At 41.6% G+C, this 72089-nt stretch overlaps 1 protein-coding gene across 2 annotated transcripts; it reads left to right on the forward strand.

Annotated features, from left to right (window-relative positions):
• Window positions 1-6406: 6406 nt before the first annotated feature.
• INSIG2 (insulin induced gene 2) lies at window positions 6407-23358 on the forward strand. Of its 2 annotated transcripts, none has more exons than XM_005153776.3 (6): window positions 6407-6463; window positions 10494-10820; window positions 16110-16234; window positions 18512-18678; window positions 19088-19187; window positions 20419-23358. In XM_005153776.3, the coding sequence occupies exons 2-6, from the start codon at window positions 10577-10579 to the stop codon at window positions 20458-20460; spliced, it is 678 nt and encodes a 225-aa protein (XP_005153833.1). In that variant the 5' UTR covers window positions 6407-6463; window positions 10494-10576; the 3' UTR covers window positions 20461-23358. The 2 variants fall into 2 exon arrangements, with proteins under 2 accessions (XP_005153833.1, XP_030908949.1); XM_031053089.2 differs by having other exon boundaries at window positions 6441-6481.
• Window positions 23359-72089: the final 48731 nt, after the last annotated feature.

The raw sequence follows: 72089 nt of genomic DNA on the forward strand, positions 1-72089 counted from the left end.
GAATATATGGCGAGACTCAAGAGCGCTATGCTGCTGACCTTCCTCCTTTGTCGGGCAGTGACAGCCCATTAATAACATCAGATGGGATGTTTTCTTGTCTGAAATTGTAGAGATTCAGAGAGTAATTGTCTAACCGAGAGTGTGTAATGCTATTCTAGATGCCCCAGGGCATCCCTCCCCAGCCTCAGCTGCAGCCTCTGGTAGGTAAGGGTCTCACAGGTGGCTGTCACATCCCCAGCTTCATGCAGGTGTCCTGGATGCCTGAAGGTGTTTCTAAGATAGACTATGGATCCTATGTTTGGGCACCTGAATCATTTACTGACTGTCAAAAGCAACTAAGGCTGATGGAATATATGCCATTAAAACTGCTTTTAATGGAAAATTGTGTTTCTAAGCAAGCTCTTGGGTCCTTTATTTTTGCATTTTGCACTGTGTGCTTTCTGAGGGAAAGGTCAAATTTGAGTAAGTTGAATGCCACAAAATGTAAATATTTGTTGGAAACAAGAACTTCTGGTATTTGAGTTGTCACTGTAAATTTTCAGATTTCCGCTGGCTAAGAGAAACAGACATTTTCCAAACTGCTCTATAACATGTCCTTCACAGCAGTGTCAAGGCCAGCAGTGACTTCTGGCCGACACAGCCACGCCTGAGTCTCACTGCAACACCTTCCTCAATGCTGACCCAGATAACCTGTGCTGTTGAATAAATTACACAAGATAACATCATTATCTCTTTATTTGAGGTCTAAAACTCAGATGATGATGAAGGCTGGCATCTTTTCCATTGCAACAGGTGAAGGAAAGAAACAGCCTTCTCCAGAAGACAATTTTTTAAACTTAAGATACTTCAAATGAGCAGAAGGATACACTCTGTGCTATTTCTCTCTATCACCTGCAGAGAAATCTGCTGCTCTCTCTAAACTATAAACTTGGCAGGAACGTACTGGTTTACACTCTGTATTTGTACAGTGAACAGCAAAGCAGGGGTGGGCTATCTCAAAATATGCTAAAATGAGTTGCTGACATTTTTTTAGGCATAAATATAAGGTCTGTATCTCTACAAAAATAATGCAAATTGAAATAAGTTCAGTCAACAGTATTGCCAAATGCAGCTGGCAGTGCAACCGCTTGCTAATGACTACAGAGCAGGCCTTGTGATAGTGGGTAGGAGTCTATCAAATACCGTTGCTAGAATCCGTTGCTTCTTTTGGACCTGAGATGCCACAAATGGAATGAAAGAGAGGGAGAGAGGAGAGAGAAAGGGAGAAAGAAAGGGAGGGAGTGAGGAAGACAGAAAGGGAGAGAGGGAGAGATGGAAGGAGGGAGGGAGGGAGGAAAGGAAGGAAGCAAAGAAAGGGAGGGAGGGAAGAAGGAAGGAAGGGAGGGAGGAAAAAAAGAGAGGGGAGGGAGGGAGGGAGGGAGGGAGGAAGGCAGGAAGGCAGGAAGGCAGGAAGGAAGGAAGGAAGGAAGGAAGGAAGGAAGGAAGGAAGGAAATCTGAGTTTCATAACACTTATATTTAAAATATTTTCAATCAAGTTCAGAAAATATTTTAACTTCCTGTGCAAGGCTCCTTTTCTTCTCAGATACTGCAGGTTTTCTTCTCAGCCACCTATTTTTAGTTTGATTTGATATGAATTTCCTTCCTGGCCTTTTCACATATACTTGTTCATCTGCACCCACCTTATTTTGACACTTATCAAGTGACACACTTGTGACACATGCACACACACCTAAGACTGAAATGCATTTGTATACATCTTCTGTGTATCATCACGCTCCATACTGTCCTTGCTTCCTACCAGAATTTATCAGTGAAAAAAACATGCCCTAATGAAGCTCTTTCGCCTGTCCATCAAATCTAGACGTTTTAGTAACATAAATGTGTTAAATATTAAACTATAAAAATATGGAAGTCTTTCATTTCTAAATCTCATGTTTGGCTGTATTCTAACATGATGATGATTACTTTGCGTTTTCAGTATTTTATTTTTATATTTCGGTATTTTATTTAAATATCATGGTCCTTCAGTACTACAGCTGTTTGTGGCTCTTTGGCATATGATGCAATGAGGTTGTCTTGGCAAATTCTGATTGGGTTGGACTCCGTATGTCAGAAACCATGGCTGTGACTGGCACTGTTTATTCCCTAGATAACTATTTGAGCAAGTACTGAATGAGTATGGAACCTAGATCAGGGCTGAGCCATACTGGCAGAGTGATAGAGGGAAACTTGTGCTGCATTTGTCCATGCAGCACTTTTCAGTAAATAAATCAAGGACTTTAGCCTCTGGAGCTGACAATCTGGCATCTTTTGCAAGTGGCTAAATAAATAAATAAAAATGTCTTTGATATCAGCTCTAGAACTGTGTATCCTGTTGCTAACCTGAGATAAGCACAAGCCCTTTTCATATCTAAGAATGCATGTGATCCAACAGGTTCACACTTCTACTGTCTCTTTTTCCTTTTCTCTGTAAAATGCCAACCTACTGCAAAATCAGTATTATAGAACTTATCCACTGCATGCCATGCTCTTGCCAAGACCCCAGACTCATTCACAGTACACTGTCTCTTTGTGCCTAACAAGCAACCCTGCCTCATAAGTTACAGGACTTGTCAGCCATGCTGATCTTTGCCTGTGACCCAGCTGTGTGCTAACTAGGATGGCTACTATGCCTTCTGCAGATAACAAAAGGGTCAGGACTGTAGCCTCAGCTGATAAAACAAAAGGCATTTGTGGAAAATGTGCCCAGTTCTATAATTCTTCATTTCTGATGGCCTCCCAGAAGCCTTCTGTATGCATGGAGAACTTCTAAGAAGGCTTTGAAAGAGATGTGTATTCCTGAAGAATATTTTAATAAAGAAAATTCTATAATTTACATTTTTTTTACAATACTAGCTATAGGCCCCAAATAACAGCAGTAATTGACATAGCTGTTTGGAACATGGAATGAGGAAGAGACAGGCACTCCTTGTTGTGAAACGCCTATAGTTTGTTGGCAGAGTGCACAAACAGGCTTCTTCACAACTCCTGCTAAAGAGATGCCACAGATATTCAGGATCTGTAGACTGTGCTTGGAGAGCTCTACTGACATTTAATCACACAAATAACAGAAAGCAAACGTTGCAAAATTCCTGAGAACAAGATTCCTACCCAGATGGTCGTTTTATACCTAATACACACCGTGGTTGTCCTGCTACTCCACACACTAAAAGCATGCTTAGGAAAAGAACAGTAACTTTGGGCCTGATGTTGTCCTTATCTATATAAACTCTGGAAGCCCTACCAGGAATCAGCTCCAGACTTCTACAGACAGCTTTTTCTTGTCAGACATATAGGCTTTTCCCAAGTTACACATGCACATAGTTCTAGAAGCACTTGGTCATTTTATCATAGAACACCACCGAAAGGCTAGGTTTTCCTACTTGCTCTCTTACTGTGTTTCTCTCGTATCCACCCATCCATCCACCCATCCAACCCTCCATCTCTCCCTCCTTCTCTCCCTCTTTCTCTTCTTCCCTCTCTTCAGCTATCCATCATCTTCTCACCCTTCCTTTACTGTTCTGCTATGGAAAAACCTTCAGCTAAGCTGACTGGCCTTGGCTCATTGAATCAATGTATCAGGCAGTTTTTAAGACCTTAACAAAACTACTTTAGAAAAGGAACTGTTATGGACATGTGAAGAATTTCACTTCTTCTGTACATATGTGGCCGCTCTAGGCTGCTCTGCTTTGTATGAACTTTGCTGAGTTTTTCATTGCCAGATTTACCATATCCAACAAATACTTATGTCCCAAAACTAATCCCAGAACATTCTGTATTGTCCTCTTCTGCAGTCAGTGCAATGGAACAACTCCACATTGCTTTCCAAAAAAGATGCTTCTCCCATGATGTTTCATAGCAATTCCGGTCAAAGTCAGAGTAAGTGACATTTCTCTGCAGGTCATATGTCTGTCTCCTTTGTCTGCAAAACTATTTGCTGATGTATTTATTTTGCAATTTCCAATTCAGATATGTTTTCAAATGCTTTTCCCTCATGCTCCTCCCATTTTTGTGCAACAGGTCACTGTACCCTGTAGGATAACCAGATGGGTACAAGGACTGAGACTTCAGCCAGTGTAAATTGGCAGTGCCAATAAAGTCCTGGATTTGCACTTACACCAGCACCTGTTATTTATTTTCTCACATATTAGCCTTAATACCCCTCTACCAATACAGCTAATATTTCTCATATGGTCATTTTACTTTTTGTAGGAATTAAACTCTTGTGATTTGATGGTACAAACACAGCAGCAGACCCAACTGTAACTAATCCAAATGTATTTGTAGGCAAATACTTACTTGATCATATATATTCATGTCTAAAGAAAGATAGATTCAGCAATCATTTTCAGTCTCCATCTACTTATGTCACATTTTCTCTCTCATACATACACTTTATGTTCACAAAATTTCTGCTTTCAGACTGACTGTCCTGGTCTTTAATGCATAAAGAGGGCACTTTGCTCTGCCTTGAGCATGTGGCTGACCAAAAGCATTTATCTGACATTATGGAAAGCTATTTTAATTTATTTGGAAAGAAAACCTTTTGTCCTTGACCCAAAATTTGAGTTCAAATACAGCAAAGTACCTATCTAAACCACAGACAAGGCAAGCGGCTCAGTAAGAATAAAAAGACTGCTTCTGTGTGACACAAACCAGCTGAACGATTTTAAAATTAATTTACTGCTCATCTACACTACAACGGGTCTCTGCTGCCGTAAATCTCTTATATTTTTAATATGTCTATTACAGACCCATGTACTCTCCTCTGAGTTTATACATGTTTGGTGACACTGTTGTTCACAACATACCAGCACAAAGAAATCACAGTTATCACTAAAGACGCCACTGTAGTAAACACAGTTACACATTCCATACTATCCAATCATTATTCTAGGAACTGTAATAGGATCTGCACGGAATCATTTCAGACTTTATAATATGGAAAGCTCTATCAAAGTCTTTGCAATAAAATACTAAGCTTGGGGAAGTGCATTGTGCAAATGTTTTTAACAAATTGTCTTCATTATGTCATTCAAAGGATTCATTATTCATTTTTATTGTTCATTATTCATGTAAAGGAAGAAGTTCAGTAATAGAATAATAATCAATATAATTAATATATACGGTTTATAAAGGAAAATAACAGCACTATTCTCCTATACACCACCATATATACAATAAATGGTATATTTTTATTGTGTTGCTTTACTACTCATTAAGACAAGCTAAAGCAAATTGTTTTCTGCTTCATACTGTATGCTCTCCCTGAGAGGCCACAGGCTGGTGACGAAAATAGAGTTTCTGGAGTTTTCTTTTTGCCTCAAGTGATAAAGCTAAGGACATGCAAAAGTCCTCACAGCATCAGGTGCTCAGGAGGAGCCAGGTTAACAGCTTAACTGGGAGACAAGTGTTTTATAGATCACAGAATGTTTTGGATTGGAATGGACCTTAAAGCTCATCCAGTTCCACCTCCCCTGCCATGGATAAGGACACCTAAGGACACATGGATAAGGACCACGTTCCTCAAAGCCCCATCCAACCTGGCCTTGAACACTGCCAGCGATGGGGCATCCACAATTTCTCTGGGCAACCTGTGCCAGTGCCTCACCACCCTCACAATGAAGAACTTGCTTCCTTGTGTCTACCCTAAATTCACCCTCTCACACTTGAAAGCCTTTGTCCTACCCCTACATGCCCTTGTAAAAAGTCACTCTCCAGATTTCTTGCAGGCCCCTTTAGGCACTGGAATCTGCTCTAAGGTCTCCCTGGAGAAACCCAGTTCTGGCAGCCTGTCTCTATAGGGCAGTTGCTCCAGCCCTCTGATAATCCTTGTGGCCCTCCTCTGGACTTGCTCCAACAGGTTCCCTCCCCTATCGTGGGGGCCTCAGAGCTTGACACAGTACTATGCGTGAGGTTTGGCATGGAGGTGGGCAATCACCTTCCTAGACTATGCTCTTTTCATCCGTTTCTGTGATCAAAACGTCTAGCAGGGATACTGCAAAACCCTACACAGCTAAACCATGCTTCGCTGGAAGCACAAGCCATGTACAAAACCTATCGCCGTATGCCTTTTTTCATGGCGGTAACAGCCCCTCTCCAAAGGATGCGCCGCGCTGAGCAGACTGAACTGCGCACAACGCAGTTGGTGAGAGACTCTCCAACTATACCTCGCCACGGTGCTCCTGATCAGCGCCTTCCGGCGCTACTCGCCCCGCCGGGCATTCCGTGTGAGCTCTCGGAGCCGCTCCCGGAGCTACCCCCGGCCGTGCGGACGCAGACATCAGCACAAGCGTCCCCCGGGCCAGGCCTGGCTCCGCACCCCGCCCGCCCTGCGGCCGCCCCGTCAGCTGTTCGGTGGGGCCTGCGGAGGCTGCGCGGGGCGGGGATTGGCGCGGGGAGGGAGAAGATGGCGGAAGCCGAGTAAGTCTCGGAATTACGGTGGGTTCCTCGCGAAGGGAAAGGGTGGTCCGGCGTGAGTGCCTCAGGGCTGTGTGAGGTAAAGGGGATGGCCCGGGCCGGCAGCGGCTTCCCCCGGCCCTGCCCTCCCTGCGGGCGGCCGAGCCCCCGGCAGTGCCGCCGCCAGAGCCCTGCCTCGGGGTGGGGATAACGCCGGCCTCCGCCGCGGCTGGGCTGCAGCGGGCGCTCTGGCTGCCGGTGCTGCAGACGTCGCGGCGGCTGCCGCGCGTTGTGCCCGTGCGCAGCAGGAGGGAACGGTGGGAGCCGTTTCCCCTCGGCAGTTAAACCCCGGGCCGGCGGGGCCGGGCCAGTGTCTGCGGGTGGGGATCTGCGAGGACGGGTCCGCGGCCCCTCTCCGGGGTTGCTTAGCGGGCCTGGCTTGGAGGTGCAAACGCTGGCTTGAAGCTATAGGCTTGATGGCCGGGCGTGCCAGACTTCTCGGAGCGGGGGATCCGGAGCAGGCCGTCCGGGAGAACCGCAGTTTCTGGTATCCGGAGAAGGGGGGTATTTTGCTTTTGACAGATGGTTTCTTGTAATTTTACCGATTTTGCCATTTCCTGCGTGGTGTTGCTTGAATAAATCTTCTCTTTCTTGGCCCCGCTACATTTTGTGTTCCTAATGTGTCAGAAGTTGTGAATTGCACACGACAGAAGGCTGTTCATGAGCATGGGGAGTGATTGCAGGACGGATCTTTTAATTAGAAGACAGTTAAGTGACTAAGTGTTTTGAAAGTGTCTAGGATCATAATTTAGTTGTTAACGTTTTGCGCAATGCTAGACATCATGTGGTTGCCTTGCGAATGGTACGTAATGCTCTTGGTGGTAAGCTTGGGTTGAAGCTGTGGGCCAGCGTGGAGGGGAAGTGCAGCTGAGGCTTTGTGGCATTGCCAACCATGTAGCTTTCAATGTGGTGTTATAGTTTTGAATATGCATTCCCAACAACTCTTGGCTCAGAAGTAGTGTTGGTTCAATATGTGAACTGTTCCCATCTGAGTGGAAACCCTCAGTAAAATACAAGCTTAAAGACAGAGAGAGATGATCTCCATTGTCTGCAGGCATACTAACCTTCCAGTCCAGAAGAAGAAGGTGATATGATGCCTTTAAACTGAGAGTCTTTATAGTAAGGGTGGTGAGGCACTGGAACAGGTTGCGCAGAGGTATTGTGGCTGACCCATCCCTGGCAGAGTTCAATGCCAGGCTGGAAAGAGCCTTGAGCAACTTGGTCTAGTGGAAGGTGTGCCTGTCCGTTGCAGGGAGGGTGGAACTATGTGATCTCTAAGGTCCATTCCAACCCAAACCACTTTATGTCTTCTTTAGATATGTTAATTTCTGTTTTCAGGGAAGGTGACAGTAGTAAATACCTTTGTTGTGCTTGGGCATCATGAACCCTGCCTGTCTGAGGCACTGAAGAATCCACAAGAGTGTTGATCATCTTGCTCTGTTTCCCCATTGCTCTGTGGTATGTGAGAAGGTCTCAGAGTGAATGAGTGAAGTAAATTTGGAAATTGTGATAAAACAGATAGGAACAATATGTCTAGGGTGAAAAAACAGGACAGAAACTACTGCATCATGCTAATTTGGGACCTTGCATTACTTGTTGGCAATTATTGTATTTGAAGAATTACAAGAAGCAAATTCTTGTTAGAGAGATCAAGAGATGCTGTAAAATGAGGAAATAATGGCTGTGTGGAAATTATTAATAGATTTTATCAGAGACAGGGATTTGAGCTGATACCTCTCAGTATTGTAATTGATGACCTTCATGCACAAAACTGTATGCAGTAGTGATGTTTGCTGATGACCCAAAGGTGGGAACTGTTTGCAGGGCCAAAGACAACTGAGGTGCCCTACAGGAAAAATTGAGTGATGTTGAGTGTCAGAATAATACCTATGGACTGAAATTTGGCCTGTGAGGTTTGGGGCAGCTACCAAGGAACAAGGAGTTTGGTAATAGGGAAGAAGAGAGATTTGAATGTAGTAATGGATCACAGAATGTGAGCCACCACTTTATGACAGTGGAAACATAAATTGTCCTTGGCGCGCAACAGAAAAGCTCTTTTAAAGAGAGACAAAAAATGTGAACTTTATTGTATGAGTCAGAGAGAGCAAAACCTGGGATTGTATACAAGAACTCTGGTCATGCCTTTAAAAAAAAAGGGGGGGGGGAATGTGCAGACTTCAGCAAGTGGCAAGAGCTGTTGGAATAGTTAAGTAAGTGAAGAGTCAAGAGTTTAGCACATTTCCATAGGTGAGATAAAGCTAAGAAGAGGTGTAACAGTGGCACTTAAAAAATCCATTAAGTATGTTGTCCTGTAGATTTTGTAATTGGGACCTAGAGTCTTCAACCCACCCTGTTGGAAAAAACTACTATAAATTCTGGGAATTCCTGGGATCATTTGGTGGGAAAAGCTCCCAGAGACAGGGGAGTCTCTCAGCTGCAGTAGTGATGTATTTGTGACTCTGTGCTTTCTTTCCTGGAGGCTAAATGTATTATCCAAGCTCTGTTGCCATGCCATCTGGAGGAGGAAAAAAAAAAAAGACAAATCTGGAGCAGCACCTTTTTGCTTGAGGGAAGTGTGGTGCAGTGCTAGTGCCAGCCTTGATACAGACATCTGTTTGGGATGAGTCAGGAAGCTGACTAAGAACCCAGATACTGTGGTTGCTCTTGTTCCCCTCAAGACATGTTCATGATTACAAATAACACAGAGAACTGGCTGTGTAGAAGAGATCCTGTATTCTTAGGAGGACTCTGCTGGCCCCGAACTGCTAGTGGAAAGTTATGTGTAATCAGAACTTTTTTGTTTGTTTTGTCTCTTGAAACTTTTTCTGAATGATGAATGGCATTTTCTGTGCAGTTACCTGCAGTATCTTAACTAGCTTGCATGTATTTAACTTCTGTTTTGGTTTTCAGTCAGCAAAAGTGAATGCTGTGTCCTCTGCGCTGCTGTTGCCCCTTCAGAGAGCTTCCTTGGGATCTGCTGAAACCAGGGAAGAAGGGGAATGGATGCGCTGCTTTGGCTCCCCTTGTGCCTGTAGCCCATAAATAAGAGTTAACAAAAGCCTCCACCAGCTAGCAGTTTCAAATTTAAAACCAATGTCGGGGCTTTTTTTCTTAAGTTCCAGGTGGTTAAGCTGTCAGTCAGAACCGTTGTTATATACATGAGTATGGCACTGAGTCCATGTATAACAAGACTCAATGGACAGGTTTTCTTAGAAAGGAGTGATTGGGATGTGAACTCTGCCATTCCTGTGGTGCCAGCAGAGTTACTCATGTAGGATGCTACCTCGTGCATGGGCAGAGGGAGCTCCTTTTCCCTTCACTCTCAGGTCCTTTTGTGCCTGATTACAATTAGGGTTTGTGATAACATGTGGCAGTTTTCACCAGAAGTGTTTTACTCTGGTAAACATTTTTCTGTATTGGGATAACTTCCTGCCTTGCTGAGTTGTTTACTCTTATCTGGGGTTATGACATTGGGTGTGCTGCCGGTTTGCTGAAATTCTGACTTCATCCTGAAAAATATTTATTGGACTTCACTTACCAGTTGAGAAATACTTTGTGGCATCTCTTCAGGGAGAGATCTGTCAGCCTCTGTGGCTGACTTGAAACTAAAAGCTGTGTTTACTTGCTTCTGAATTATATAATTTCCAGTTGTTCCTTAAAGAAGGGGAGAAAAATGATTGTTGCTGCAAAGCTAGCATTTCCTCCATCTACTGGTTTCATTTCTTCACCTCTGCGGTTTCACATTCCTAACTGTCCCATCCCATATGTTTTCTCCTCATCTGCCTCTTGTACACAAAGCTATTTGTAAAACCTGTTTTCTTTATAAGGCAGTTTAGTAGCTATGGTTGGTTCTGCTCTCAAAATGACTAATTGCCTCCTGAGAAAATTCAGGAAAATAGAATAGTATTTTTTTGACCAGATCTCCAGTTTATTCAGGAGAAATACATTTAATGTTTCTTATATCTGCATTTTCACCTTTTTTATTATTTTTCAGGGTTTGGGTATCTTCTGACTGACAAGAGTCAAAATACTGATTGCAAGTCAGCTTGTTGGATGTCTCTGAGAACATAAGAAGTCATGGCAGAAAACGGTGCAATGCCAACCTTACCAAAAAAGTGTGGCCCATACATTTCATGTGTAACCAGTCATGGCATGAATTTGGTAATTCGTGGTATAGTGCTGTTTTTTATTGGTGTATTTCTTGCATTAGTATTAAACTTGCTTCAGATCCAGAGAAATGTTACTCTCTTCCCTCCTGATGTGATCACAAGCATCTTCTCCTCAGCTTGGTGGGTACCACCTTGCTGTGGCACAGCATCAGGTAAGTTCAGTTGTCTATGTATGCCATGCATGGAGATGAAAGGGTGGAGAGCTAGTTATATAGTTAGAAAAAGCTGTATGAAAGGTGTGGAAGATAAAAAATTCTCTTTCAGCATTGCTGCCCTTTTCAAGCTATTACTGTCATAGAATCATAGAATAGTTAGGGTTGAGAAGGATCTTAAGATCATCTAGTTCCAACCCACCTGCTATGGACAGGGACACCTCACACTAAACCATGTTACCCAAGGCTTTATCCAACCTGGCCTTGAACACCACCAGGGATGGAACATTCACAGCTTCCTTGGGCAACCCATTCCAGTGCCTCACCACCCTTACTAGTTCTTTACTAGAACTTCTTCCTTATGTCCAGTCTAAACTTTCCCTGTTTAAGTTTTAACCCATTAACCCTTGTCCTATCACTACAGTCCCTAATCACTTACAGTCCCTTAGAGTTCTACAGCATCCTTATAGGCCCCCTTCAGATACTGGAAGGCTGCTATGAAGACTTCATACAGCTTTCTCTTCTTCAGGCTGAACAGCCCCAACTTTCTCAGCCTGTCTTCATACGGGACATGCTCCAGTCCTCTAATCATCCTCATGGCCCTCCTCTGGACTTGTTCCAACAGTTCCATGTCCTTTTTATGTTGAGGTCACCAGAACTGTACACAGTACTCCAAGTGAGGTCTCACAAGAGTAGAGTAGAGGGGCAGGATCACCTCCTTTGACCTGCTGGTCACGCTGTCCTTCTGATCTCCCCATGTGTGTACAAGTAGGCATGCATTTGTCCAGAAATTGTTGTTCTGCCAACTTGTTTTACTGTAGTACTGTTAACAGAGCATAACCTTTTTTTTTCTCCTGGGCTAGAGTACAAATTTAACAGACTTTAGAAGGTGCTGCCATTTGTAACCTTGAGACTGGATTACAGGAGTGTGCTCTACAGGCAGCCCTGGAAAACACCCTGAATGTTTCAGTTTGTGCAGCATACTACCCTGTTTTGAGTACAGCAAACCACCATGAGCAGTGTTCCCTTTTGTGGTTCAGCTTTCCATTTGTTGCTCATTCCACTTCAAGATATAGCTTTAGCTCAATAAAGCTGGAATACCTGACTGTGTCTCAGGGAGTTGAGGCCAGGTGCGCAGTTTTTGGTTGCAGAGGCACATTGCAGAACAGAGCACCTCAGTTACATTCATGTGCCAAGTCAGATGATGTGAACATGCTCCATTTTTCCCATGACCATGTGGGGAATTGAGGCTTTTGTGTGTTTAGCTAGTTTAAGTGAGATGTCTACAATGGGTAGTAAGAAATGCCTCTTCTTTCATCTTCAAGTATCAAGTATTCCATGTTATAAGCCTGAGGGAATTTGGATTTCTACTTAGTCCTGAAGATCACTGATCCCATGTGAACAGTTTATCGCTTTACTAAGGGAATATTCTTAGCAGGCAGTACTGGAGGACTCTGCTTTAGCAAACCTTTACAGTGAAGGTGGTCTCTTTCTAGAGGTCAGTTTCAGTAAGATTGAACAGCTCAGGTTTCTGGGTCAATATGAGTCAATAAACTAGCTTTGAGTGGCATCACTGTTTTGCTAATTACAATACTTAAGCCTATTTTTTTCCTAGTCATCTGACTGTGTTCTTTTTGATACTTTGTTGAAACACTACACCCCAGATGTCATAGAGGAGTTTAACTTGAAAAGAAACCCTCCAAGTATCTCTCTGAATATGTCAGTTCTGTTCTTCTGTGGAAATGCATTTGGCATATTATGGTGGAAGTTACATACCTGCTTTATCTACTAGTTGTCTTTGTCCTCTTTTAGTTGTCTTGCTGAGATTGTTGGCTAGGTTTTGGTCTGCACCCTGCATTTGCTGCTTTTTTCTTTTATACTTTAAACTGATTGCCTTGACAGACATGTCTGGTAAATCCCTGATCTTTTATGTATGGAGTAACAGGGGTTGAAATGACAGAATCCTAAGTTGCAGGAGCAACACATAAGGTTTACAAAGTGCACTGTACTGTTTGCACTGTCAGCTGTTTTCAGGAGACTGCGCCTTATTCTCTCTTGGGTTTTCTGAGAACACTGTTTGCAGCTGTGGTATGGGGTAGTCGTGATGGCGAGATCTTGCCAATGTCTCAGAAGAATCTTGTGGGCCTTTCTGGTTCTGATGGGCTGGTGATTTTGGTAGAAGTAGATATGGCTTATAGTTAGTCACCTGCTTAGGCATTTGCACTAATTGATTTTAAGCCACCTGACTTAAAGATATTACTGCCTTAACTGGCTTTTACCAGCAGGAGTGATCCCATTGAGGTGTTCAAGTTCATTCTTTGTCATTATCAGTCTTTTCTTCTCTGTTTTCCTATCTTCTCTGCTAGCATACATACAGGGAACCTCTTTTTCTTGCCATTTTCTTACTGTTCATACCTGCACAGCCTTCCTGGAATTGACATGAACATGTAGTTAATTATTATGAACAGAATAAAGTTATTTTTCATATTTATTATTAGTAGTGATCAAGGCTACTTTTAGAGAAATCCTTTCATCTGTCACTGTTATTAGTAATCAATTTGGCGCAATGCTTTTGGCAAGAAGGGTGCTCAGGGAGTTTTTTTCCTCCAGTTTTACTGGTGATTTATTTCTCAAATCCTGGAGATTAGTTTCCTCTCTATCAGAATAAAGAGCATTTGCATTAACAAATTTCCAAAAGGATGCCAGGCTGAGAGCACTGGTGTCCATGTCAATAACTCGGTCTTTGCCCCACTCCTGCAGCACCAGTTTAACATTAAGTGCCGGTGTTATTTCTTAGTGGTGTTGGTAACAGTCTTTTTAGCTGCAGTTGCAGTAGAGAACACATTTATGAAGAAATGCTCAAAGAGCATAGCAGTTCTCTGGGGTTGAAAGTCCTGTTTGCTTTCTGTATTCAACAGCTACTGTAGGTTCGCGGCTTTCTCTCTTCTGTGTGAGCCTTTACAGTAGCACTGAAGAACAGGAAAACATTATCCAAACAAAACCTGCTAGTAATAACAGCAGAAGAAGAGACAAAATATTAATGTTACAAACCATATTCTGCCCTTATTGTGGTGTATTTGTTTTGCAGTTATTTAAATGGATGGGGCCTTCTAGACAGATAGGAGCAGGCTCACATTCACAAGCCCTGGTCCTCATGGAGGACTTCAGCCACCCTGATGTCTGTTTGAGGGACAACACAGCAGGGAATAAGCAATCCAGGAGCTTCCTGAAATATGTTGATAACTTCCTTCTGCAAGTAATAGAGGAGCCAAGGAGGAGATGTGTTATGTTGGACCTTAGTCTTACCAACAGGGAGAGGCAGGCAGGGAATGTGAATTCTGTGTGAAGCTCAAGAGCTGCCTTGGCTGCAGTGACCATGACATTGTAGAGTTCAAGATCCTTAGGTCAGCGAGGAGGGTCCACAGCAAGCTCATTACCCTGGGCTCAGGAAAGCCACTTTGGCATCAGGGGTGTGCTTTGTAGAGTACCATGGGATAAAGTCCTGGAGGGAGGAGAAGCACAAGGAAGCTGGTTAATATTCAAAGATCACCTCCTCCAAGCTCAGGAGCAATGCATCCTGACAAAAAGAAAGTCAAGCAAGAAAACCAGGAGGCCTGTGTGGATGAACAAGGAGCTCTGGATAAACTCCAGCACAAAAGGAAGCCTGCGGAGAGAGGCAGCAAGGACAGGTCACCTGGGAGGAACACAGAGAAATTGAGTAACCAGGGATCAAGTTAGGAAGGCTAATGCCCTGATAAAATTTAATCACAGAATCCCGAAGGTTGGAAGGGACCTCAAAAGATCATCTAAAACAACCACCCTGCAAGAGCAGGGTAACATAGAGTATATCACACAGAAACTAATCTTTCTAGGGATCTCAAGAGCAACAGGAAAACCTTGTCTAGGTACACTGGAGGTAAAAAGAAGACTAGGGAAAATGTGAGCCCTCTGTGGAATGGAACAGGAGGCTTGGTTACCTGGGATATGGAGAGGCTGAGGTACTCCATAAACTTTTTGCCTCAGTCTTCATTGACAAGTGCTGCAGCCACACTGCCCAAGTTGCAGAAGGCAAAGTCAGGGACTGGGAGAGTGAGGAGCCACCCACTGTAGGAGAATTGCAGGCTTGAGACCATGCAAGGACCCTTTAAGTACATAATTCTATGGGACCTGATGAGATGCATCCATGGGTCCTGAGGAAACTGGTGGATGAAGTGACTAAGCCACTGTCAATATTAGGTTGTGGCAGTCTAGTGAAATTCCCACTGACTGGAAAAGGAGAAACATGACAGGATTATGTTGCGGGTGGTTAAGGGAAGAGCAGCTGACATCATCCATCATCATGGACTTGTGCAAAATGTTTGGTGCTGTCCCACATGACATCCTTGTCTCTAAGCTGCTCTTGTGGGGCCCTACCTTCAGAACTGTGTTCAGCTCTGGGGCCTCCAACATAAGGAAGACATGAACCTGTTGGAGCAAGTCCAGAGGAGGGCCACAAGGATTATCAGAGGGCAGGAGTACCTCTCCTATGGAGACAGGCTGAGAGAGCTGGGTTTGTTCAGTCTGGGGAGGAGAAGGCTCCAGGGAGACCTTAGAGCAGCGTCCAGTACCTAAAGGGGCCTGCAAGAAATCTGGAGAGTGACTTTTTACAAGGGCATGTAGGGGTAGGACAAAGGCTTTCAAGTGTGAGAGGGTGAATTTAGGATAGATACAAGGAAGCAAGTTCTTCACAGTGAGGGTGGTGAGGCACTGGCACAGGTTGCCCAGAGAAATTGTGGATGCCCCATCGCTGGCAGTTCAAGGCCAGGTTGGATGGGGCTTTGAGGAACGTGGTCTAGTGGAAGGTGGCCTTGTCCGTGGCAGGGGGGTTGAACTGGATGAGCTTTAAGGTTGCTTCTAACCAGAACCACTATATGTTTGTTATGTGTTATTTTCAAAAGTGCCAGCCTGCAAGCTATTACTGCTGTTTTTGAACTACAGTGTGAGGCAGCAGATTTTGGTATGTTGCAGAGTTCTTTCATCCTCTGCCCCTAGTTCAAATTCTCTCTGTTTTGCTCATTTTGCCAGGTCACTGCTGCAGTGGTTAAAGATGCTACTGAAGTTTTACAGGTCTTTTTCAAATAGTTAAATTGTTTGAATTTCCTTCTGTTACAATGTATGTTTTGTACTGTGTATCTTTAAAAGATCTGTTTTGGTAATGACAGTATTTGTCAGAGTCTAAATAAAGATTATTTTAGTTAAATATTGCCAGTGCTTTAACTTCTATGCCTTTTTTCTTTCCTGTCTCCACAGCTGTGATTGGGTTATTGTACCCATGCATGGACAGACATCTGGGAGAGCCACATAAATTTAAGAGAGAATGGTCCAGTGTAATGCGATGTGTAGCAGTCTTTGTGGGAATAAATCATGCCAGTGCTGTATCCTATATTCTAGTGAAATTTGTGTTAACAAATGGGTTTCCGCTAAAACAAAGCTCACATAGGCATGGTGAATTTTGTTAAAGGTAGAATGTGCAGCATTTTTGCAAGGGAAATGCAGAGTATATGTTAGTGTTAAACTGTCATAGCAGTCTTGTAGGTTGTAAGTTTCATGTTTTTTTTCATTCTGAAAAATCTTTTCATTAGAAATGTCTCAATATTCGGCTTTGTCTTACTTACAGTTTTTATTTTTTATGGCAGGGGGGTTGGAACCAGGTGATCGTAAAGGTCCTTTCCAACCCAAATCATTCCATGGTTCTATGAAATATTTATGTGGTAGGTATTAGAGAAAAGTACTCTAAGAGATTCCAATGGTTGATGTGCTTTTAACACCGAAGTAAGAGGTCAAAGCCTGGTATCGAGGTCATCAGCGAAGCATATGCACTTTGAAACCATGAGGAAAACTCAAGATCAGATAGTACTCAGGACTACACAAAGCTTTGTTGCCCCATCCTGTAAATGTTGCTTTGATGCTGGGAGAGTAGTTACCATTCCTGTAGTCATTCAGGAAGAGCAATTAGAAGTCAGTCAGTGTGTTTCAGCACATTATGCTCCTTCTACTTGTGTAGATATTCAGGTACTTCTTGCAAAAATGTGCTCAAAACTGGCTTCCCTTTCCTCTGAAGCAGCTAGGGGCGTATTGGGTTGTAGGGTGCTTTTCATGTGGGCTGGCACACCTTACACGTGTGAGTCTTACTGGTTTTTGTAGTCATTCGTACTGCTTCCTCTGTCAGGTAATACAAGGATCTATCTGAGAAAACTGGCTTCTTGTAAACTAATTAGAAGGAAAATTGATCATCTCTGGAACAATAATCTCCTTCAGTGTCAGCTCCAACACAGTTTGCAAACAACATGCTAAAAAATTCTTACTGCATGCTACTGAATTTCCTCATTTTCAGGAAAAGAGGGAAAGTGAAAGATGTGAGAGCTGGCTGAATTACAAAGGTGACTTGGCCCTCAATGAGTTTTGTTGTTTGCTTTTTTTCCCCCCAGCCATCCTGTCCGGTTTGGTTGGATGAGCTGAAGCTGCCAAGGTTCAGAGTCATACCCACTGTCCCTCACTAAGCTTGCTCTCCTTTCCAAAGATACATTAATCTCGTCCTGTGGTCTCCCTGACCTGGACTGTACATATTGTGTAAGCACATGGAGTTTCATCGCTTTTAAGAAATAAACAAGAATTGACACCATCTTGCTGCATGGGTCAGATTATTCACAGCAAACCTTCTTGGAGTCTTTTGACAGCTGTTACTCATATTCCAGGACGTCATTTATATACAGTCTGTATTTCCTACTTGACAGCTCTCCACACTGCTTTCTTTTCATATTACCAGTTCTGCACGTAGCCGTATTTGGTGTGGTTTTGGTTTTGTTTGACATTTTTTCTGATGCTATTGATTTTTGTCCCACAATTATTATTTCAGTTAGTTGAACTTTTCTCATTTCCTCTGGGTCTCTCTCCAAGTCTTTGTGAGAAAATAGGCCAGTGTTTTTGTGTTGTCATCCCATAACTTTGCTTTCAGGCTTATGAAACTTGACAGCATACTTTTTAATAATCTGTTATTTACAGGAGAAGTGAGGATGAGTTAGTATTTCAAAAATACTTTGAAGAATGTGAAACACCACAGAGATACCTGGTGTGACTTCATGCTTTTATCACAGGGTTGAGAAAAATGATTTTCAATGTTGTTTTACATGGAGTTTGTTTTACTTTTTTTTTTATAGAAAACATTAGTGTGTTTAATGTAAACTACCATGTAAATTAAACAAAACTGCAATTAAGTAGGAGTAACAAATACCTTTTTTCATTAAATCCCTGTCGTTTGGAGGAGTCTAATGCTAGATTTAAGATTTCATGCTTAGAGTAATAAAGGACCGGGTAAGGATGAGATGTCCTTACTCTGAACAGTAACATGTGCATTGTATGTCTGTATAAAACATCTGCTTTGTCTGGTAGGTGAGTAGTCTCTTCTCTCTTGTACAGGGCTAAGACCCTAAAATGTGAAAAATTGTCATGAGTTTTTAATTTCCTGAGATATTGGCAACACAAGGCTTATTTCTGTATACTTCATAGCTCTGTGGTAGCCAGTACAGCTAGTGCTGTATTTTTCAAATGGTATGATTTTTTTCTGTTGAGCCAAAATATGATAAGCAGAATAGACAAAACTACTTTACAATCATATATGATATTTCCAAGCTTGTCCTTAACAATCAACACAGAAAGTGGATTTTGCCAACAATATCCAGTTGTCTCTCACACTAGCAGCCCTGTCAATTGGACTGTGGTGGACATTTGATAGATCACGAAGTGGCTTTGGTCTTGGAGTAGGAATTGCTTTCCTAGCCACATTGGTGTCCCAGTTTCTGGTCTACAATGGAGTTTATCAGTAAGTATTTACTCCTTTAAGGTTAAATGATAAATTCCTGAAGCTATAATGTAAAATCAGAATAACTGAAGAGGTAGATTTTGATGTGATTTCCAAAGCTTCCAGTATTTAATTTTGAGCATAGTGTAAATTGGACTGTTCGTGAAAGCTTTGATGTGCTTGTAAGTGAGACACTTGATTGGAACTTGCTTATTTCAATAAAATTCCTACCTTACCGACAATGTAGCATGCTTTTCTAAGTAGAACAAATGGCATTATAATCAATAAGGAGCTTTGTAAGTAATTTAATGTCTGTAATACGTTTCTTTTAAAGCTGAAAAGTCCTAATGCTTAAACCAGTGAATTTGTATCATGTAGTTTGAGGATTCTATGTATTACACAATGTTGAGCTCAGACTGTTCCTTTCCAGATACACATCTCCAGATTTCCTCTACGTTCGTTCCTGGTTACCATGTATATTTTTTGCTGGTGGAATAACTATGGGCAATATTGGCAGGCAGCTGGCAATGGTAAGTTTGTAGGGGGGAATTGACTGTCTTCTAGTAAGTTTTAGTCTATGTGTAGTTCTGTGCTGGGTTGACTCTGGCTGGATGCCAGGTGCCCACAAAAAACACTGTATTGCTTCCCCTTCTTGACAGGGGAGAGAACATATAACAAAAGGCTCATAGGTTGAAATTAAGGGCAGGGAGAGATCATTCACCAGTTGCTGTCACGGGCAAAACAGACTTGGCTTGGGGAAGTTAGTTTAATTTGTTACCAGTCAAATCAGAGTAGGATAATGAGAAGTAAAACCAAATCTTAAAAACACCTTCCCCCCCTGGAGCCTGCTCCAGCACAGGCACACATGGAATCACCACTTTCTTTGGGCATTCCTGTCTTCTGGCATGGTGTCCTCCATGGGCTGTGTTTGGATATCTGCTTTACTGTGGACCTTCATGGGCTGCAGAGGGACAGCCTTCTTCACCTTGGTCTGCACCACGGGCTGCAGGGGAATCTCTGCTCCAGCACCTGGAGCATCTCCTCCCCTCCTTCTGCAGTGACTGTGGTGTCTACAGAGTTGTTGCTCTCCCGTAGCCCCATTCCTCTCTCTGTCTGCAATTGCTCTTGCTCAGTTTCTTCTCATTAACTATGTTATCCCAGAGGTGTTAACTACGGTTCCTGACAAGCTCAGCCTTGGCCAGTGGTGGGTCCATCTTGCAGCCTGTGGCATTGCTCCATCAGACATGGAGGAAGCTTCTAGCAGCTTCTCACAGAACCCACCTCTGTAGCCACCAACTACCAAAATCTTGCCATGAAACCCAATGAACATTTCTTCCTTCATATATGTACCAACCAGCTATTTGACTTAACGGATGTGGAGTAAGGTAGAAACAGTAATCATTGCTTTTTATCTAGTTAGTGAATCATTCATATTGTTATTCAGAGCACAGACCGTGACTTTGCTCTGCACACTCTCAGTTGCATGCTACTAGTCCATTCAGAACCAGGAGCTAAATAAGAGCTCCTGTGTTTAGGGAGAAGTGAGGCCATCCTATAATTCTGAATTGCTATTTCCGCTGCTCAGAGACAGAAATTGCAGCCCACAGTGTGTGCACAGGACTTAGGGAGACCGAACTTACCTAGGTGAGATATAAGTTAAGCTATTTTATCATACATTTTGTAGAACAGTCACCCTCATAGCAGTCTTTTTCATTAGTTATGTAAATTAATTGACTAATTTTGTCAATTTCTGTTTTGCAGTATGAATGTAAAGTCATTGCAGAGAAGTCTCATGAGGACTAAAGAGAAACAGTGTGCACCTTTTAAGCAGGAAAAACTACAAATGACTGTTGGAGGAGCATAAGGAACAGTTGACTATGAAATTGCCAAAATGCAATTTTTTTCCCTTGAGTGGTATACTTTACTGCAATCTGTGATTGCTGCTTCTATAGAAATCTTGATGTCTGATTTTGATTACTGTGAAATTACAATAGTATGCAATACATTTGATAATATTGGTTAAATTATAGAGTTCTTTTTTCTAAATCCAGACAGTTTACCATAAATTCTTATCTGTCCGTAATGTTGCAGTGCCAAACTGAACCTTTGCACTACATTTCTGTAGCTGAAACTTCTTGTTTCACTTTACCTTGAAAGTTTCGAGGAGCTTGTTCTTAATAGCTCAGTAAAATACAAAGTATTCAAATTTAGGAATGAAGATCATTTCTTTACATGATGATGGTCCATAATATCTTTATAAAATTCATGGTTGCAGGTGAGCTTTCATGTAGTAAGTAACTGATTTTTGCCTATTAACACACTATCGTTCTTGCTCACGGGTGAGGAATCTTAATATGGATTGTATGGGTTACTGCTGTAGCATTTCATTTCTTTGTGGTATGTGTCCAGGACCACAGAATACAGAAATGGAAACTGAGACTGGAAATTACTTGCTATTTCTTCTCTTGGTACAACTAGTGTACATGTTTGTATATGAACTTTTGTGGGCCATTGTCAGGTGTGGACAGGTTCTGAAACTGTTGAGTAAGAGAGTACAATTCAGGTCATTCTTTAAGTTGACTTGTTCTGAGCCCTTATAAAAAAAAAACAAAACAAACCTCAACAACTTAGGGAGTTTTTATTGCAAAACTTAATTCTGCTGCACTAAAACAGCCAATACTATATGGTGTCACAAAACCTTCCATTAGCAATGTTACTGCTGATAGTTCTTGTCTACTACCTGCTCTGTTTGCAGGGATCAGCTTAAAGGAGGCAAAGCTGTATTTTAGGTACTTGTGTAGTCTTTTTTGCTGTGACTGTGGTCCAGGCAGCCATGAATGCATTTATTCTTATAGCATTTAAGGTATTTCTGAAGTAGAGAAATACTGTTACCCCATTTTTACAGGTGCCCGTGTACAGAAAGTCTGATAGGACACAGAGCTGAAATAGGCTGCATGCTAATCTGTTCCCTTATTAAGAAGGATTTTAGTGTCTGAACCAGATTTGGGGGCATACATGGAATTTTCTCTTGTCTTTGCATCATCCTTTTTAAGACCATGAGATAAAGGAACTTGGGCAAAAAGGCAGAAAATAGACTTGAAGAGGACACTGCTAACCTGTGCCAGCAGTGAATTTGGAATGGGCTATCCCTGCTTTATTTTCTTCCTTCTGTATCTGTGTTGATGACGTTTAATATATTCATTTTCATTTTTTCATCTTGAAGTACTGTTTTTTAAATTTTCCATTAAAGTTTTGTAAGGCGTATTACAGTCACCTGTGGAGGCTGGCACTGGTCCAAAGAACAAATAGATGTTGTTTTAATAGACAAGGTTTTATTAATAAATGTGTGTATGCATTGTACATGAAAGCTTGAAATAGGAAACTCTTTTTCAGTCTTTTATGCTCATCTCTAAATCTGAAAAGTATGCACTAGAGTGCTTCCAAAAGCATTGTTATGGAAGAGGTGGTCACAGAAGGAGGATTTCTCAAATGGGGAAGTGTAAAATTAATAAATAAGCAAATGATGCATAAAGAACTTGGTTCTGCAGCTCCCCAAAGTTTCATCAGCTTGTCACAATTCCATGACAGTTCAACTCTTGAAGCACACTTTTGTGGGATAATTTTTCAGAAAAGCATTTACAGATACACTTTGCTTTAAGCAGAGGTAGAACATGTTTAAGTAGATCCCTGGCTAGAGATGTTCTTTTAATCAAACCATACTCCAAAAAGAAGCATTTTATTAAATAAAACACAGAAACTGTTAGGGCATGAACTAAGGTTAAATTTCTTTAGGGAGGCTCTGGCATTGCACTGAAGAAGCTGTTGGGTCCCTTTCCATACCGTATTTTGCTTCATCTGTCTTTACTTAAACAAATAGCTTCAGCTTGGTGGGCTGCATGATGCCTCTTGAATTACCACAGCATGAATGGCATAAAAATTCAGCTGTTTCTATCCTAACTATAGGGAATACTATGTTACCTCAGTAGCCAGTGTGCTGACTTGCTAAACAATTTAGTTTCATCACAACCAATAAGTGTATGCAAGTGGAGTTAAGTAGGTTTTATTATTCACTTGGTGGTAGAACTGCTTTTACCTGCCAGTCTAAATATTTACACAGAAGAAGCCTTGTGTACATTAAAATGTGCAGCATGTGAGAAGCAGTTATTGTGCATCTGTGTCACCCACTTTACAACACTTCGTACTCAGATTCTTTGAAACTTGATTAGACTGTGCTGTCTCCTGACTTCTTTTAAATTTCATTTTAGAAATTTTGAGCATGTTGTGCAAAGGCAACAATTGTCCAAAATAAATTTGGGTTGAGTCCTTTATTTAGATGCATTTTACTATTTTTACTCTTATTTGACCAAAGTCAATACAGGATTCACTTCTTGGTTGTCATTTTTTCAAACCATGTTGTAATTTTATGGCTGATGTGTTCAAGCCCTGAAAAATGTTCATGATGAGAATGCTGGCACTGCCTTAACTGCAGTGGGTTGAACACACTGCTGCTGTATAGCATGTAATTGTAACATTGGACTGTTTAAAAATGTTGTTCAATAGAGGATGGATAAGGTATATTTTAGATACAACTTTATAAGCACTATAACCTCTTCACTAATTAAGCATTGTAAGGTGTATGCTGTTTAAACTGGCAAATTGCTGTTAAAAGCAAAATACACATTAAATACAGTTACAACCTTGTTTGCTAGGCTGCTTCTTTCTTCAGGACGTAATACTGCTTTTTAAAATACACTGTTTTGCCTTCTATCAGCAATCTCACAATAATTTTGGCCATTGAGCTAGCATATTGGTTGCACCAGGCACCTGTCTAGGAATACTGAAAAAGAAGCAGGCAAGATCAAATTGGAGGTGATTCTGTCATAATTAGCATGCTGAGCAGTCTTTAAAAGTTTGCCCTTTTGAATCTGCAATGAGAATATTTGAACTGGAGGAGAATATGCTAGATAACTTCCATCACAGTACAGAAAATAGAGATTTAGATATAAATAGCCACTATGAATATGAAAAACCCCTGTAAATGGCAGGGAATCTCTTAATGTATTTATTGATGTTCTGGTCTGGATATGAACTGAATATTATTCTGGTATTCACAGACTGTCCATTCATAGTGGCTATGACTTTCAAAAATGATGTAACAAATAAGAGGTTTATAAATGTGTAATGAAAAAGCCTCCAGTATTTGAGATGCAGTGCCCGCAGCAGGACAGCACTATGAGTGAAAGTTGGAAAGAGAACAGGGTGAATGGAAAAGATCTGTGTTTGTGTTGGCAACCCGTGACCCAAAAATCCTAGCTCTGCTGTCAAAATGCAGTGTCCTGGGCATGCCAAGTGTCTGGCCAGGCAAATCACAGCCAAGGATAGAAATAACCATAATTTTAAATAGTCATGGCACTAAGATCAGTCAAAAGCATGCTGGCAAAGGTGCTTTTCCTGGAATTTTAATCTCTCCCTTTCATCTATAGTCTCTCCATGAGAGCATCACCCCAGGGAATGGAAACTCCAGGTCCTTCCTGCCCAAGTTCAGCCTGAGGGTGTCAAATGGAAACATGCCCTTTTCAGAGAGAATATTCGAACTGCTGGGCTGCCAGGCTCTTGTGCAACACATTTTGTGCTTCCCTCCATAACATGGCTGCTGTGAGCAGCTAGAAAGAGAGCAAACAAAGAAACTTTTCTGCCATAGCTTCTGTACTTGCCATCTGGCTGGGAGCTGCCGTGGGGACCTGTGGACATACACCAGCCTTCTCTTTTTATCTCTCCCAGCATGGAAGGAAGGCACATAATTTTACCAGCTGTGTCACCCTGACATTTTACATATGCTTTTTACATTTTGGAGCCATGTTACCAATAATTCCTAATAGTAACGGATGAATATAATCTGCGGAAATGATGTTAAATATCAAATACAAGGCCTATAAAAGTACGCGCACAGCTGGGCAGAGAGAATGTGTGTCTCGCTGTGGGAATAGCTATCCAATGTGGTTAGTTTTGATGCCAGTACTAAATGCAAAGCATGAGTAATTTTGCAGCTTAATGTTCAGTACTAAACGGTAAATGAAAGGTCAGTCCAACATGTTAACTGTCATGGAATAGTAAACAGTACTTTAATTGCTTCGTGCAGCCAGCTTGGATTTTTGGTGTGACTGTTGTCATGTTTTGAGTAGCATGGTCCAGGGCTTTGTCCTGATTACTTCCCCCCCAGTCAAATGACAAAGCCTCAAATTAAAGGATAAACTTTTTGCCTGTGCTTTTCAGGCAACACACTGGGAGTTTGTGCTTTGAATGCTTGAAAGCTGTGCCTGGGGAAGAGGTAAGGCTCATTTCATGATCTGATTGAAACCAAAATCCAGGTAGAAACGTAATTTTGCATTTTCTTGATCTTTTTCCTTTCTTACTCTTCATTTCTGAGTGCAGAAGTTTAGCAGCTCCTGTTACACTTTCACACTTGGTTTTTAGCCTCCTTAGCACTATATCAGATACAAAGCAACTTGTGCAAATAAGAAAGAATATAAAGGGAAAGGGTTGCTACAAAGTTTCTCCAGGCCAAGCCGATTGAGAGGTCAGCGGTGTCCAGTGCCCCATGTACATCGGCATCAGACCCACAACCTGCAACATGCCCAGATTGAAGCTCATAGGGTTTGCTTCCTGTATTGGCAGCAGTTCTGCCTTGACTTTTGCACTTAAAAACCTCATTGCAGGGAGTGTACTGTAGTTATGCAGGGATATGTGCACATGTTGCAGAGTATTCACAAAGGCAAAGTCCAAAGGTACAGCCATAAGGCTTGCTTTATGTTAGTACAAATTTGAAATTTTACCTTTCAACCAAATACGGCAAGATACTTATTGAAAGGAAATCTGTATTTATAAATATTATAAATAATATTATTAAATTTATAAATATGTTGCTGTCTGAATTCACAGTATAATTCTGCTCTTTCTGTCCCCTGATTAGTTCACTGTATGCCTTGTGCTATACAAGATAAACCAATACTTCAGATATTTAATACTTCTTGGTAATCAAACCTCAAAGCAAAATTTATTTCATGCTATTACTCAGGGAAAATGTGTAAACTAAAGCAAGGTGTGAGGAATAGGGTTGCAACTTGACTCACAGGATAGAAATTATGCAAGGAGAAACTCCCAACATTTTGCATAATGTTGCAAGATAGAAAAAGACTATATGTGATCATTCTGATTTCATCCTGGGTTTCAAAATAAGAGGGGAAAGGGAGCCCTACAGATGCAGTGTGTTTGTATTGACTTGTTCTGATCTTCTTCCCTGTTCTACAAAGGCATCGGTTTCTTGGCCTGGATCACCAGAATGTGTTTTGACTCATCTGTTTTCCTCTAACCCAGCTGTGTCAGATGCTTTCTCAGTGAACAGGGATGCCCAGGGTAAGCCTGGCTATGCCACCATGGGAAAATGGCTTTAGCAAGTTCTTTTGAACTTTGTGAGAAACTGATGATCTGGCCCTGGGCACTGTGGTTGGTAATGGTGAGGAAAAGGTGGGGGAAGTGACTTGTGTTCAGGCAGGGGTGCAAGTCCCTATAGGGACACTTAAATGCATATGTCAATTTCAGAGTCTAACAAAAAGCAGAGTTGTCCCCCTCTACACTCACTATCATTTCTTGTCTCAAATGGTGAGACCTGCGAACAGTGTGCCAAAGAGGGAAGAATATGTTTTTTTTTTCCACCTCCTTACTCTTCCTTAGCACAAATATATAGGAGCCTGAGCTAAGGACAGTTAATCCCGTTCTTGGAACTGGGACTATGTATAGGCTGGGTTTGCACTCAAAGACTTCACTGTTTTCTTTTTAAAAACAAATGCTTGTTCTGTGCTGCATGTCAAGTGCAATCATTGCTGAATGAACTGACATGCAAAGCCAAGTTCTCAGCTGAACTGGCGTAGCTCCATCTATTTCAGTGGATATGCAGCATTTCATGCTGGTTGCGAATTTGGTCCACAGTGTTTGAAAGGGATGAAATTGTTTAGACCTCGTTTCTTTTCTAATATGATACAGGTCACAAAAATCCGAATTGTGCAACAAGTAAAAGCGACATTCTGCAGAATCTGCCTTTCCCTCTTATCTTTCACCACTGATGAAAACTGTCATCATTCTCTGTGATTTACAATGTGTGCTTTTCTTATGGTGTATCAGCTCTTGAGGAGGACTAACTTACGAGAATCAGATCTGGCGTATCAGATTAATAATGCAAATGCAAACCAGTGGCTGTTGATGAGCTTCTTGTCATAAATGCATGCCACGATCTTGCTTTTTTTTTTCCCCCAGTATTTCACTTGTAGGAAATTGAGCTGAGGGTTTGTGCTGGACTTTTGCCTATTTTGATTAAACAAGGGAAAGAGAAATAATACTGCTTTGTGTGGCTTCAGACTCCTCTTACCAACCAGTTTCTTCCAATCAGTTTAAGAAGGAAAAATGCAGCTGGATAAGTGGCTTGAAGAAGTTGAATTGAAAGATCCTGAAGAATGATGTTTCAAGAAGATGAATTGATGTATTGATGTATCTATTATGGTGATAAGTGGTATAAGAAATGATAGACATGCAGTATTATGTAAGTAATAAATGTGGGAATGCAGTGTTAAGAAATAATTAAGCTGACAGTGAGACTCATACAATTCCTGTAAACATTTTTTTCAGGTTTGTTCTGCACAATTTGGTTGGTGCACTGGTCCAGGGAATGAACTCTGGGACAGCAAAGTGCAGCAAGATAAGCGGTCACTTGATAAGCTGTCTAGATACAAAAGGGAGTTCAGTTTAGATGTCAGGTCAAAATGCCCAGCACGAAGGCAAATACCAATGATATTTGTGTAGTCCACACACACTGCCTTTTTGACTTTTTTTAGATGTAGATTTATGAAGGAGAATCACCTTTAAGTACCAAGGGACAGACTGGGATATCACAAGTTGTATTTGCATTCAAACCTTAGCCTCCATGGGAGTGTACTTGAAGGTGGAAGGAAGAGTTGTTTTTTCAGATGCACATGTGCCACTTTAAGATGCTTGTTTGAACTCCAAGACTTGGTGTGAATCTTGGAACTTGAAAATCACAGGGTTTCACCATTCTGGATCAGCTCACTGATAGATGAGGATGGCTGTGGTTCTCCTGCATCCTGTGTCTTGACAAATGTGGTCCCTTAATCTGCTCCCAGGAAATAAAGTAAATTTAGTTGAAGCTGGAGGAGTTCCCCAGTCCTTTCCATCACAGCACCAACATACAGATCAGTGCAAAGGGAATGCCTTTTCTTGAAAGCAGTTTTGGCTCCTCCTGCCTCCCGCTGGTCTTAAAAGCAAGGCACCAGAGATACTGTGCAACAAGAAAGGGACCCAGTGGTTACCAGAAATCCCCAAACTATTCCATCAGGGAAGTTTCAAAGCTGTGGGGGACTGTATGTGCTTTCTGGAACAATCTGAATCAGCTTTTCATAGAATGTTTTGGGCTTTGATGAACTGTCAGGCTTTGATAGTTTGTGATTTCTAAGGTCACAGTGACTGAGATCGCAGTAACTCACCAGAGAGATGTGGTAAGATTGGTGGTGTAGCTGCTACATGTCAGATTACTAAGAGATACAACCTAGGAAAAGAAGCCATGTAGCACATCTCGTGATATCTTTCTTGCACAACTGCCGTGAGGTGCATGCCAATATTTTGCTGAGGAAGGACATAAACAGACAACTGACACTTGTATAGGCAAATGTTAATGGGATTTGATACCCCACCTAATGCTGACTGATGTTAAAGGGACTTAATGGGTAGGAAAAGCTGCAAAAAAATGTTCTTGAGCTCAGATGAATGCTGCAGAGCATCCGGTGTGTGCAATGAAGATGAATATGTTCATCAGTTTGGCATCTCTTAAATTATTAAGGCCTATTCATTCTGCTATCTAAAATTCTTGAAAACACTATCTTACCGCCTGTTGCGCTGTTTCCCTGAGATGATTTTAGATACTATTTTTCCTCCACTTCTTCAATATCAGGCTTCTCTTCATCACAGTACTGGTTTTAATTGCCTGTGCTGACCCTTTGTTATAAAATCTAATGTAAAAAAAGGCTGATTAATGCCCAGGCACAATATCTACATTTTAAAAATACTTACATTTTAAAACTGCCTGCATTTTATTCTGACAGCCAGTTAACATCTAGAACATATACCTCTAAACATTTACATTTGTCCTTAGCTTTCAGGATGTCTTCATCAAGCTGATGTGCCTGAGGCCTGACATGAGTTGTTGGATGATGCTGTCTCCATTCCTGGGAACAGGGCATGAGTTTGAAGCAGAGCATCTGTCCCATAGTCCAACCTTGAAGGCAACTGTGAGCAGAAGATGGTGACCCACCTGCTCTCCTCCATCCCCAGCAGTTCAAAGGGTCCCTCCAAAGCCATGGTCAGGATAATTGTACAGTTTTACTCTACAGTTAACTGAATGTTGGGTGGAAAAAAAGTGGTTTCTTTTCCACGACATCTTGTCAAAATGCCAGACACCGCTTATTTTTTGACATTTTCAGCTACTGTTAGATAATAGTCTTGCTTCTGTCACAGCTAATGTTGACTTGAAGGCACTTGTGTATTTCTCAACTCAAATGCTAAGCAGACAGGCTTGGGTCTTGACAAATATTTTCCATGCTTGCCCAAGGCAAGTAAAAATGAGTTTCTAGTTAATCGTTTGTTTTAAAATTCAAATTGGTGAAATAGGCAATTAAAAAAATGACAATTTTCATCAAATTTTGCAAATTAAATGTCTATGCAGTCAGAGCGGGTTCAAGAAGCTGCAATAGATAATTGCTATTTGAAATCAGTGAAGTATCCAGCATTTTAGGGCCGTAGGATTGTGGCTGTTCTGCCTTAGTAAACCTTGATTGATTTGGTAAATAAGCATTTCAACTTCTCTCTTTAAAATAAATAAGCAATTTTACTGCTTTATTGCTTACTCCTGTATGGGAGGTAAACAAGCTCTTGAGCAGTAACGCCATAATATCATGAGCCCAAGTGCCATCTGTCACTGAGAATTTTGTCCCTTTATGCATTATAGCTTCTTATGGCATTAGGTCCGTTGTAGGTTAATTGATTAGCAGAGATCCTCCTTTCAGTTGTTCCTGCTTTTCTTCACTAAAGGGCCGTATCTCTCATCTCCATTTCCTTTTCTCTCTCTCATATTAGCATACTAATCACACTGAACTCCCACAGCTAAAAAACTCCATCCATTTTATAGTGGGGGAGGGGAGAAGAATAAAATGGCATTTCCTTAGAGATTTGCAGATGCTCTTCTGTGACGGTTGGAAGGGAGGAAGAGAAAAGAAGTGGTGGCAGAGGTGAATAGCGCACCGTGCTGGCTCTAGTATGGCAGTGAAAGCTGAGACTATAGCTGCATAAATATTAAACACATTTGAGAAGCACTATTAAAATAAATATCAAAGTAGCTCACACATCTGTTTCTCCTCAAATTTTGCCACAGCACTCTACATTTGTTTTCTCTCCAGCTGTTAACACCTGTCTTGCTGTCAGTGGTAATAATGCAGTTTTAGGTGGGCTGTGGAGCTGACAGTAACATGAAAGAATTCTCTATTTTTGATGTAAGAAGCTCCTTTTTCAAAACTAAAAAGGGCTCTGTGAATAAAGCTATATCCTGTGCTAACCCTTCAGAGCAGTGTATGGGGGCTTTACTGTTTTAGGGTGTTCCTTTAAATCAAACTGCAGAGTGTTTAGCTTGTATTGCACAGCTGAACTTGATGAGACATCCTACAGTGGGCAGCTGCTTGCCTTTATAGTTCTCATTTTATTGTTGACACACATTCAGAAGGTTGTGTGTGCATGGTACTCCTCTCTCCATGTGATGCTTGTTATCTAACCTCGTCAAAAGTATATGCTGTGCATTGATAGCTACCAGAGAACACACATCCCATGGTGATGTCTTCTTTACATACCTCTTAAATGAGCACGGTGTTCACAAGGCTGCTTGAAGAAAACATCTTATGCCTTTGCTGTAGCCATTTCAACAGAAGGATTACAGGAAATGCACAGCTATCTTGGCATTGAAGATGATAGGACAGATCCTCAACTAACATAAACTGTGAGAGTCCATTTACTGTGCTTGTTTACCTAATGCAAAAGAGAAAGCTATTTATTCCTTTTGGCCTATGGAAACACATCCTGATATTCAGTGCAAAGCATTGATGAACCACACCAGGAACATTCAAGACAAAGAAGAAGCAATGATGTAAAAGTGTGTGTTAGCAGAAAATTAGCACTCCTAGCTCAATATGAGCTTAGTTTTCTGGCTGGGGTGCTATAGGTGTAGGCTCAAGGCTCTTAAACCCATATTTAGTTCTCCATGCCTTCACCCTAGTCTTTTCTCCAAGATTAGTTTCTCTTTGAGTAATAAGTTTATTTTTGTCAGCTATTTCAAACCAGCAGTAAATTATATTGCTTCTGAATGTCTTACATAATGATTTGCGGCCTTGATATTCTTTCATTAATGAATTAAATGGGCTGATTTAAAAAAAATCATAGAATCATAGAACAGTTAGGATTGGAAAGGACCTTAAGATCATCTAGTTCCAACCCCCCTGCCATGGCCAGGGACACCTCACACTAAACCATAACACCCAATGCTCTTTCCAGCCTGGCCTTGAACACTACCAGGGATGAAGTGTTCACAGCTTCCTTGGGCAACTCATTGCAGTACCTCACCACCCTCACAGTAAAGAATTTCTTCCTTATATCCAGTCTAAACTTTCCCTGTTTAAGTTTCAACCTGTTACCCCTTGTCCTATCACTACAGTCCCTAATGAAGAGTTCATCCCCAGCATCACTATAGTCCCCCTTCAGATACTGGAAGGCTGCTATGAGGTCTCCACGCAGCCTTCTCTTCTCCAGGCTGAACAGCCCCAACTTTCTCAGCCTGTCTTCATATGGGAGGTGCTCCAGTCCCCTGATCATCCTCGTGGCCCTCCTCTGGACTTGTTCTAACAGTTCCATGTCCTTTTTATGTTGAGGTCACCAGAACTGCACACAATACTCCAAGTGAGGTCTCACGAGAGCAGAGCAGAAAGGCAGGATCATCTCCTTCGACCTGCTGGTCACGCTCCTTTTGATGCAGCCCAGAATACGGTTGGCTTTCTGGGCTGTGAGGGCACACTGAAGCTGGCTCATGTTCATTTTCTCATCGACCAACACCCCCAAGTCCTTCTCTGCAGGGCTGCTCTGAATCTCTTCCTTGCCCAACCTGTAGCTGTGTCTGGGATTGCTCCAACCCAGGTGTAGGACCTTGCACTTGTGTTGTGGTTTAAACCAAGTCCACACAGCTCATTCACTCACTCCCCCCCCTTGCTCCCCTGACTCCTGGAGAGTTAGGAAGGAGAATCCAAAGAAGGTAGCCCCCACGGGTTGAGATAAGAACAGTTTAATAGCTAAGATATAACACAGATCATTACTGCTACTACTACTACAAATAATAATGATAAAGCAAACAACAAGTGAAGAGAATACAACACCTCACCAGCCACCGACCCATAACTCACCCCACCCTGCCCGACCGAGCACCGACCGATACCTCCTCCATCTCCCCAGAGCTCCAGCCCTTCCGGGTAACTCCCAGCTACATCCTGGATATGACGTCCTATGTTATGGAATACCTCTTTTTCTAGCCTGGGTCAGGTGTCCTGTCTCTCCTTCCTCCCAGCCTCCCCTCCTCCCTGGCAGAGCATGAGGCTCAGAAAAGGCCTTGGACAAACCAAACATTTGAGCACTAACTCAAAACATAGGTGCTATCAGCAACTGTTCTCAGCCCGAAAGTCAAACCACAGCACTGCACCAGCTACCAAGAAGGAGAAAAATGACTGCTACTGCTCAAACCAGGACAACTTGTCATGGTTAAACTTCATGACATTGGCATCAACCCACCTCACAAGCGTGTCAAGGTCCCTCTGGATGGCATTCCTTCCCTCCAGCATATCAGCCAAACCACACAGCTTGGTGTCATCGGCAAACTTGCTGCGGGTGCACTGAATCCCACTGTCCATGTCACTGACAAAGACGTTGAACAAGACTGGTCCCAACAGTGATCGCTGAGGGACACCACTCGTTACTGGTCTCCAGCTGGACGCTGAGCCATTGACCACAACTCTTTGCGTGTGGCCATCCAGCCAGTTTTTTACCCACCGAGTGGTCTACCTATCAAATTGATGTCTCTACAATATAGGAGCAGGATGTTGTGTGGGACAGTGTTGAACACTTTGCACAAGTCCAGGTAGATGACATCAACTGCTCTAACCCTGTCCATCATTTCTGTAGCCCCATCATAGAAGGCCACCAAATTGGTCAGGCAGGATTTCCCCTTAGTGAAGCCATGCTGGCTGTCACCAAGCACCTTGTTGTTTCTCATGTGCCCCAGGATGCCTTCCAGGAGAATCTGCTCCAAGATTTTGCCAGGCACAGAGGTGAGACTGACTGCTCTGTAGTCCCCTGGGTCATTCATTTTCCCCTTCTTGAAAATGAGGGTTATATTTCCCTTTTTCCAGTCATCAGGAACTTCACTTGACTGCCATGATTTTTCAAATATGATGGCCAGTGGCTTAGCAATGTCATTCGCCAGCTCCTTCAGGACCCATGGATGGATTTCATCAGGTCCCATGGACTTGTGCACGTTCAGGTTCTTAAGATGGTCTCGAACCAGATCCTCTCCTGCAGTGGGCCCAACGTCTTCATTCTCACAGTCTCTGTGTCTGCATTCCAAGACTTGGGTGGGTGGTCAGAGCCTTTGCCAGTGAAAACCAAAGCAATTAAGTCATTCAGAACCTCAGCCTTCTCCAAGTCCAGGGTAGCCAGTTCTCCTGATAGCTTCCAGAGAGGACTCACATTGTTCCTAGTCTGTCTTTTCTTTGCAATGTACCTATGGAATCCCTTCCTGTTCTCTTTCACATCCCTAGCCCAAATTAATTCTAACTGGGCCTTAGCTTTCCTAACTTGGTCCCTAGCGTCCCAGACAACATCCCTGTATTCATGCCAGGCCACCTGTCCTTGCTTCCACCTTTTATAAACCTCTTTTTTCCCTCTAAGTTTCCTCAGCAGCTCCATATCCATCCAAGGAGGTCTCCAGGCCCTCCTGCTGCACTTTTTTCTAGTTGGGATACAACACTCCTGAGCTTGTAGCAGGTGAGCCTTGAATATCAGCCAACAGTCTTGGGCCTCCCTGCCTTCCAGGACAATATCCCATGGAACCTTACCAAGGAGGTTCCTGAAGAGGCCAAAGTCTGCTCTCCTGAAGTCCAGGGCAGTGAGCTTGCTGCATACTCTTCTCACTGTCCTGAGGATCTCAAGCTCGACCATCTCATGATTGCATTATTAACTTGCATTAACTTGCATCAGTGTTTGCAGCTGGGGAACCAAAACTGACTGTAAAATAAATAGCCATCCCCCAGGAGAATGCAGAGAATGCCAACTCTGTTATTTGTAGGAGGATGTGGAAGTATGAAACACATCATGACCAGCCTGGGCCTGTCAGACACCACTCACAGAGTTTCATGGACATCAGTCAAACCAGCAGCAAGGGGGATGCAGGCTCCCCCCAGGAGCATTCCTGGGAACAGGCCCAATCCATGAGCTGTAGCAGTTAATGCAGAGTTGCTGCAGCAGCATTAATGCCTTCCCTTGGCACAGTGGCTTCGCATCCCCACCGTGATTCCTTGTGCAATGCCTGTTTATTCAGGCTTCACACAGGGATGGAACATTTGACCCATTGTGCAGGACTGGGCGCGTGAGGAAGGATTTCCTGAAGCGCTCTGTGCTGGCTGTGCTCTTCTGCCATTAAAGCAGTGAGGGGTTTGGAGGGCCCATTGTTTTCAACAGGAGAGGATTTAGGCCAAGGTTTAATGCTTAAAAAAAGAAATAAAAATCCCACCACAAAGATCTGCAATAATAGAAATCTGAACCTGACTGTAACTCAGGAAAGGGGAGATAACGTTATTACATGGGACACCCCCTCGTGCTTTCTGTTTGCCATAGGGGCAGCGTGTGCTTCAGGGAAATCTTTTACATGTTTCATTCATGCTGTAACATTTTCCAATGCCCAGGGAAAAATCCTGAGGTGCTAAAATCCACTGTCACCCCGAGTCAGCTCTCCCATGTTTTATGTGCTGTTAGTGCTGACGGTTATCCACACCACATTAGAGCTCCCCGTATCTCCCAGAAACTCAAATATTGTGTAAATTACAGCCAGGATGTTCAGGGAGCAGAATGTCCCTCTCAGCAGATGGCTGCAGCCCACAGTATCCTATAATCACAACATAAAATATTACCACTTTTGCATGCTGTGTTTGAGAAAACATGCCAAACTGTAGTTAGGTTTCATAGGACTAGAAAAGTTTCTTCAGTAGGAAATAATTTGTTTGGAGGGTTCCGCTTTGGGTTTCTTTTTTTCATTTTCTCCTTTTCTTTTTCTTTCTCTTTTTCTTCTTTTTTCTTTCTTTTTTTCTTTTTATTTTTCTTCATCTTTTCCTTTTTCTTCTTTTTTTTCTTCTTTCTCTTTTTCTTTACCTTTTTCTTCTTTTTCTTTCTCTTCTTCTTTTTCCTTTTCCTTTTTTTTTTCTTTCTTCCTCTTTCTCTTTCTCTTTTACTTTACTCTTTTTCTTTTTTGTTGTTACTAAATAGATCTGTCTTCAATCTGCAAGTACAATAGGTCTCTGAATAGAGCACTGCAGCACAGGTAGCCTGGAAAAGACTGTACTTTGCCACAGCAATGGTTGAGAGTTTTAAAAGTCTTATAAACCTATTTGAACTGACTGATTTAGCATTGCTTAGAGGCCTTTGCCCTGCAAAAGTCATAGGGTTTGGCTACTATCAGGAGAGGAGCGTCTAAGAAGACAGTTGGCCTGCTGTAACTTTAGCACTGTTCTGCTGCTGCTGGATGATTCTCCCAGATGATAAATGATGCTGAACACAGTGTTCAGATAAAAGCATCCTTTCTCCTGCAGACAAATTACTTTCTAGTTTTTGCAGGCTGCATGGTGATGATTTTCCTCCCCAATGTAATCTGTGTTGGGTGTTACATTACATAATACATGATTAAAGACCAGTGATGACTAAGAAGATAAGCAATCAAATATTTTACCTGATTCACATGTACACATCATTTATCTCACTTTTGTCACAGAAGAAATTAAACCAGTTTCCTTAGCTGTTAGTCCAAGGCAAATGAAATCCTGAATTTGATTAAGTGTTGATCCTTCTACCTTCTGTTCTCCAGGAGATGTTATTCACATTTTGGGATAACATCAGCCCCTTGAATGACTCTCATCAAGTCCCAGTCCATATGGTTTCTCTTGTGGAGTGAAGAAATCAAATAAGTTGGGTTATTCTAGAGATTATGATGTCATGGCAAGAAGTTTCTCATACTTGATACAAAGGTATACTAGACTATACATATGTTCTCCTGTCCTAGATGTGAATGAGAAAATTCCTGGTTTATGCCATGGAAGCACCTGTAATTTTGTACATATTGTGTTCTGTTACACTTCCATTCTTAGAAGTCTGAACAGTCTGCTGATATAAATGATAAGCCATAAGAACTGGATGAAGCAAAAAAAATGTCAGTAGGGATGCCTTGGATGAGAGAAAACAAAACATGTAGTATAAAAAAAGTCTTTAGTATAAGCTGGCTGCACAATTCACATCTGACTAACTCCCATTCCTTGCCCTCTCTTCAGATGGTACTACTGGTAGTACAAGTAGTTGGTACTACTCAACTGTTCCTCAAGTTATTTGGGAAAGTGTAAATCTGCATAAAATCAACTTAATTCAACATCAACACCTCAGTCTGAAGAGTTTCTACTCAGTGGGACATTCCCAAGGTTGGTCAGATACCCTGAAGTTTCCTCCTCTCCGTACTTTGCTAAATTCTTTGTAAGCTTAGCCTCAAATCCAGCGATTTTCCAAAATGATGACTTCAGCACAGCTGCAGTTCCAGCTCCTCCATAGTCCTGGGGCCGTGCAGCAACTTCTTCACACAGATGTAGGAGAAATCTGTGCCAAGCAGTGGCACATTTAAAATGAGTGTTCACATCTGATGTTGTTCAGGTTTTTTTATGTGCCATGAATTATAAGTTTCCAGCCAAATTCAAGCATTCGGTTTGCTCATCACAAAAGCCACCAGTACAGTTGGCAACTGCCACCCTGTCTTGTATGATGGGGAAGACTATATCATCCCACAGTGTGAAGAGTGTGTTGGATTGGTCTGCAATCCAACTGCAAAACACCACTATGCTAGGGAGAGAGCTCAATGTGGAAGACAGAACAGGACATTTAATGTGTGTGCAGTAACAAACGTATTAGAACTGGAGTCAGGCCAAGATACTGAATAGAATTTGAAAAGTTTCCAAAATTTGGGAATATTTCTATTAGGCTGAGCTTTCAAAACTTTCCAAAACCTTAATGTCCAAATACTTTTGGACTTCTTTTGCATGTATTAGAGGAGGGTGTGTGATGAAATATTTATTCTAGGCTTTGCAACATATCCCCTCACAAAACTGTCCTATGTCTTTTCCCTTCACAACATTGACACTAGGATAGTGGGATGCCAGTGGTGTTCAGTGAGCAGACAGTACCACAGGCTACAGAGGTGCTCAACCACCATGTTTTTGCTCTGCTAAAATTTCATTCCACTTGGGCTGAAATATGAAGTGATAAAAACTTCCATTTCCGTCCTCCCCGTTGCATTCCTGAGGGAAATTCTGGAAGGTGGCCAAAACCAATTGAAGACAAAAATCCCATAGCAAAGCAGTGCAGCGGAGCCAGTGGGAACAGGCTGTGCTGGGTGGGAATGCCTGGGACTGTCGGGGCACGCACGGCACTGGCTGGCGTGGGGCAAGGAGCAGCAGCACCATTTCCTCTGCCCTCATCACCCCCTCCTATGGTTCATTTTTTTCTGTCACACAGAGTCAAATCATGGGGTCACAGCTCTCAGGCTCTTGGGGAGGAGGAGCCTACACTGGCCCACTGCTGGGGAATGGCAGGGAGGGGCAGCAGGAGGGAACAGGAGACAGGAAACATTTGTCCTCTCCACCTTGACCACAGGAATCTGGAGCATCTGTTCTCCCTCTACATAGCATCCCCTCCCTTCCGCTAGAAAACATGACCATTAGTGCAGTTGTAGCACATTCTGTTTCAGGGCTTAAAGACTCATGGAAGAGAGAAGCGCTGTTGCCTTTATGTATACTAAGAAATTGTGTTGGGGGGAGGGAATTAATAATTTAAGAAAAAAAAAAAAAAAAACAAAAAACCCAAAATACATATGAAAAGATGCAGAAGCAGCAAGGAGCAGCAGCAGAAGACTGAAATGCTCTGGCTTGGGTGTTCAGAAACAAAGGTACCCACAAAAATACACTTCAGTGGCTACATCTTTGACAAGCTTGAACTACATGTTAAACAACAACCAGAAAAGGTCAGAGAGACATTCATGAAAAAGGTACTAGTCAAACAAGCATCCTTATGAGGAGGTGGCAGAGACTGCAGGGTGTCTGGGTCAGACAAGCAGTGTCCATCCTTCCTGCAAAGGATGCTGGTTCTCATTCCTTGTTTAGAGTCTCTGTCAGTACCAAAGGTACTTTGGAGCAGATGAAGACCATGAGAAGGGTCCATGTCCAGCTTCTGCTCTGGAAGGCTGCTGCAGAGCAGCCTCATGCTGTACAAATAGTTCTTATACTAGAGGAGAGCTCACACAAAACTTTAACCACTTTAAAGGGGATTCAGTTGCCATAACACACAAGCCTCACGCTCTGAACTCCTCAGCTGCCAGCCCTGGCCTCCACTACAGAAGGCGAGGTCTCATGTAGGCCATCTCTCCTACCTGCCAACCCCATAATAATATCTCAAGTCCTCCAGAACATCCCACCTGCCACTTGAGATTCATGTTTCATCTGCTGAGCTTCATCTTCTGGACTCCAATTCCTCCATATATGCACTGGCGAACTGTGCCTTGTTCACAGAGCTCCTGCAAGCAGTAATTCAGTAACAGCGAGGAAAGGCTTTATGATCTCCATTGCAAATTACCACCCTTAGAAGACAACATGCTCAGATACTTAAATAAGCGACTGTATTGTTAATCAGAAAATAGCAGTATGAAGTCCAGATGTAATTATGTTCCATTAATACTATCTGGAATAATGTGTAAAGTGACTACCTGGAAGGACATTGTTAGGTATGTGCCAGAAAAAGGCTTAGCGTGGTTTTGGATGAAATTTAGTCAAATATTTTAGGCTCAGGAGTCATGTTGCTGTTTTCTTTCTCATCTGTGTTTTAATAGAGCTGTTTCTCCCTAGGAGCTGGCTATCAGTTCTGTCTCCTGAAGCCATGCTGAGAGCCATGTTCTGTTTGAGGTACACTCAAAATGCCATGAAATACCCTGCTCTAGCCACTGCACCATGTGACATGGAGACATAGCGCAACACTGAGGAAAACTTCTTAGAAAGGTTCCTCTTTTTTTCCACATAGGAGTGCTTTCACTGTATAACCTCCGAGAAAGCTCTGCTCTGCCTCTGTTTGGCTCTACCTTTCCTCACACTTGTGATACACCACTCTCTTTAGGGTGTCTTGTTCACAAAATAAGCAGTTTTCTTTGTTTTTCCTGTCAGAAATATCTGCTGGGATCTGATGAATATGGACAAGGTCTTTAGAGCTGAGCACTTTAATGCTGCATAGCCAATGTGTGCACGCTCTTGGAGGCAGAAAAGTCATGAACCATCCACGGGCAAAATCGACTGAACTCAGAATGCTCATTATACAAAAGGAGAGGGCTTGTGTTTCTTGAGGGAAACAAAGGACATCTGGTTGGCACCCTTCAACGGGGTCTCAGTGTTGAGATGTGGTGTCCTAAGGGTTCTGAAATGGCTGGGAGCAAATAATGAACTTCTGAGGACTTAAGCATACTACAGGCAATGCATTGCATGGTTTTATGATGTCTCTACAGCCTGAGAACTTTTCAGAAGTTCAAGCTGTTTCCTTGGACTACATGTTAAAACACAAGGATTATGGAATTTAAACCATTTTTATCTCATTGATGCAGTGCGTTAGTTTATGCATCTGAATTATTCCAAGATAACAGTATGCCAAGGTTTTACTGCAGCTTGTCATAGTAACAAATGCAATTTTAAACAAGCTAATTTCTTTTAAAAAGTGTTTTTAATTTGGATGAAAATTATATTTACAATCAAATTGGAACAGCCCATTCCTTTCCATTCTGTTTTAATCTGCTGTTGAGGTCTGCAGAATCCAACAGATTTCTAAAGCAAGGAAGTCCAGGGACTAGTGGTTTTCATGACTAATAAATTTCAGCTTATTTCTAGTCCAAATGTGTTTACCTCCAGTTTGCAGCTACCACACTTCTGTACTTCAGCCTGTTGGCTTAAAGAGCCCTCTGCTGTCAGGAATTTCCTCCCTGTATATTGTATGTAGGCAATATATAAACTGTTGCTGAATTTTCATTTCACTAAATGATACAGACTGAAGTTGGCAGTACAAAACAATTTTTCTTCTGAATACTGAATCTTTTCCATGGCTCTTTTTCTTTGAACTGATTTCAGGATGCCCATGTGGGTTTGCTGTGTTTGGTGGGCAGGGAGCCTCAGCCCCTCTGGGAAGACACAGTAGAAGGAGGAGAGCAATGGTGGGATGGCAGCATCAAGCAGTCAAACCCCAGCACTCTCAGCTCTGGGTTTAAGGTCATCTTGAACAACACCTACCACCATCCTTGCACCCATTTTATGGAGCCTATGTGTGATTACACGTGTTGCGCAGCTAGAGCATGCCCAGACATTTGGCTGTATTAAAGGAACCTTCTTTGAAAACACATTATTTCTGAGCAAAATAGGCTGATTCAGCAGCATGATGTCCTGTATCCAATGGGAATAAAAGTGTGATCTCAAGTGCTTGGCACAGGTCAGCATGGCCCACAGTGCTGCTGATGAGGTATTCCCAGCCTACCTGCCAAAGGCATCATTGTGTTATGGGAAGATAAAAATTGAGAGGTTGATAATATCTGAGACCTGCAATTTCTTCATGTTATTTGTGCTTATATATTTACCATTCATGCATTTTGCCTAAAGAAACAGTTAAAAAACTTTCAGCTGTGCCAATTTCCTTGCAGCCTAATATTTCCCCATTGCTCCCTCTTTGTGTAACCACAATTGCTACATAGGTTGTCCAAAGCACTGTCCAGCAGGACTGCATTTAATGAAACCTTTTAATGTGAAAATGAGTGATGGAGGGAAAAAGGTATTCTGAAGCACCCGGTACTTTCTCAGATTAAAACCTCTATTCTGCTTTTTAACAAAGTAAGGAAATTCATGGCACATGAATTCATGGCATGTGTTTCCTATCATATCATATCATCACTGGGAGAAGTATAAACTAAATGAAGGGGAAGTCATTGTGGGGCCTTAAAAAACTGGTCTGGAGCTCTTTTCATACCTCCTTCAGTAATTACACATGAAAACATTATGCACAGAGTACATAATCTGTCAAGCAATGAGATGCTTGGTTTTAACCCCCACCTGGCTTTGGGGACTGCTGGAAGGTTGAAACCATGGGGGTCTGAGGTATAAACTCTGCAGGAATTGAGGGGCCCATGTGTATCAAGAGGGGTCTCAACTTTAGTGGTCTGAAACTGGCTCCTGTAAGTACATGTTTGCGAGGAAGTTGCTCTGAGAGCCATACATACCATGTAAGTAACTTGTAGTGTGCAGATTATTTAGAATAAACTGTAATAGAGGTGAGAGTGGTTTCATCCTGTGTGTCACATCTAACAATTAGGGTACCCTCTACACTCATATGAATCATTAACTTCCCAACCTGCTAGTTCAGCCTCTGACACAGAGCCATGTATCAACACTCGCCTCAACACAGGCACCTGAGCTGTGTGGGTAAAAGTTATAATTCATCTCACTCGGGCAGCCCATGCTTAAATCCAACCAGCGTGACACTAACAAGCTCCAAAGATTAGAAAACGCTGGGAGTGAGCTGAAAACACAATGACTTTTGGAAAGATTTCTTTCTATAGGATTTTTTTAACACTATTGAAACTTTTGCATTCATGTTAGGGTTAGTCTAGGCATACCTGAACTGTAAAACTTTAATATTTTCATGTCAAAAATGATTTTGTGAAAGTTAACTTTCCTCATACTTTGACTTATCAGTTTCAGTTGTGGTGGTGTGCATTTCAGTTGAAGTTTTATTACATTATGTTGGCAGCACATTATGTTTTTTTACACATGGATTTGATTGAGAAATGAAACTGGAATAAGAATGAGGTAGCAGCAGCATCTGCTGGGAGACACAGCTAGTGCTGGTGTCAATCAATCTGATTGATTAAATATGGTGGCACACATTGTATTAAAACAAAATGCTCTCCCTGAAGAAGACTATTATGCCAATATAATACACAGCTTTGCTAAAGAACATTACAAAAGCGGTGGTCTGTTTGTGAAATACAATACTTGTAAATAACTAGAAAGAACTGAAGAGTTCAAATTACATTTGGCGGCTCATGGAAACAGTGATTTTATTGCTTTTGCGTGCAGTAGCTGGTATTGTTACATTGGTAAGCAGCAGCAGCACTGATGGATGTTTAATTATTCTGCAGCACCACAAGAAAGAATTTACGCACTCGCTGACGTTATTAAACAGGTCTGAAACTTTAAAGTGGTCGTTGGCTTGTGACCAGGGTATACAAGAGACTGGCACAAAGCTTGTGACAGTGCCAGTGTCTGCTCACCCTGTGCCTCTGGCACACTGGAATTTATTTCCAGGCAGCCTCCTGTCTCCCTCTTTACAAGGATGGAGGATGGGTGTTCACAAGGCCAGCCTGAGCCCAGGAAGCAACCTCCTGTGGGAATGGACAGTCATCAAAGGCGCAATTACCCACCCTTCCCAGTACAAGGCGCAGACATCTTTGACTTGCTTTCTCTCTCACAGAAACAAATAGGATGTGCAGTAACTCCACCTCAAAATACAGCTGGTGGCAAAAGAAACCATTTCATGGTGCATTCTCTGCTATACCCAGGGGAAGGTCAACAGAAACAATGAGTCATATTATTTGAGAAGTGCTTAGAGGTTACAGTGATGGAGAATTTAGGACACAATAAATCTTTGCAGTGTTTCCTATCCACCTAAAATTATGGCTTCTGCCTGGCATCTTAAGGAGTCAGTAGCAGTTTTGTATTGGCTTCACTAGGGCTGAGGTTTTACCCACTTCCATTTATTTTCTACACAAGATGAATTATGAAAATTCTTAACCACTGTCCATATTTTACTCACTTTTGTCCAAATGTAGACATTCATAATTTAACACAGGTTAACACCTTAACACCTTGTTTCCTTCATCCTCACTAAACGTATCTAGATAACATTTACTTCAGTAAATAATACAAATATAAGTAAACAGCTGCACCATAGAAGAGTGCTTCATCCTACATCCAACTGAGTGTGAAGACTGGATCAACCAAGTGTTGGCTGGACATGGCACTGCAGGAACAGAGTTAAGAGAGTGTTTCTGCCATTGAGACTCCTACCTTGTCCAGGCACACAAATCACAGTAGAAAAGTGTCTAATATGCAAACTATGTAATATAGCAATAGCCTACAAAATGTGCTAGCTGGTGCCTTTCCTGTTTTCCAGAGGAGAGTGCTCTTTATTGAGCTCTTTGGGCTCTCCAGATACTGTGAGGTGAGAAGCAGCTCTTCAGGGAAGGGGAAGGGAGTAGCAGAGTCTTTTGATGGGATAGGCAGTGAAAAGGAAAAATAGCAAATAGAGGAAGACTCGATAAGGAGAGAACAAATTTGTATGGGCAATTCCCAGTTTTCAAGGTGGGGGCAAAAGATGAAAGAAAATATAGTACATGGCAAAAACTATTAGTCTGATTTCAGAAAAGGGCAAAATGCAACAGTGCCAGTCACAGTATAACAACATATGTATCATGATGAAGCATAAAACCCCATCAAGTACCAGCCCACTTTCACTTTTATTGCTGGAGTTCCTTATGGTAACTCCTCTGGGTTGCTTCTTCTGGTTTCAGAGCAATTCCTTGTCCTATTTTAATTCATGAGGAGGACACAACCTGTTCACTGCACCATGCTGACACAGCACCTCCAAACCCACGCAGCTGCTCCCTGAGCATCATGCTACTCTTTGCCACCTAATTCAGTGAAATACTGAAGCAGGTGCTTAGAATTAAACAGAAGCTCAGCAGAAAATCTTATCATGTTTAACATGATGGCATCAGAACAGCGTGAGTACAGATGGCTTAGACAATATCTGTGTTGAATTTCTAATGGCAGATTTGGAACTATTTTTAAGATCCTACTGCTGTTTCTCCTGAGAGATCTTTTCTTAGCAATCTAAGTAGAAAATAATAATGAGGAAAACAACCCTTGCTGGGCAACCTCTTCAGCATGCAGATGGTTTCTGCAGTGACACTTCTGCTGAGGCTAATCTTTCAGGATTGAGATATATTCAGAAACTTCCATTTGTGGTTTGTTTTTGTCTTTATTCACAAAGACACAGCTTTGTATACAAATCTTCATCTCCACACGCTTTTTTGGTGGTTTGAGGCTGGCTAAGTATTTTTTTGTATGAGCAGACATCTCTGTTGTTCTTTGCAGACCTCAGAAATGTAGCTAATGGTGGTATTTGTACTGATGCATACTTCATCTGCCTCCAGCCTTCATTCCTTCATGGAGCCCACTGGCTTTCTCAAAGGTTCACCACCACCTGTTTATCTGAACTTGCAAACTTATCCCAGGGCAAAATTGCTCTGAAGAGCATCAGAGCTCTGAACTTACTGTTTTACAGTGGGAGATGATGTATCTTCTAATAGCCTCTCCAAAAGAGTCCCTGGGGTCATTCTGGGAATATCAGTTTTCGGCAGGTGACTCTCCCATTTTTTCTTTAAAGTTTGTCTCCTTCATCCCAATTAATCTTCAGTACTTCCCCCCTTAGCAGGAACTCCTTCATTTAGTTTCCTTGCTGCTTGGATACCCCTGAGCAGGGAGACTTTCTAGTTTGTTGTGCTTGTATTGTCACCCTTTCCTGATGGAGAAACCCAAAGGCAACATAATCTCAGGATTTATGGTTAATGTGCAAAGACAGAAAAGTGATGTGGGCTTGGGGAAAAAGACTCATGTTTGTTGCACAACCAGAGCAAAGGATAGTCACTTCAGTAAATGTCTGAATTACAGCAAATGTGATAACACAACTCCTTTTGATATTCCCTGACAGTGCAAAACCTAAAATAGACATCAGAATGTGATTTCATGCTAAAATTCCAGACTGCACAGCAGTTCAGGAGTGCTGTGTGTCCTGTGCAGGTTTTCTTGCAGTAAGCTCCAGGAGTAGCCTGGGCAGGACAAGATCACTTCAGCAGTAATAGTTTAGTAGCTGGTAATCATGCATCAGTATTTAAGAAGCATAGAGTGAAATACAACGTCTCCTAAACCATTCAAGAAGAGATCAAGCATTGCTGAAGGACTGAAAATAGCCTGACTGCATCAGATATTTTCAAGCCTTTTCTTTAAATATTCATGAATCTACCAGCTCACCTACCAGAGATTTGTGGTGACAAACGTTAACTCCAAATTCACAGTGATAACAACTGAAGTGCACAATAGTACTTTGATGCATGCTTTGAAACATCTGCAATGCTGGCATGGAAATGCCTTTAACTTGCTGCTAGCTATGATTAACCCAGTGAGAAATATTTGGTATAATGTCTCCACAGGATTTTAAAATATTGATAGCTAATGAAGGTCAATAACAGATCTTAAAACATAACTAAAATCCAGTGCTTAGGCTCTCACACAGGACAAAGTGCTGACCTATGTTTACTGAAATAGATAACATCTGCTATGGGGATCCTGACCTGAAACACAACATGAAACTGGGACGTACTGACTTCTGCATGGTCAGGATTTTGCACACTATGATCTGAATAAAACCCACTGTTAGATGTAAACATTTGTAAGGCTATTGAGCATGTGAATGCTTGATCACCACCCCATCAAAAGTGCATTTGCTGGGCACAAGCGACATCAATTTATCTTTTTGCTTCTCAGGTCTCAGAAGCTATTTCTTGATAAGGAAAATGCCCTTTGAACAATGCACTAGGAGGTAAGACCAGCTGGAGCTTTGCTTTGTTATTAGTTATATTTTGGAACCTTGAGTAGGTATTTGCTTATGTCTATATCCATTAGGCAGGGATTTAAAGTAAAAAGTGCACCATTCATTACTGTTACCACAGCACAGACCTCTACAGGTAGCCCTACCAAAATGCAAACCAAGTGAAAAACCAACCAACGTAATTTACTGTCAGCTTCTGTAAAAACGTGGAGAAAAATCCCGGCAGTCCAAAATACTGTGGGTGGTTTTAACAACATTGTCCACAGTGCATGAAATGCAATATTTTGGGTGTAGTAATTGTCATTATTTAAACCTCAGAAAGCTGCAGATTTATATTTGTTCAGTTTCCCTTTAAGCTGGGTAATAAATCTGTAGAGCTTCTGGGCTTTTTTTGTGTGTGTGTGTGTCTTTTTTTAAGAAAGACTTCTGAGAAGATAATATCTGCCTAAACTGGTCTGGCTTTTAGCTTTTAAAAGGTCTTCTTAAAAAGCTTTTTAATTGCTGAGTTGTTCTATATGGAGCAAATTGTATCTTTAGACATACTGTAGTGTAAGTACTCAAGATAGCATCACAGATATATATGCAGAAACTGGCAGTCAATTTTGACTCAGAAGATAATACACCAACTGTGTATTAAGTTTAATGTAGATTAATGCGAGTTGCTTTCCTTTGCATGTATGTACAGAGGTACAAATAATTAAGATTAATTCCACTCGATATAATGGCCTTCACTGTGCATGATGCCATAAAATTCTTCTTTAATAGATGTTAATTGGATGTATTTGCTTTGATGGTGAAGTCCTGATTAGTCTTGTTACCCTACTGCCCCTTCCCCCTCCCTTTGCTCACTTTTGGGCTTAGGGAAAGATTTATAATAAGGGAATCACAGCTATGCAGTTTATTAGTAAAAAAAAGAAAGAATCAATACAGGTATCTGTTTCCATGTATTACAGGTTCAGCTAAACAGGGCGTGCTTTGCATAATATTTGAAGAGTAAAGGTGATGCATGTTTTCATTTTCTTTTCTTTTTTCCATGCAGTGTTTTTCCAGGTAATAACTCAGATTTCTTGCTGGGTTTCTGTTTTAAAAATCTGTTTTTTCTCTTGCCTTCTGCATTGAACCTGCTGAGCTGCTCGGGGGTAACAGGAGAACTGTACCTTCAGCAAGCTCCAGACCCAGGACACAGGCGTATGGCTGAATTTAGGAACTGCTTCCATACAGTGGTTCAGTGTATTTTTCCTGGAAAATAGTCAGTAATTATTTTGCCATCTCTGTTCCCTGAAATACAATAAGCCTAAACATAAGGGACAGGGGCTTCCATGTGTGCAAATCAGAGCATCTTCACTGAAACCTAAGTGAGTATTTGATTTGTGCTGAAGTTCTGGCTGTATTTCTTTAAGTAGCTGATTTTTAGCAATAATACTTTACATCTGTTATTTCCCAGGAGCCCAGCTCTTTTTATGGAATTAATGAATGATGGGTATATAAAGGAAGAAATTAAAGGTACAACTACAGCCTAAGCCAGTGTCTCAGAGCTTGGCTCCTGGGCACAACTCTGCTGCTCTCGCCTGCACACCAAGTATAAAACTGCTGGCAGGTTTTTTGGGACATCAGCCCAGCAGCATGTGGAGCTGGCCATTTTTTTCCTGCTTAGAGCCATCTGAAGAACCTGAGCCCTGCCACCTGGGAGCTGCGACAGAGCCATGCCTAACCCCAGGAATTCTTCACCATGGATTTCTGCTCCAGCAATTCAGACTTACTAATAGAAATCATCTGTACTGCTTTATCACTAATATACTGGCCCTGTGCCTTTTCTTGTATGAGTATTAACTAATCAGCTTTCTGGGTTTCCTGTTTCCTACGATCTCTATGGAGTCCATTGAAGAGGACAGGGCTCTTCCCTTCTTCACCTGCTTCTTCCCATCTGCCTTGAGCTGCTGGACACTGCTGGGACACAGGCACATATGAAGTGGGGAACACCTGTTTGAGGTGGTTTGTACTCTGGCAAACAGGTTCTCCCTCAAGGAGCTCTTGAATTAAATGTCTGTGGGGCCTGGTCAACTGCCATGAAGGCTTTGGTGGAATCTTGTCCAGCTGAGAATGTGCTTCTGCCTTCCTCCTCCTCTGCCACTGTGATTAGTGAGTCACTGCTCTCCAGCAGCCAAGTAGGATTCTTAAAAATGTATGGGTTATAAATGGTCAACCTGATTAAAAATTACTGCATTGAGCACTCCATGGAGGACAGGCTAGCACTGCTAGTTGCATGAATCACTGCTATTTATGCCCTTTAATTAAGAAAATTGCTGTACAATGTGGGTTTTAGAAGATGTCTTCTGACAGATCTTTGGTGTTCCCTCTGATTTTACCTCTGCATCCAAGTTTGCTGTTTATAGTATTTGGATATCTTACTGCAGCCAGGGGAAGTTTAGACAGGGACAGTTCTTAAAACATTTAAAGCTGAGAAGCCCCATCACGATGCTCAATTACACCATTGAGGATCCGATTGAATGATTTGGGGACTGAAAGTGCAGGTATTTTATAAGATTAATAATCTATGGAACATTAATATGTAATTCTCCACCCTCCTCCAAAAAGAAAGAAGTTTGCATGATAATGACAGTTATAAGAAAAGACTTTTTTTTTTACAAAAAAGCCATTTCTTTGTAACAATTTAAACATATTTAGCAATTATACATTTACTGTAGGCATAAAATGAACAATTCAGAAAAAGCTGGGTGAATATCAACAGAAGTAATTAAGGAAGGTGTTTATTTTACTGGGGATTCTCCATTATCATTTCAGAAGTAAAGCTCTATCACTGAGTTTGCAGTTGTTTTATTCCTGCCTTTAATTATAGTCCATTTCCAAACTGGACTATATCTGCTCTAAGTAGGGCTGCATTTCCACGCCCTTCTGCCTTTAAACCCTTCCAGCAAGGGAAAGGTTAAAACCAATGTTTGTAGATAAAGAGGTAAACATATTTACATTCAGTTTTTCACACTTTATGCATATGTCATGCAGTGAATAGTTTTAGAGGTATGTTTGTACTATCTCTCCAGAATTTTTACAGTCTGCAGGACACAAAATCTCTATAAAGTGACTTATTGAAATAGAAGCAGATTGGTAAAACCGTTTCTCTCTTATGAACTGTGAAGAATGATCCTCTAAATGAAATCAGGAAGGAACTGGACAGAATCTTGTTTAATGGTGTGACAAAATGAATCACAACTATTCCAAGCATCCATCACTGCTAAAAGGGGACCACAAATGATCTGTGAACTACTATATATTGATTACTCATGTACTACAAGTGTCGGATTTAATGTTCACACACCATGGAAAGGCGGCAGGGACAGATGGTGCCTTAACTCTTCTTTGATAGATTTTAATGGTGAAATATTGATTTCTATCTGGCCAAGGCCTGTTGTTAGGGGCCAAAGTCATTTGTTGGGCATAGCTGGACACCCAGTCTACTAGGGGTAATCAATCATTTTTGGCAAGGCAGGTGAAATTCTGAAGAGAAGCACCTTGGGTTCCCAAACTATATCGAGATGAGGCTGAATCCAACATTTGCGCATGCACGCCCCCTCCCCTCCCCCATGAACGCATACAAAAAGACTCCATGAAATTGTGCTTGTAAAGAATTATTAATGATAAGACATGTTTACTGAGGAGAGTCACAGCGAATCACAGCTGACATGAAATAGTCTGGGAGCCTCAGAGAGAAAATGAGCTTCTCGCTAAAAGGGACTATATTTTATTTAAACATCCGTCTAGGGCTGAAAACTCAGGTAATCTGTTGTGTTACAAGCCACTGGCTGTTCTTGCCATCCAGAGAGATAACAGTGAGGAGCTAATAGGAACACATCAATCACAATCAGGCTGCAATTCCACCGGTGTCTCCTCTTCCCAGCTCCTTTTAAAGCTCCTTAATAACGATGATAACATAGTTCTGGGCTTGTGGGAGGGTTTCTTTCCTTTGAGGGTCATATTCATAAAGCGAATGGCTTGCAAAGTCAGCATCTCACTTCTACAGAGAGCGAATTGGGGGGAAGGGTGTGCCAAGGGAAGGGGTGTGCAGGTGGGAGGGGTGGGGGGACCAGGAGAGGGTGGATTTCCCCCAGCAATAAATCCATGGACACCCTTCTTTCTCCTGACAGCCTTCCCAGAAGAGGATTCCTGTTCGGAAGCAGGCAGGAAAGGGTAGCCTCTGCCCAGATGTGCCCCAGATGTGGGAAGCCAGTTGAGGCTGATTTTTCGTTTAGATTATCTTGCTTACCTAATGATTTTTGCTTCACTGCTCAGCTCGATTGTGTTCACTAGGATGGCAGGCTATTAAAATGTCAAGGCGCATTGAATTGTTGTTATCAAGGAAAGAGACCTTTCCAATCAACCCGTGTTCCCCGGGTTGCATAAAGACGAAGAAGGGATTGGAGGAGGAAGAAGACCTTTATAGCAGGGAGGGGGAGAGGTGCAACTGGGTATGTGTGTGTATGTGTGTGTTTATATGCTTGTGTGTGCATGCATGCATGCAGATGTGTGTGTGCTGCTGTAGTGCAGTGCAGTAATTAAAATGCCATCTTCTATAACAGGTATTAGACATTTCTCTCATTCAAATTTACATGGGGAGATGAAACTTCTCCTCATTGTGTTTTTCACTGCAATCCTTATAAAGAAAACACTGGGAGGAGGAAACTTGTGTGTTTGAAACACTGGCCCCGCATACTAAGGAGCTGCTGGGCTGGGCTTGAAGGAGAAAAACAAAGGCAAATGCCGTCCTCATGTCTGCACCTGCCTTAAGGCTTGATAAGAAAATAAGTTCACTGACCTACTGGGAAAAACACTGGAGATTGTCTGGTATCACAATATTGAACAACTGGTGACAGGATGATACAAACCCGGCACATTTGGAGACACAAAAATCCCCTACCTCTCGTCACCACCACCACCTTGTTCATATAATTGCAGAGAAGTTTATTACACAGAGGCACATCAGATATTGCCACGGATTGATTTTTTTCATTCTTGTCTCGTAAACTATACAGTACATCATATTGGTTGGGAAAAAAATATATTCTTTGGATTTACTTCTCTTTGTTTAAATCATTCCACAAATACTTTGCTTTTCCCCTGTCATGTCTCTTTCATTTTCATTTAAAAAAAGATGGCTTTGGTTTTGCTTGTATACGGTTTTGTAGAATAATGACATCTATCCTGTCCCCCATGCATCAAGCATCATTGATTGGCCAGAACATCATTGCCACTACTGGGTGTTCATCTTCACACTTGCTGCTGGCAGGTCCCTCTTCTGCTTTCTCTCTCTGTCTCACATATGCTCCTTTCCAGAGCTGCACACTCACTCACAGCAGGCATGCCCACTTTCTCTTCTTGCCTAATATTAATTTTTCCTAGCGTGCTTTTCCTCTGTGTCTCCTCCTCACATGCCCTCTCTTTCTCTCCCTCTGACCTTGTGCTGCTGTGAGAGTCCATGGGCACAAACTGCAGCTAAATGCTCAATTCTGCAGCAATCTCCAGCTTTGTCTGCATTAAGAAGCCAGGAGAAACAAATCTTTCCATCTTTTTCCACGTTGTCTTCACTGATTCATGAAAGTTTCTCTTACAAGATTCGATTCCCCATCATATTCAGGCACAGGGAGAACACTGAAAGGACTACAGGAGCCCTTCCTAGTCCTGCGCATGATGGTGGAGAAGGGATACACAACCCTCCTTCCCCACCACCCTGTTGCTCCAGTTGGCCTTAATTTTTACTCTGCCTTACATTTCCACTCTCACATCTGTCTTGGGGCTTGTCTCTGTGGAAAAATTATTGCACATGGCCTAGGATGTGAATTAATAGCACATCCCTGCAGGGAACATTGCAGGTACAGTGAGGACTTGTGTGTACAAGGACATTACTGTAGAGTCAGCCGAGACGTAAATCTCCCCCACTGTGGCACCAGCTCCCCCATGCACACTGCTGGTGCACATGGGGTCTGCATGGACCCCCCACGCCCAGCTGGGCTCTACACACCCAGTGCCCCTATGCACTTATGGCAAGTGTGCTTCTCAATCAAGAAAAGCCCAGGTGCATTTGATGGTTTGCATCATCCCATACCTGCACTCCTGACAGACACAAATATTTATTCCTACAAGTTGCTTGAGAGGTAAGAAAGAGGTATTTTTCCTATACAGAAGGGAAACTGAGATGTGAAGGCTCATGAAATACTCAGATGCTGGACTCCAAAGTGGGTGCAGACAGTAGGAACTGGTACCCAGTCCCTCAGTACTGTACTCTGGTTATTAGTAGTCTAATTATTACACCAGCTTTTATTTCTACTATTGATTTTTTTTCTCATATTGCTGCTCCTCTCAATATCTAGCAGTTTTCATGTTTTTCTCACAACCAACCTATATATTCCTTAAGCAGTTGCGTTCAGCTCCAACACCTAGACATCCAGCCCAGCCAAACAAGAAGTGAGGCAGCTCCACTCACTTACCAAGTCACAGTGATATTCATTGTGGCCCAGGTGTGGGACCACTCATGGCACCACAAGGGTCTTCAGCCTGACTCTGCTTGCACCCATGGTGAATTGCCAGACGGGATGGGGAAAAGAGACTACCAACCTTCAAGGCCAAAGCAAGCATGCAGAAATAGATGCCTGTGACTTTTTTGCACTGACATCCAACTTGCATACTGCTCCCTACAAAGATCTGTATCAAAGACCAGGCCCCATGGACCTGGACCATTCCCAGGTTACTTGGCCTCAGTTGTACTGCTCTCCTTACCTTCCTTTGCCATTCTGGGTCCCTGTATGCCTTCTGACTAGAATACTCCCTCCTCTGTTAATTTCTTCAATATGTTGCTTAGACGTGTGCTTTTTCTTCCAACAGGCTACGAGCTCCCTTTCAGCACTAGCACTTTTCTTCTGTAGGCTAAGCACCAGCACACATTTTTCCTTACCTAATAAACCTGACCAGCACCATGGCAGAGTCTTTGCCAAGGCACCTTCTTGCTGCCTGCTGTGTTTCAGAAATTTTTTGGAAACCTGAATTAATTTCCTTGATTCTTCAACACATCGTCAAGGCCATCTTGTCACTCATGTACTACATGGGGGGCTTCTTCTCCTGGAGTTGGGTGCATGAGTACTTCTGCTGAGAGGGACAAGCAGAGCAGATTTTATAAACTATTCCTTCCTTATCAATCTAAGGACTGAGTGAAAAGAAAACCTGTAGCACTGTAATCCACAGGGTCCTGAACAGTTAACAGGATGATAAATTAATAGCAGAAAGCTAGCCTAAGTTTTCTTTCAAGGATGGCCAAAGTCAAAAGGCTCAGCAAAGCTAAAATTCAACAGCAGAATACTTCACCATAAAGAGATCATCAATGGAAAAAGTTGCAGATCAACAGGGAGATTTATAGCACAAGACATCACTCTACTGCTTTGTGCCAAAGGTCATGATGCTCACCCTGCCAGCTGGTACCAGCGCATGCAGAGCATGCCTGGTTTCTGAATACCTGTGCAATTTTAAACTGTTATCAGGCAAATGGTAGAGTTTTGTGCTTAGCACAGTGGGGTCTTGGCTTAGATCTCCTGTTTAGGTACTAACACATGGCAAAAATAAGAGTTACATAAAGGGCTGCAGAAAATGCCCTTCTCAGGAAAAGTGCAATACATATTCCTCCATGACTCATATTTAAGTTTTTCTTGCTGAATTCTCCATACACTGAGCCTGTTTTGATTAGCCATGTCAATACTGTACCTTAGCTGAACTCCAGTAGGGAATTCCTCATGCTTCAGCTGTATCTCAGAACATAAGACTTGCATGATTTTTTTCATAGTTTCATCTATACCCAGATCCTAACACCAGAGTACAGCCTCGCAGGGCTGACTGGGGTAAAAGGCTTGTTTTCCTTTCTGAGACACAAAGTCTTCTCCATATACGGCAGGATGAAATGGGTGGCAGCAGAGATGGGATAAATTCACAATATCTTTTGGAAGAAGTGATGCTTATGGATTTACCCACTACCTGCCCGCTCGCAGCCTGTCCAATGCAGCAGCCATTTTCTGCTGCTGCTGCTCCCCCATCTCTCATCTTCAGATGAACCTCAGAGGCTTTGCAAAATGATCATCCTTCAAGAGGATCTAAGTTTCAGTGCCAAAGTCTGATTTCAGACATCTTAGACCTGTTTCTGTATCTGGCCCTTTGTGCAAGAAAAGTCTCCTTAGTACTGGCTATCACATTTAAATGTAAATTGAGTGGGACCAAGAGAATTGGCTCCTGAACTGTGCCAAAACCCCTGCATTAAAAAGGTGAGGATGATATATATATCAATCACGGCAGCATAAAACACATCAAAGGGATGTAATTGTCCCCAAAGCAAGCCTTATAATTCACAGAAAATTCAGTTGAAGTCAGTTAGCTCAGTTAAAATGAGTCTGAAGAGAAGGACACTGCAAAGTTCCTGATGATCTCTTGTGATGTCATTCAGTAACTTTATAATTCTGATTAAAGCTTTATTTCCTTTGGCTTCAGAACTTAATGTTCTTCCCTGGCTGCATCTCTTACCTCCCCAGGTAACTTCCATGGGGCAGTAAAGAGTCACTGATGCCTGGGTTTGGAGAGGGTAAGCCCTTTCTAGTATGCTTGGCATTGAGGCACTCTCTCCAGCCCTTTCTCAGGGGACATCCAGAACCTTACAACAAACCCCTGGGCTGACATTTTCAAAGACATGAGGGATAGGGGGGAAACACAGGAGGCATGTTGAAATAGCTGGTTCAGCCAAACCATTTTTGGGGCAGATGTGACCCAAAGTAAGTCCTGTTTTGTGCGAGGCTAGGCAGCAGCTGCCTAAGCCTGTCGGCAAACTCACTCCTGCAGCAGTGACAGGTTATAGGCACAGAGAGCTGCTGGGTGCACCAGAGGTGTCCTTGGCAGGTGCTGGTTCCTAGGCAGTGGAGGAAACTCAACGTCAACCATGGCTGAACACATACAACAAGGTGAGGGTAAAGGTAAGCAGTCTCTGCTTGCAAACAACTGGCTGCCTGCCCCCTCCTCTGGCCAGCCTTGGCTCTGTGGCTTTTCAAGGGTCCCTGCTAGTATTCCCAATCCATACCCTCTATTACCCTCAACGTGTCAAGGCAAAAATGTCCTGGGGAGCTTCTCAGGCACTATCCAAGTTATTATAGCTCTGGGATCCTGAAAGCAAATGCTGGAAGCAAGGCTGAGCCACAACTAAGCTATGTCCATTTTTTTTGCATACCACAGATTTATTTGTAGCAAAATAGCTGTGTGAAGAACAGGAGCAGAGGGCATGGCTGTTGTTTGCAATAGAGCACCTTGAAGAAATTAAACTAGCGCTCAATGCAGAATAATTGGTGTAGCAGGAGGCTGTGCCCATGCTAATAGTTTTTACTGAGGTGAAGCTTATTAACATGTGCACTGGTGCATCTGTATTGCCTCTGGGACTCAAACTCAGCATGGTTTTCTGCCACGCTGCATGGAGGTTTTACCTTCCCCTGACCTTGCTCAGGCTCCTTTGTCCTGTTATTCTTCACTCTGAGTTAACCTCTTGCCTGCTTAGGCTTATATCCTACATTTTAAATCGAGGCCAAACTTTCAAGTTTCTCCTACACTAAAGGGTTTAGTTGTGCTGAAAGTATTTTGTGTCCCATTGTTGTGATGCTTTTGGTTTGTGGAAACTTTATTGTACGCTGCACACTTCAAATAATCGGCCCATCTCTAAACTGAAATCTTAAGCTATTACAAGTGATCAAAAAGCCTCACTCTGTTCTTGTCCTGATGTTATGCTCTGGGGTAAGAGATGTGCATTTACTCTACATGAGTTCACAGGCTGTATCCCTGTTTGAGACAGACAAAATAAAAATTCAATCTTGTTTGTAGTTTCCAGACTATTCACCTATTGGGGGAGTAGAAATTTAACTGTTGGGGACCAACATGAAATAGATCAGGAGAGAAAATGTGGTCTCTGCATCTGATCTCTGCTGTGAATAGCAAGGCAAACCAGACTTCTGCCTTTTGAGCTACTTCTGCTAGCACAGTTTAAGCAGATTATGTGTTTGCCAGGGTGTTACCTCTCGTCACTGATTGTTAAGACCATAGCAAAGTCGCAGTAAGGTATGTGACAAGCATAAGTTATTGCTTGCAGAGCTCAGCCCTAAACTATCAGATCCCCCAAAGGCACTGACCTTTTGAACACATATTACACAGAGAGAATCCAGAGGGGAGGAAAAAATAGAATTGATGTGCCAAGATGCTAGGCTACTACCCAAATTTGTCTACAGTGCCAAATATAGGCTGTTTCTAAACATACCAGCACTACGTGGAAAACAGCACTCCACCTTGCTGCATAAACCACTTCACTTACATAGTTAAGGTTATTAGCCATCCAGTGCTTCCTCCCTCCCTACAGACAGTTCAGCCAGGGCAAGAGCAAGCGCTAGCAAACATTGGCAGTTAGGTTTTGGCAGTGCTTTGCTGACAGTGCCAACAACCCTGATCTGCAGGTTTTGTCTTGAAATGCCCTCTGCTTAGCTGTAGTTAGAGGTTGTCTCAGCCCAAGGCCTCCTTTCAAACAATGTTCTGCACTAAAACTGAATACCCCCTAATTAAGTAGGTGCATTTTGGCCCTAGACAGACTCATAGTTAGCCAGTTCCCACTCACTGTTGCACTGTTGAGATTATCTCAGTGCAATCCTGTAAAGTTTCCATGGACAGAGTCACTGTACTGAGAACTAGTGGATTTTGCTAGTTCATTTCTTTTCTGAAATCCAGTTGTTTTGCACTGAATGCAGCACACCTCCAGCATATGTGGTTCAGATCAGGAAATCGTCCTTCATGGTGTAAATCAGTGAAATGAATTGTAGCCATTGACAGCACTTACAATTTTGCCCATTACTATGAAATCCTCTTTCTTTAAATGGAAGCTGCTTTTATGAATCTGTTAAGGCATAGCTGACAAAACCTTCAATACTGACTATTGCTTAAATACTGCAAAACATAACAGTTATGAAAGATACATGTGGTGCATATTTAAAAGGATTAGAATGAGCACTCTGTTGAATTGCTTTAGCACATTTGTCCCTTTTTCAGGATGCTTGGATATTTTCTTCTTCCCATGAGTCAGATAAACACTTGTCTATGGGCTTACCAAATCTGTTTGCATTTCCATGTGCTGACAGTGCAAAATATCTGCTTCTACAACTGTGTTAAAAAAAAAATCCATGCAGTGTAATTATTCTTTATGCTAATACAATAGAGTAGTAAATGTTCCTACACTTCTTGTAGGACTAATTACATTTCAGTAATGTGAATGATCCCTGGAGCTGCTACTGTTAAATATTTTTGGAGTGGTAGCAAGGGAGTTTGTTATTTGTACATACTAGAGAAGTGTGGATTTGTGAGACAGAAGAGCACAGCTCTAAGGCACTAATGCTCCTTTTGACATGACTGTACTATGTCAAGGTTGATGCAACATGGGGAAACTATTAGCCAGAGGATTTGTTGCTTCCTGTCTGTTACACCAAGTCCTCACATTCAGAACCCAGCTTCTGCAGCAGCTGAAATAAGTTTCACTTCAGACATCAATTACAAGCAGCTCGTTATGAGCTGCTGAGTAAAATGTAAATTTTATATATTATGTACATCTAAAACAATGTAGAGGATTCAAACCCCACATCTTTCTAAATTGGCTAAAAGAAATGGTTTACTATGGTATGCAGTAAGCAAATAAAGCCAAAAAGGAGTTAAAGTGAGCAAACAGATAAAGCAGCCATTCCTTGTATTCTGTAACATTCTGGAAAAGGCAGCCTTGCCTGGCTATTGACTTCTGAAAAATATTTTGGGTTCAGATGATTTGCTGACGTGGGGATGGTCATGGCATTCATTGGTTGAAGCTGTCACTGAAGATCTAACCTTGCTGCTGCAGCTACCTGATCATGTATTCTGGTGTGCTGGTGGTTAGATGAGGCTTGTCTTCACCCTCTCCTCTGCATGATAGCAATGATTACAGTATTCTACTACTCAAGCTGCTGCAAAGACTGCTATGTTTAAGTGTTGTTCACCAAACGTGTCAGTCAGCCTTTCTACTCCAGGGTTGGTTTTGCATGTTATTGAATAAGTTTTGTGCCTGTCATAGCTTCAGTTTTTATAGACCACCTGGAAGAGCCTGGAATAGAAGCTTTACAGTGGCTCCATGAAGCTGAATGAAACCCAGCAACTGAATGCTAACTGCCAGGCATGTCCTCTTTCTACCCAGTGTTTTAGCTTGAACAGGGCTTGAGATTTCTTGCTGCTTTTCTGACCAGGCTGCTGAAATCTTGGACAGATGGATGATGCATGTGAAGTTACTCTGATGCATATGTGATATCCAGCCCTGCTGCACGGGTGCTAAGCAGATAGTCTGGAGGAGTGCATTAAGTCTAACATGAACAAATCAGCAAATACAGGCTGGTTTTGGATCAAAAAAAAAAACCCAAAACAACCTTTTTTTTTTTTTTTGTGGTTTAGGTTGGATTCACAAAATCAGCCTGCATAGCTACAAGGTCAAATGACATGCTGTTATGGAAGTACACCCATGCATATGCAAAAGACGCAATCTGGTGAAAAAAATGACTGCTGTATCACAACAAAATAATTAAATTAAGGCCATGACCATCCCAGCAAAAAAAGCTTTTTTACCCAGTTTCCTTAAGCTTCTAGCCATGACCCTGGGGGAATATTCCCATTCCGTATTTGGGTAGATCAATCTGGTTTCCTTAGCCCCATGTGTGAGCAGCAACTGGTGTAGCCAGCTTGGGCTGTTTTTTCTGAGTTGGACCTCCACTGGAGCTGGGACACTGAAAAACAGATAGTATGGGTTAGGGTTAGGAACAGCAGTATAATAAAGCCTGCTGCTGCAGGAAGATAATGAAGGATTGAAAGTAGAGTGAGGTCCATGCAGGAAGGGCCACTGAAGGAGCTGTGTTTAACAGAAGTAAGCAAAGGGAGCTGTGGAGAGGGAAATCCTTTGCAGGAAAAGAGAGCCTGAAAAGAAAGAAAAAGGAAGGAAAAAAAAAAGACTAAAACAAAAGGAGGAACAGAGGTGAAATTTGAAGAGAGAAAGTACAGGAGGAAAATTTTGAAGAAATTAGTAGCTGCCAGAAGGAAATGAGCATTTGGGGACAAACTGAGAATTCAGAATACCTGTCTTCCATCTATTCCTTTTCTCCACTATAATTTTTTTATGTTTAATGTGTTCATTGAAGATGCTTGAGAGAAGGATAAAGCCCTGTCTTCAGTAAGCTTGTGCTGGTCATGGCGTCTCATTGAAATCTCTCTGATATACAAGCAAACCAGTTCTTTAGGTTTTGAGTTTCCCAGTGCAACACCAGATGGGAGCTGTAGCCATTCAAACCACATACCATTACAGACCCTTTATCTTGCTTGTGGAAAAAGAACAAAAAGTCCTATCCAGAACTGAAACCTGGAAACTCGGGATGGAATTACTCTCTCGTAGTCAGCAAGCCCTTCCCCATAAGGGTTAATGCTTCTGATGTGGAAACAAGGAATAAATGATTGAAAAAACTTCCCAGTTGAGTGTTTGCCTATTTTCATGAGACAGAGTGTACCTCTCCAGAATATTTGCTAAATGACCACTCAACAGTCCACAACGAGGACATGTGAAGACACAAGGAGTATGGCAAAGAGAATCAGTCCTGTGCAGAATCAATCTGTAACGTTAGGAAATGAAATACAGATATTTGCTGAGGCTTTGTTTAAGCCAAAGAAGCTGAAAAATAGGTTTTGGAGCTGTGTTCAAGACCTCTCTTACGGAAACTGCCAATGCATGCCTGAGATGGCATATTTTTCCAGTCTCCACACCCCCTTATTCCTTGTGTTCTCTCTCTCCTCTTTAAATTCTTCTTCCTAATAGATAGGGATCAGAGCCAAAAGTTCCCTAATTCTGGAAACTGCTTGGGTCTGAGGTTTTGGCTCAATTTATCTTAACCTGATGATGTGAGTGAGCTACAACCCTGTTGACTTCTGTAGTGTTACCCAAGACTAAATCAGGATATACCCAATTCACAAAGGAACCATTGTACAGCATGTTGGCATTTGATCATGCTGGAGAATGAAAGCCATATTTGAGTCAGGCCTACAAGTGCCTCATTATTGCACTGTAAACAACTGGATATTACAGTAATGGACAAGGTTTTGAGTGCTACGAACGGCTTCACATTCACTTTATTGATTTGCAATGTGCACAGCAATGGTCTGCTGTAATAAATACAAATGCCATAGTGTAGAAATGTCAGAACAACTTATTAAAAATGTGTCTCTTCCTTGCTTGTGCAGTACAGCATGTACATCTGCACAGCTGCAGAACTGTGGTGAGGTGGGAATGAAGCTGTGGCTCAAAATTCAGTGTTGCTAGAATATAAATTCAGTATATAAACAGAACCTGTACTGCCCAGCCCTTTCCTTTTGCTTTGCAGTTCTGTGTAACAGACAAGGCTTCTCCTGTTCCTCTGAACATATTTCACAGCAGAGAGGACAATATATTGTTTCTCACACTTCAGGAGGTTGGTACAAGGTCTCAGCCCACATACCACAGGCAATTCTCTGCCCACTTTCCACAACTTAGATAAGCGGGAAGTGTCACTGGAGCCAACATTTCTCTTAACAGTACAATTGTTTTATCTAAACATGGAAAACCTTCAGCCTTTAGCAGGGCTGTAGTACAAACAAGAGATTTGTGGCATATCACATCTGTGCTCCTGTTGAGTGCACCTGAAGTAACTGTGTGTACCATTATGTACATGCATATCTACCTCTCAGGATATGCATATATAAATTAATACTCTTTGACCAGATGAATAGTTCAAATAACATCTGCTTGATCTCTTGACCTATTAAAGGGTAAGAAACAACTTTCTTAAGAAAATGACTTGTGTCTATCTGTATGTCTGTTGAGGTATGGTTTCCCAATCCATTCTTCTCTGTGACAACTGAACTGGTCTGCATCTCCTGGCTGGCCTTTTTAACTTCATACACTGGCTGAAAGTTGCTTACTAGGGTTTCCCCACATGTTGTCCTCATTTAGCTCATTATGTGAAAGGATGTTGCAGTCCACATCTACTGTCCACATCTACTACCTGTAGGTAGAATTTACTGTCAGAAACCTCTCATCCCACCTGCCCAAAATGCTAACTAGTGCAAGAAACTGAGGATGAAACAGTGCAAATTTATTTGCTGTATAGGAGAAATGATAGGCTATTCATTGTAACAAAAGTAAATATAAGTTTATGAATGAGTATGGAGTGTGATGGGGGCTATGGAAAGACTGGGAAGAGAAGTGGATGAAAATCTCTTGCTGGAAATTCCAGTCTGTTTCCACAATCATGAATATAAATATTGCCTATACTGCAAGAATGTACACTTAAACAAACAGTCATATAGATATTTCCATTATATTTGTTAGCCTTAGTACTTTGCCGATGACAACTGATTTAAGCCCCAAAATACATTATTTAAAGAATTAATGTGCTCATCATGTAGACTGAAAAAACTGAAAGGTTAGGTGACTTAGCCCAAATACAGGGTTTGTGGCAAAAGTGAATCTATAAGCTCTGATTCCATGTGACTATTCTTTGTCCTTGTATTCATAGAAAAATCCTTATGAGTTTAGTAACAGAAGGGACTATGGATTTCATAGAAGTCTGTAGATATAACTACAGAAACAAGACTGCTTATTTTTCAGTGTTGTTCTCCTTGCTCTTTAGGTTGTCATATGGATTTAGAGATTTCTTATAATGTTCTGCTGTGGGTGTTGTAGGAAATGGATGCCATAGGAAATGGGAAAGTCTTGATCAAAATAAAGATGGTGCAGTGCTTTGCTCCCCGAAGTCCCCATTTGGTAGGCATGTCAGGAGAGAGGAGGAGAGCCTGCTGTTAACCTCATCTGATAGATAGTCCCTGAGGCACCACTGCCATCTGGTGAAAGCTAGAGCAGCCCATGGGGATGTGTTAGGGAGCCATAACTGACAGCCTTACCAATGCGCTAAGCTCAGCAGAAAGTGAGCACGGTCTGGCCCACATAGTTTTATTGAGTTTTTCTTTGGCGTTTTTCTTTTAAAGTCTGTTTTAGATTTCTACAGCAAATCTATAATTCTTTATGCAGTCTTTGCACACTCATAAAAAAATCACAGCTATTAAAACTCTGAGGACTACCTCTATAAGGAAATCATGATGATGTCCACTCAGACTTGGGAAAGTTTTGTAGATGTGTCACTTTTGGGGGTGATAAAGGTGGGTCTTAGCAAGTGGTCTAAGTAGTGGGTCTAAGCAAACCCACTTTCTGAAACATGTGAGAAGGAGGTGTTCTGCTTGTGATGTGTAAATGCCCTGTTGAGGGGCAGTCAGTAGTGATTATTTCTGCAACATTGAACACACTTCATGGACAGATTTGTCAAAAAAGAAAGAAAAATGCTTAAGTGTGTGGACAGCTATTGTCTGTTCAGTTCCTTGGGCTTTGGAAAATAACCTGGTTCTTATCAAGGACGCTCAAAACTTGTCTTGGCCAGGCTGACTATGTGTCCTTGGAGGATGAGGGGAAGGGAGCCACTGGCATGAGCAAGCTGCTATGGGTATACATGCATTGTGTGGAGCCAATTTGAAGAGGCAGAAATTACTCCAAGAGCCAGTGGACATTTTTCTGTTACTGACCTGATATCATACATGGAATAAAGGCAGCCAACAGGCATGGTGTCTCCTGGGGGTTGTTCCAATTCAACCTGTAGGCTGAAATGAGTAGAAAGCTGCTGACTAAATAGACCTTGGCTCAAGCACTAACCTTCCATTATCAGAGTTCAGTGTAAGTAAGTGATGTAAGGGTGAAGAAAATCTCTCCAGCAGAACTGTACTCTTAGTTTAAATGTCATAGCCGGTGATGGATATATACTAACATTTGCTTTCTGCTTCCACTCTTACTTCTAGAATCAAAGATATTTATATGAGCTTATATACCTTGGAAATTTATTATTGAAGCGTTTATGGTGTTGTGTTTTTTTTTTTTTACTTTAAATCTCAGATTCATATTTATAAATATTATCAATTACCATTTTAGCAAGGAAAGATGGCATTACAATCAATATTACATGTTATACCCTGGCATCTGTTGTGAGCATATAGTATTAAGACATACAGAATTTATTAATCATCTCTGTAGGAGCCCAAAGTCTTTAGTGAGGATCAGGTCAAGTTTTGGTCAACTTTGGTCAAGCTTTTAATGACTCTGTGGCTGTTAGGTTAATGTCACTGCAGTGTAAACCCATTAATGTCAATCAGGTTGAAGAGCCAACTGTTTAAGTAGCAAATGCAGGGACTTAACTAAGAGGCTTTTCATCACAACAAGAACAAAGGAAAAAAGAGATTTCTATTTTGGATAATCAAATTGATTATCCAAATCAACATCCTGAACAACATAGTGGGTAAAGTACTGCAAGCTATGAGAAGACAGTTCCTTATACTTCCAGCCAGAACCTAGCTAGAGGCCTGAATAAAGCATGTCATTATGATTAATTATGGGTAATGAGTGTTTTATGAACCTAAGAAAGAAAAGCATTTATTTTTCTGGTATTAATATGGTAGTGTCTTGTTTTGTTTTAAAGCTGAGAGTGCAAAGCCAAATGGATGATGAAACCCCCTTTACTAGCTCTTTTGTTTTGCTTTAGACTGTTGCTAGACTTACGGGGCCAAATCCCCGTCGCACAGCAGCTCTGTCAGTGCTAGAGACGAGGATTCAGTCCAGGAGCTCTGGAATTTTGTATTTTTTTCCTTTTGCTCTGTTCAATTGCTCTGTCAGTAGCAGAAACCCCACAGACCTGCCTGTGATGCTGTTCAACAAGCACAAGAAGAGGCAGGACTAGAGTGTCCCAGGAAACGTCTGCTGCTAGGAGTTTCTTAGCTCTGGGCTTGACTCAAAGCCTGCTGGAACCCCAGGAATATTTCTCTCAATTTTTACAGGCCCTCATATCAGACCACTGGGGGCTCATCTAAAAACCTGCAGCTCAGGATGATGAAAGCCTAAAAGCAGCAATGACTGAGGGCCAGGACTGTGATAAAGGCCCTGATAAAAAGATTCTGCCTAGAACTGAAGCCTTGTGGGAATGCTGCCCAGCACTACCAATCTGGAGAGCATCTCTTGGTGCAAGCTTGGAGATTATCCATTTCTCTGGGATCTCCATGCTTTCCAGACTGGGATCTGTGTTAAGTCAGCAATGTGCATAGTGTTGGTTTTATCTGGAGAGGTATTCTTGCTGAGGGGCAGCATGAGTGTGGATGTAAAGACCCATTGCTTCACCCCTGTGTTTTAGGGAACTGCAGGCACCAGGGCAGGTTAAGGGCTTTTGGTGCTATTGGGCTTTACTTACGTAATAAAGAGGAGTTAAAAAACAAAAGGGGTGAAAGTCAGGAAAAAAGAGAAAAACAAAAGAGAAAAGGGATCAGATTGTGAGACCCCTGTTCTCTGGCTGTTCCCCAAAGCACCAGGAGGTGGTGCAAAGGCCCTTCTCAGCCTTCAGACAGTAGACAATTTTAATTTTTTTGGACTGCTCTCCAACTTGTACTACCCAGGAAAAATACTAGAGGTTTAACCCTCCCCAGCATGCTTCTGTTAACTCTGGTATTTTGCTATGTATTTATGGCTGACAGTATTAACGGTGCGAAAGGAAGGAAATGCAAGGGAACTCCAAACTGGTATTATCTTTCTGCAATAATGGTAATAAAACAAAGTATTACCAAATGACTTCTCAAGTATTATATTTATGGGACAAACAATTCTTGCTGTGCAGAATACAGACAAAAATGTGATCAGATTTTAGATGCTTTGTGGTTTGTGGGTTTTTTTTTCACATTTTCATTATTGATTTCTTCTTCACTTTTAAACCTTTTTCATAAAATAATTCAGAAAATAAATTAGAAGAGTAAAAATAAACACATTTTCATAAAACATTGTTTCCATGTGTAGTAATTAAAAACAAGATAAAAGTTATGTAATGAAAGTGTGTTGTCAGTTATCTCTTACTCAAAATAGAAACTTAAATGTTTTTTCTTCTTACTGAAATACTGTGTATTAGTTTCAAGTAGTTTGCAAATATATTATACAGCACTTGGTGGTAATTCAGCAAAACAACTAATTTATCTTTATGACAAAACTGTGTAAAACATGTCTTGATTGCTGAATTACTTAAGAGATTAGCAAAATAAATATGTACGTTTCAGGGGAACTGAAGTTTTAATTCAATTTTTAAAATCTCGGTGTGCGATTATAAAGCTGCCATACGAAAACTAGTTTTGCACTGTAAAAAAAAAGTATGAGTTCATCTAAGGCAGAAGTTTAAAAAATATCCTCAAAACTCCTCAAAAAAAAAGAGGAGTTTATTGCTTCTCATAGTAAGGAAGTTCTAGTTTGGTTTTTAAAGAAAAACAAGTGTCTAAAAAAGCAGTATTCATTTCAGCTTCTCGATTGGCAATGATTAGCAATGCCTATTGTGGGATAGTTTAGACTTCCAGTATGCAAAAAGCAGTATATTTCAGCATACTCTCTATGGAACAAAATTAAATATATTCTTCCTAGAGTTTACTTTTGACACCTTTAACTTTTTTCTTCTCCTGGCTAACAGATATATTTTCATGCAAATTTTACATCTGTTCCAGGTACAAAAGCTTGCATTGTTTTTATGAACGCAGACTTCTTCAGGCAATAGGTACATATGTTGTAAAAAGTGTATCTCCATTCAACATGTTATTAAACACTCTCTTTTAAGGGAAATTAAGTTTGACAAAAGTTGAAAGAAAATTGTTTTTTTAAAAATTCTTTTTGTGCCTTCCTTAGTAATAACATAGAGACATATTAATTTTTCATTTTACTTTGGAGTTGTGTGTCACTTTCGAAGTGAGTGGTTAGGGAACAATAATGGTGAAACGCTGTAAATGTGAATATCTAAAGGATCATACAAAAGTCTCAATAACATATTATTCTAAATTTCAGGTTAAAAAAACTTTTAGAAGGTTGGATCTGAAACTCTGTTGCTTCCAGTCAGTGTAACTTCACTGAAGTCGATGGAGATACATTGGCTTGTATCAGCTAAGACTCTGTGCTATTGTTTTAAATGTTAAGTGTATGTGTTTTTCTAGAAACCTTTAAAAGTTCAGCTTTGCTTATTCAAGAAAATTAATATTTTGAACTATGATTTCGAGTATTAAAAAGCTATTTCAGAATATATCCAGGTTTTCTGTTCTTGCTCATTTTTTCCCTTATTATCTTTAGAGAATGTCATTTTTCAAGCATGCAAATGAGGCAAAATTTAATACCATCATTAAGGATCATGTTTTATTGGATTTAATCCGACTACTCAAGCAAATATTTGTTTAGTGACAGTCTTAAATACAAGATTTGACTGCAAATATTAGAAATGCTGTTTGAAAGTTTATGAGTAAAAACTTTGTTGCCTTTAAGAGAACCCAGAACAGAATGAAAATAGAAGTTTTAAATTAACTTTCTTTGTGGTGTTATGAGAAAGCAATTTGGCTCTTGGGAGTTTTTCAAGATTCTTATATGATAGTAAAAAAAAATTATAATTAAGTTTGGGAGAAACATGCATAGGGTACAGATATAGCTCAAACATCGTGGATGCAGGTGTATAATCTATCAACCTTAAGCAATCGTTTTCTTTGACAGCTCTTTCTTGATAGCAACAATTGAATGTAAAATATTCTAACATCACAATGACTTTATCTGGATCTTCATGTTGTTAAGCTAGCAGGAAGTTTCCTATTTTACTCCCTTTCTTTTGATCTTTTTACTTTTGTTTAGCTTGTAAAAAAAATAATGTAGAGAAACTGCATTTTGCACTTCTTTATAACCATTGCTGAAAATCTGTCACAGCTACCAAAGAAAGCTAAAAAAAAACCAGAAACAAAAAGACTATTATTTATAGCTAGCAAGATACAGTATGGCACCATATGGTAGAATTTATCAAGTTCTTTCCTTTCTCATGCAGGGCGAACAGGGACTGTAGACAGTTCTCTCTTGCCGTCCTTGCATTACCAGCCACTCATTCATTTTCTCTGTGGGCTAAATCCTGCTTGATCAACTGCTTTACACCCATGCACTTCTGAGGGCATGGTGAGCTGGGTTTGGTGCTTTGTGTTTATTTCTTCTTTCTGCAAATGCAGTTTTGCTTGGGAGGCTTTTTGCATTTCAAACAACTAAAACAAGAGGATGGATAAATTAATACCGACTTAGCTCTTCACATGTGATACTGAAATGTAACAGTCGTCTTCCAAAGGTTTAAGTTTGCAGGGTGACACTTACCAGGTGTAAGGTGCTGTAAGGTTAAGAAGCATCAAACCTATAATAAGAGTCTGACTTCCTCTTCATTTTGTCTCCTTTTGTGTTACATACTAGGGCAAGGAAGGTCTGCCAATCACTATCATTTCTTTTTCTTGTTCTGTAAAGACTGGGTCGTCACAGCAACAGGCCCGTGACAGGCTGGTATCCATTTAGAGCTCCAGGGGGGTCCTAATAGGATTGAACCAAAAGATCAAGTGAATAGCTTCCTATTTTAGATTTGTAATAACTCTGAACTGCTTGCATATACATGGGCCTTACAGTGTTATGAGGAGACTTTTTACCAGAGAAAAGATCTGTCTGTTTCTGAGAGCGCTGTACTTTCAGAAAAATGCCCTTTAGCTTTTTTCATCCATGAAAAAAAGGAAGAAAAAACAAACCAAACCAGAAAATTAAGCCCACTTCTCTTGCTCCTGCACATACAAAATTGGAAGGTGTCATTTCCTTTCATTAATTCATTTTACCAGATCAAAGTAAATAGTCTGTTTATAGAGAACAAAGAAGCCCCTTTTTGGTATTCTGTTGAAGTCGCTATCAGATTCAGAAGTTTACTCATCTTTCTGAAATCTGGCAAGGCTGCATGCTGCCAAGATTACAGCCAAACAGCTCATGCAAAACAGGCAAGTAAATTCCATGCAAAACAAATTCTAACAGAGAAAGGATTAGAAGGGGGCATTTTGTTGATCTGGGAGACTCTCAAAAGGCTAGGGCTCTCATTCAGCTTGCAGAGGGGGCTCTTTGGTAAACCCACAACACTCAGCATGCAGAGGAAGAACCACTGCGGGACAGGGAACCTGTATTTTGCTCAAGGTACTTTCACTGGTTACAAAATTAATTAGGAAAGAGGTGTTGCTCCATACATGTAATTCCCAGCCAGATTCTTGTGACTATTGTTTATTAGGAACAGTGCTTCATGTTTAGCTTCTTGTAGGGTAAGATCCAATGAGTTAACATGTCAAGATCTAGCTCCAGAAATTAGAAAACATATTTTTTAAAAGGCTAAATTATTTTAGCTGGGTTGCTTCCATAAAGTAAGGCTCCTAAAGTGTCTCATTCAGAGAGGGATAGCAGGTGAGACTCTTGTATGAACTGCATGTCAAAAAGTTTTGGTGTCTTCTGTCAAGGCAGAGGGAGCTAACTCCAACCCAGGTTATGAAGGCAATTGCATGGAAGACTTCTAATGCTGTTTTCCAGGATGCCCTGCTCTAAGGTGTGTGCTTTGGTATCTCAACTTTGATAACACTATGCCAAGTTACAACACCTGAAGCCTTTTCTGGAAAGGCTGCCTTTTGAGTACTACTCTTGTGTTCAGTTTCTGCTACTTAGATGATAACCAGTGCCAGCTAGTACAATCATCTTTGAATCTCTCTTTCAGCAAGCAGAATTTTTAGTTTTTGCCTTCTCCAGCCTTCCCTTGAAAATATTTGGTTTTAACCACAGTATGCCTTCATCATCTTAAAACCAATATTAGACCCTTTCAGGAGGGTCTTCCATTTTCAAATAAGCTACAGTTTCTATACTAAAAGTGCAGGATTCATACACATCAAGAAATACTCACAGAACTGTGCCTGGATAAGTAAATTCATACATTTTCCATGTAGAATCCTGGCACACACATACTTTCCTGGCACTTTTATCAGTACAAATTTTGAAAAGGATTTTGCATAGATTAGGGTCCCAGAGGCACTCAGTTAATTAGAATTAGGGGCATCCCTCTGTGAGAAAGGATTAGGCAGGTAAAAGACTAGGACTGTGATCCATCAACCCATAAGGACAATGGTGAAACTGCAGTTCATTGGTTTGGACCCTGTGTGCAGAGTTGAGATACATGACAATGAGCATCAAGATGAAGGGAGCATTGGGGGAGGGACTATATAGCAAAAGCCAAGGGCCTCTGTAATGGGCTTTGAATGGACCTTTAGGGCACATTTGCCCTAAACCCAAATACCTTAAACTTTTCTTTTAAATTCAGCCAAATCAAAAGATAGGCATACCACTCAGATTTTTCTAAAGGTCTTTACAAGGGTTTGTGCTAGTTTTTACTCATATTTCCTAGTGAATATGGTGTAACATGGTCTGAAAATTGGAACAGCTTTTGAATTTATCCACATTTTTTATTATGAATTTTAGTTTTCTTTTGATGGCATGATTTCTATAATTAAAAAAAAAAAAAAACAAGCACATTTTTTTCTTTGCTATAGCTTTCCTTTGAAAAACCTATGTCATGAGGACTTTCATCCTGGCAAAACAAGCCTTAAAAGATCTGCTTAACAGCATAAAAAGAACATCCTCATTTACCAGTAAGGTCTGATGTTTCAATGACATTCTCTTAGAGGCTCTGAGTGTTGCCTTCCAGTTGTGAAGCAGACAGAAAATCCTTATGGCAAAGAAGACAAAAAATCAAGTTCCATCCCACAGTTTGTTGCTAATCATTTTGAAACTCCACTGTAATTTTAAACTTTAAAATCTGAAATTTGCATACACAGTAAAACGTAAAAGGTCAAGCAAACTCTTTCATATTTTCCCTGTTCCATCTCTTCCATTCAGCCAGGTCTACCAGCCTGAGGCTGGTGTCATTCTCAAGTCCCCAAGCAGGCAGGTTTCATTTCCTGTTGTCATTTATTCCAGGTTAGCTCTCCATCTCTGAAGCACTATGTAACAGTAACGTCCTTCCCATGAAAATAGCTAATAATTCCTTTCTTGCTTCTCTTGTTTGCTCCTGTTTAAATTTAGATCTCACTTGTTCTGTGTTATTTTGCAATCATTTCAGATCTGCTTACTTCCTGGTTGCTGCAGATGGTAGGGCCATAGTCACTGCTGTAAGGACACTTGATAAATTACTGTTGTGACTTAAAAAAAAAGCAGCTCTAAATCTAATATGTTGTCTCAGGATTCTTTTTTGTTCACCCTATCTGTCTAGCTTCACAAAAGACTTGCAAGTCTAAAACAGTGAAACCCCTTTTCTTAAAAGGAGTCTTTAAAGGTCCACAGAGAAGCTGTTAGGTCAATGTTCAGGGCAGACTTAACACGCAAGTGCAGCCAGAGCCTGGCTGGCTGTTGGGGACAGGTTCTTCCATCTTCACCTGCAGAAGAAGGAACTTTACAGGGCTCTTAAGATCTATTTATAATGTTGGCTTTTTCAATGTATGACATAGGCAGTGCTTTACATGTGTGTTTGTAGATGAAGTATTTACTCAGAGCAAAATGCAGGTGTTTAACTGTTCTTAGACTTGTGGCTATTTCTACCATTTGCAGGACTAAACTTTTCACAACTGGTTTCTGAGTTAGACTCTTCAACAGTTTGATGTCTGATGAAATGTTTCAAAAAGGACCCTGACTAAATGTGGTGTGATAAAGGTGTCTCTTCACACCTTACCTTCTGACTGTCTCTGTTGTAATCCTGATTCCTGTTAGACGAAGACCTTTTCCTTGAGGAAAACAAATATTTTATTTAACAGTGACATCTGATGCATGTTCCCTTTTGTCCTGATCTAGACTAAGCTGTCCAGGTCAGGAGTGGATCCTTTGCTATTATTCTGTAACCTGTCCATAGAGGAGAATTACTTTTTGTTTTATGTTGTACAGCACCCGGCTCCTGGCGTGGTGCTAGTACAAATAATGATAATGTACAGTACCTGGCACAGCAACACGTTATGGTCTATATATGTGGCACTGCCATAAACGTGATAGTGCAATACCTCCAGTCAGCACAGAGAATTACCTCTTACTGAAACTAAATGGATGTGGGTGCTCTCGATGATAAATCTGCCCACCCTGGCCTATGCTTTTCTTTATACAATTAGTTGGACTGAGGGATGGGATTTTTTTCTGACAAACTGCCTGGTTTTCAGCTATGAGCACAAGAAGATATTTCCCAAGGATTTGTCTGTTCAAGACATGGCAGAGCTGCACTGTCACCTTGTTTGATGGATCTCCTGGGGCTTCCTTGACCCTGGGTCTGGCTGTGGCACTCTATGTCATCCAGGCTTGGAGTTCTCCACTCCATGCTCGCTACCCATGTTTACCTTGCCGCTCAGAAAGGCTGCTCTTTTTTGTCCTGTGATACCACTTCTTCTGCAAGGTTTGAACAAGAAAGTGGTCAAGCTCTAGTAGAAATTCAAAAGGTGTCTCCAGAGGGAAGCTGTAAGATGGAATCTGCTCTCTGTGAAATGGATAAAGACTATTAGGTTGCCAGATGCAAAGAAAGGGGCACTTAAAAATCAGAATATGCAGTTCTTCAGTTCAAATTGCACACAGCTTGGCCTGTCCTCAGTACCAGTAAGACTGGCTTGTGGGGACACCAGCACTGTCATGGTCTTGCAGCCCTCACATCCCTGACTGGTCCTGACCCCACCACTGCAGTCTCCAGCTGTTCATTGCCCAGGACCCTATCACAGCCCAGCCTGGGCCCTCCTCCCTGCCCCAGTGAGGCTGGGGGATGCTGGTTTGCAGTGCCACTGATGTCCCAGCCTGGTCTCAGATTTGCTTCATCATGGTGAACCTTCCTGAGGGCTGGGACTTGGGCTGACCCCAGCCACCATCCTGGAGCCTGCCCTGCTCCCTCCCTCAATACAGGGGGGCTGTGCCCAGCAGGGCCTGCTCAGCTCCCGGCTCTCCCCTTGTGTGAGGTGAACTGCTGCATGGGGATGCTAGTCTAAAAACAAGTGCTGAGGGAACAGGAACCATGGGGATGTCCAATTCTGAGGCACATCATGTACACCAGCCTCTTCACACACTTGAGAGACCACTTGCTTGGACAGCAGGTACCAACTCCCCTTCACTTTGCACTGCTCTGTTCTCTTCATCTTTTGCTGTTTGCTTTGAC

The sequence above is a fragment of the Melopsittacus undulatus genome, chromosome 4 (genome assembly GCF_012275295.1).
Source record: "Melopsittacus undulatus isolate bMelUnd1 chromosome 4, bMelUnd1.mat.Z, whole genome shotgun sequence".
Taxonomy (NCBI): Eukaryota; Metazoa; Chordata; class Aves; order Psittaciformes; family Psittaculidae; genus Melopsittacus; species Melopsittacus undulatus.

Coding starts and splice junctions, on each gene's coding strand:
- INSIG2 (XM_005153776.3), top strand. CDS start 10,577: ATGGCAGAAAACGGTGCAATGCCAACCTTACCAAAAAAGTGTGGCCCA. Junction 16,235..18,511: donor GAATAAATCATGCCAGTGCT/GTATCCTATATT, acceptor CAATCAACACAG/AAAGTGGATTTTGCCAACAA. Junction 18,679..19,087: donor GTCTACAATGGAGTTTATCA/GTAAGTATTTAC, acceptor GTTCCTTTCCAG/ATACACATCTCCAGATTTCC.